General features: G+C 36.9%; 2 protein-coding genes across 3 annotated transcripts; one reads left to right on the top strand and one right to left on the bottom strand.

Moving 5' to 3' along the window:
- The first annotated feature begins 34,578 nt into the window (after nt 1–34,578).
- Nucleotides 34,579–58,968, top strand: LOC127804071 (elongator complex protein 4). Of its 2 annotated transcripts, none has more exons than XM_052340795.1 (9): nt 34,579–34,827; nt 35,071–35,226; nt 35,375–35,601; nt 35,685–35,760; nt 55,749–55,905; nt 57,090–57,168; nt 57,360–57,519; nt 57,810–57,901; nt 58,300–58,968. In XM_052340795.1, the coding sequence occupies exons 2-9, from the start codon at nt 35,094–35,096 to the stop codon at nt 58,465–58,467; spliced, it is 1,092 nt and encodes a 363-aa protein (XP_052196755.1). In that variant the 5' UTR covers nt 34,579–34,827; nt 35,071–35,093; the 3' UTR covers nt 58,468–58,968. The 2 variants fall into 2 exon arrangements, with proteins under 2 accessions (XP_052196755.1, XP_052196754.1); XM_052340794.1 differs by having other exon boundaries at nt 34,580–34,823.
- A 6,295-nt stretch (nt 58,969–65,263) lies between these two features.
- Nucleotides 65,264–67,670, bottom strand: LOC127804913 (probable mannitol dehydrogenase). Its single transcript, XM_052342011.1, has 5 exons — nt 67,429–67,670; nt 67,080–67,193; nt 66,173–66,686; nt 65,928–66,081; nt 65,264–65,824 (listed from the first exon to the last, which is right to left on the bottom strand). Exons 1-5 carry the CDS (start codon nt 67,524–67,526, stop codon nt 65,622–65,624), a joined length of 1,083 nt encoding a protein of 360 aa, XP_052197971.1. The 5' UTR covers nt 67,527–67,670; the 3' UTR covers nt 65,264–65,621.
- Nucleotides 67,671–72,089: the final 4,419 nt, after the last annotated feature.

Raw genomic sequence — 72,089 nt, 5'->3', positions numbered from 1 at the left:
TAACACTTGGATTATTGAAGAGGATTTTTAAGTCAAATTCTTTCAATTGGGGGAGAATAATGAAGGATCATGGAGACAAATATTTCAAAAAACAATATTTTAGGTATAAAAAAAGAATTTGATATTATTAATTATCTTATTAGTTTACTTATTGTAATTTGTTTCCTCACTTTCTTTTAATTTCTTTTATTTCTTGGACTCTAGTTAGATAGGGATTACCTTTATAGTCTTAGTTAGATTACACCAAGGAATCCTAATTAGAATAGGTTTCTATCTATTAATTGTCTATAAATAATTCTTTAGTGAAGGATTGAAGGATAGATTTATTCATAAATAATATTAAATATTGTTATTGTTTTCAAGTAATCAGGATTATTACTCTTGTCTTTTTGGTTTGGGTTCTACATCAATGTGATGTTTAGATTTTAAATGTAGATGAATGCAAACTATTAAATCCTTCTTTGGAAATTCTTAGTGCAATGGAATTGCAAAGATTGACAAATTCATTTGAATTAATCTACAAGTAAATACATGGACCTAAAAATGATAAAAAAAAAAAACTAATAAAGAAGAAGGAAAGCATTCACAATCATTGTTAGTAAACACATCATAATTTAATTTATGGCTAAAAGGATTAAAAATTGGTAACATGTCTAACTAAAATACATGAAATCTAGTTCCACATTGAGATATAATTAAGAAACTTCTAAAATAATTTATTTTAAAATAACATATTACTAGGAACCCGAGCCTGACTGTAATATTAATTTGAATAGAGAATTGAAAGAGAGAGAGAGAGAAATAGACAGGAAAAAAAGGGAGAAGAATCAAAATGGTTAAGAGGGAGAACTAAGAATTGAGAGAGAGAAAGGAGAATTTAGACATGGAGTAGAGAGAAATAGAGAGATTCGAGAAAGACAAAGAGATAAATTCAAAGAGAGAGAAGTCGCTTTCAATTAATTAGAACCTAAAAAACATACAAGATTAGTACAACCTTATATAGAGGCTATTCCACTACTTTAACAAAGTAGTTTCCATTTCCTCCACTAGAGTAACTGCTCTAAACACTACATAACTGTTACTATTTTGTAAATAACTAACTAATATAATTTTGTAAAAATAAAAATAAAATATAACTAGCCTAGATCTTGATATTCCCTCCCCCTTAAAGATTTCTTGTCCTCAAGCAATCTCAGCAGATAGTCCTTTATCCCAACCCTGCATCATCTTTGCCTTCTTCTCCTTCCTCCAATTTTTCCATAGATAACAATTGCCTTTTGCATTGGTGGCTTGGACTGAATTTCTCTCCACACCTGTAGCACAACCTTAGCTACCTCTTCTAGTCCATGGCCATGGATTTTGTTGAAGTATTATCCCTAGGACTCTATCCTAATGTCGTAGTCTCCAAATTTTCATCCAATTGCTGACATGTTGAAGGTTGAATTCTCGCTAGGATGTGGTGCCTTTTAAAGATTGCTTCCAAGGCCATTTCTTATAATTTTTCCTTCTCAGCAACCTGCTTGACAGTTGCAGGCTGCATCATCTTAACCACTACCATTAATTCATCATCAAGTCTGCTGATGAAACTAGAAACAAAATAATCTTCAATCAAGGCATGATGTTCATTCATCATTAAAGACCTTAATTCTTCAAAACAGGCTTGGTAGTCGATCACTAACCCTTCTTGTTTAAACTTATTGAACTGGTTGATTGTATCTGTCATAGGTTTCTCACCAAACCTTATACAAAATTCCTCACGAAGTTTGCCCAATTTGTCTCGTTTCTCACTTTGTTCCACCCTTGGAACCATGCATCAACCATTTCATTGAAGTAGGTTGTTGCAAGGTTTATCCTCTGAATTTCAGCCACTTGATAATATTGGAAAAACCTCTCACACCTCTTAACGTACCACTTGGGTTTAACACCCTTAAACATGGAAATTTCCAGCCTAGGTAGGGGTGTGTGTTGGTGATTTGGGTGGGGTCCCTTTACCTAGATGACCTTGTCTATTATTTGTTGCTCTTCACCTTCCTGTGACGTGGAAGCATGAGGGGGATGCCTGCTCGTGTTAAGATCAATTTTGACACAAATTTTGGTGGGAAATCTTCCGACAGGCTGGCCTGAGGCATCTTGGAAAACATTTTCAGGAGTCTATCAACTCGGTGACCCAAGTTAGCTATTTTATTCTACAGCAATTACATAACCTCTCTGGTGCCAGCATTGGTGGTTGTGTTCTCCTCTTGACAACGACCCAATTCTTCCTGAGTTTGTCGCAAACCTATCTCCATAGCTTCCAACCTTGTCTCTATCTGCTTCGTGCAGGTTCTCTATGCCATTTCCTTAGTCGATTTCTTCCAACTTCACCTTGAACAACAATTGCAATTAGTTCCAATAATTAGTAATTGCCTCTGAAAATGTTTCTAGAAATTGCCCTTTACTACCAGCTGCCTTCAAAATCTAATTGAAAATACCTAGATTCAGCCAAAGATCCAGACTGCTTTGATACCAATTTGTCAAGAACCCGAGCTTGACTATAATTTCTTTGATGAGAGAATTGAAAGAGAGGGAGAAATATAGAGGAAAATGGGGGAAGAATCATACTAATTAAGAAGGAGAACTGAGAACCGAGAGAGGGAAAGGAGAATTTAGACAAGAAGTAGGAAAAACAAAGAGATCTGAGAGAGACAAAGAGATAATTTTAGAGAGAGATAATTAATTTTTAATTAATCAGAATCTAAAAAATGTACAAAGTGGTGCAACCTTTATAGAGTCTATTCCACTACTTTAACAAAGCAGTTTCCACTTCCTCCACTAGAGTAATTGTTCCTAAACACTACACAAGTGTCACTAATATATATAAATAACTAACTAATAGAATTTTATAGAAATAAAAATAAAATATAACTAGCCTAAATCGTGACACATATATGTGTGTAATGAAATAAGGAATAGAAAGAGAAACATAAATATATATGAGGAGGATCGTTCTTCCTTGAGTGAGGAAGCATTGTCTAGACAACACTTTTTAGTCATATCTCTAAGATTATGAAATTGATTCTTTTGTTAGGTTATTAAATGAATTCCATGAGTGCCTTTTGGTTCACTCCATGACCATGATATATTGGGAAGGGGGAGCACAAAAAAAAAAAAATAAAATTAAAAAAATAAAACCCATATCATGAAACAATGGAAATACTAATATCCCCTTTTCGATGTTCAATAACCCTAAATCGAAACAAATGAAATGATGTTTTTCAAGTAGAAATCGAATCCCACCTCACAAAACATAAGATTTATAATCAAAAAGGAAGTTTCCATGTTAGATTTGGTATGAAAAAACATTACCTCCAAAGAAATTGACGAGTTACTCTTCCCCAGACCACAAGCAATGATGCAACTTAATTATCGTTATCTAAAGTTTTCACCCTGCTTCCTCTTTTGCTTTTCGCTAGAACATAGAAAATTAGCCTCCTCGATAAACTTTTCCTTCTTCTCTTGTTTCTTTGATAGCTAAAAGAATAGAAGTCTTCATCTTTGGTGGCCTTAAGCCTTCAACAATTGTAATGAGAAATGGGTTAGGGTTTAATATATGGTGATTTGAAATGAGCCAATGCGAGCATTGAGAAGTTACTAATTGGGTTTTAAGTTAAATAGGCCAGTTGATTTAATACCGAACACATTCGACTCGTTTATACCTAGCCCGTTTAGAAAATGAACTTGAGGGATTTGACCAATTTGGGTTTGGCCCAAGTCTATTATAAATGGACATGTGGGTCCCATGGATCGAATAAATTAAGTTGGGTCTGAGCTAGGCCCGATATATTGATAGGCCTATCCACTAGTAGTGACTCCCTCTTAATATGGTTACGTATTGACCAAGATTATTTGAACTATACAAGTTCTTTGCCAAATTTCATTGCAAAACGCATAAACATATGACAATGTGTGAATCAAAAGTCAAATAATGGTCACATATTAAAGGAACATACGAAGATTATACATGTTTTCGTTACATTAGTTTTGATTGAAAATTCATAATTAGATTATTCTAATGCTAAGAGCAATAGATATCACTACTTCTTTCCCTCTAGAAAGATATTTTCAAGTTACTTAACAAAAAAAGAACATATATTTTATACTTTATCTATATAGATGTCAAACTACTCTCAATATAAATACCTCTACAATTTTAGGAAAAAATAACCCCAACTTAGTTAGTCCAAGACATGTTAGATAAATAGTTTCATCATGCTTTCTTGGTACGTTAACCATAGGCTATTACCCTTCCATATTATATTGGAATACAACCTTAAGTATTTGTGCAAGTATCACTACATATAACGTGTAACTTCCTATTCCATTTATTTCCAAGTGCTAAAGCTTGTCTCTTCTTTACTTCTTAATTTTTTTTTCACTATTCCTTGTCTACACAAGCTTAAGTTATTGTAGGGATTCTCCTCATTCACTCATGGGCACTATAATGAAGTTATCTTAGGTTTCTCATGTGTCTCTTGAACTCGTTCTCTATATATTCCCCTGATGTATTCCACATTTAGTCTTCATTGTCATTGTTGTCTTGTGCTGCTTTAGGACATTAGCATATAAATGTAACAAGCAAATTAGAAAGTTTGCTTTCTTGTAATCCTCCTTAAAGACCTGGTGTAGCCTTGAAAGATAAGACAATTAATTTAGCATCCATATTTATAGTTTGTTTCGAGAAAGATTGAATAATGATGTAGACAAAAGGCATAACAATCACGTAAACAATAGTGATCAAGGCATAAAAATGTAAACAACAATGAGGTATAAAAAATGTTGACAACGAGGCAAAAATTGTAGACAGTAATGTGGCATAAAAAATAAAGACATTTAAAAGGCATAAAAAGGCATGATAAGCTGCTTTATGAAAACCATGTTAATAATGATGTACAAACTTTGGTAACAATCATTTACACAACGAACTAACTGAATGGCTTAAAAAATGAGGCATGATATCGTATAAAAAATGCATGACAAGCTGCTGTATATATGTATTTTAATACTTTTTGAGTGTCGGAGATGAGAATCCATCCATTGTCTGATGTCAATATCATCTAATAAACATTCCATAGACCACTTCCAAGTGGTTTTTGCCATTGTTACTAGAACCTATGCTCTGAGGAACTTATTATCCTTGACATTCCATCCAATAGCACATAAGAGTTGCCCACGGTAACTTTCATTCAAATGATATCATCGAGAGAAACCATTTACTTACAAGCCAACTATTGGTTTTTTAGCGTATGACTACTCAAGAGTGCATTACAAAAATTTCAGATTTTAGCCACGAAATATTTCCATTGCTAAACCCCAAAAATTTGTTGCCACGAAAGATATTTGTCGCTGAAGTGCTCGTCACCAATTTAGTGACGGATTAGTGACAAAAAAAATTTCGTCATTAAATGTAATTTTTTTAAAATTTAGCGACTAAAATTTTCGTTGCAATTCTGTCTCTAATTCAATTGTCCTATATGGCGACCAAACTAAACGACGACATATTAGCAATGAAAATTTGCGTTGCTAAAAAATAAAAATATATAAATAAAAAAATTAAAAATTTATTTGAGCGATAGAAAATTCTACCGCTAAAATATAAAAAAATATGAATAAAAAATAAAAAAATTATTTTAGCTACAAAATTTTTCCTAGCTAAAAAATAGTAAAAAAGTGTATAAAATAAATTAAAAATAAAATAAATTAAATTTGTGACAAAAAATTCCATCACTAAATATATCAAAAAATAAAAAAATTTATTTTAGTGACAAAAATTTCCGTCGCTATATTTAGATATTTTAGTGACGGAATTGAGCAGCTAAAATAAATAAATATATTTTTATTATAATTAATTATTAAATTAATCTAAATAATTTGAAATCATTTTAATTCTAATATAAATTAAAATGAAAATTATTATAGAAATTATAAAATTTATATTTATAAATAAAAATTAATATTCGAACAGAATGTAAATAAGAATTAAAATATCATCTAGATTGTTACATCAAAATAGCTACCAAACATAACCATCTTGATAACAAAATATTAATATCAAACTGACAGTTACATTAAAATAACTACGAAACATAATCGTTCGGATCATCACCAGCATTAGGCAAGTCAGGCTGGTGAGTCGACTGTGGATGAGAAAAAGAAGAAGGAAACATGCCACGAGTAGATGTAGTAAGCTGTTCAATCAAAGCTCGCATCTCAAACATCTGTCATCGAAAGTCGTTCAACTCTCGAGCTTGCGAGTTTATCTTCTCCGTCATTTTTTGTATGGTGGCATTTTCATTGAGGCCAGATGAGATAGTGGATGAGCTACCGACATCAGAAAATTTTGATTGGGATAAAGATCCCATGCTGTAAATTCTTTTCTTCTGGTTTTTTCCGTTGGCAGGTTGGAGGAATATCTGGTCGTAATCTGGTTCAAATGGTTGATCGGACCCCTCACCCGATTGAGTCACTTACTCCAGCATTTGTTCATACATTTCCTACGATAGTTTAACAAAAAAAAAAAAATAGAATAAGTTAATTACAAATATTAAAATTTACGTTAATTATAAAATTGATATTATTTACAATTTAAAAAAACTTACAATGATACTCACAGAATGTTTGTCAACATACATCCTCTCTCCTTCTTTAGTTTTTTTTTGAATGAGTTTGTACAAAAACTTCAATTAGCATGGGCTCCCTCCCAAACTCCTTTTTTTTTTTTATAAAAAAAAGGATATATAATTAATAATTTTAATAATAAAAGATTACAAATATTAATAAATTAATAATTAATTTTTACCATTCTTCTCTTATGCTTTGCTGAGGATATGGAGCCCCTAGTGTGGAGGGAAGGACCGGTGCCAAGGGTCACCCATCTCACTCAAGCGGTTCAGCGATGCCTATTCAGACCGTTTCTTGAAGGCTTCATCTTGTTCCCATTTCTACGTCCAGTGGTCCCAAACATCATCTAGCACAAAGGTCGATTTTCCATTAGCATGCCACCTACGAATGTCGTCGATGTATCGCTTAGCTGCATTTTGTGCCCACTCTCTCTTCACCAATGCATCAGTCGTAGTATCTCTCACTAAAAAATTTCTGCAAACAAAAATAAGATTAAATAGTTGAAACATTTCTACATTGATAATTAACAAAAAAAATTATATTATTAATTTAAATTTAATACCGCAAATTCATCCCAATACAAGCTTTTTGTCTCTGAAGGCACTTCTTTCCAAACATGGCCCTCCTTATGAAGACGTTTCTTGAAGATCGTCGATATAATATGGGAGATGTTAATTGTATGACAAAAAAATGCTCCTGTATACAAATAATAATAATTAGTATAAAAACTAACATATGTCATAATGTAAAAAACAAAAAATAGAGAAAACAAAGTTATCCATCGCCATCTAACTCTATAACATGATGTGATTTAGACATAGAAGGACTGACAACCGAGTAGGATGATGAAGCTACTAGTGACTATGCAGCATGGGCCGGTGTAGAAGCAGTTACAGGGGTAGCGACTAGAGATATTGTGGGTAGGGGGGAGGCCGGTGAAACGTCCCCCGAAATATGCGGTACTGTAGTAGATGAGGTGGAAGCAACAGTGGACCCAAAAGAGATAGGTCTAGAACCACTGCGTCCTGCATGATAACGTCCTCTAGCACCCGTCATATCTATAATGAAATAAATCAATTATCAAAATTAATATCATTAATAATTAAACATAGATATTTAAATCATAGAATTTACCTCTAATCACTGTCATATAAGTCTACATCTATGTAATTAGATTTTGAGTCATCATCAAAATCTAATTGAAGAACTTGCTCATCATTTGATTCGGAGTCATATTCAGAGTTTGATCGCAGGACTTGCCCATCATATGATTCAGACTTATTTTCAGAATCGAATCTCAGAATTTGGTCATCATTCAACTTTGGGGCTTCATCAGATTCTGATTTAATAATTGGCTCATCATTTAAATTAGCGCCATCACTATCATTCACTATCTCAGGGATTTGGGCATCATCAACCGCGATATTGTGTAGTTCCATGTCATCCTCTTGGTAAGGCAGTGCTTCATGTGGAAGGGTCGTCTCTTGATTATTGAAGGATTGTAGAACCTCTACGATAAACCTTGGTTTGACTTTGGTTACAACCAACTAATTGTTTTTGTTGCTTCTCAAGCTTAGATATTCGCAAAAATATACTTGAATCGCTTGAGAAGCTAATGCAATTTGCTCGTTTGTATTCCATTTCTTCTTTTCATTGACCTCGACGATTTCATTGATCTCGACAATCTTGTATGCAGGATGAATCTTCACCCCCTTGTTCAAAGTTGGAATAAACCAATTGCCCTTGAACAATACAACTTTCTTCATTTATGACACTGAAGGATACTCGAGCTCAACAATCTCTATTATCCAACCATAATAGTCTTTCTCGGGATCATCGTAGTTGGATCCTTTAACGCAGATGCCACTATTCATAGTACCTTTATTCAAACCGTGGCTAACCATGTGAAATTTAAATCCATTGACAAAGCAGCCAGGGTACAGTTGTAATGGTGTTAAAAGGTCTTTTTACGAGATCCCTTATGTATGAGTTGGCCACATTGTTAATAGGATCGCGGGCCTATTAAATAAGAAAGATATATAAGAAATTGTTATATAAGAACTTGGGTAGAATTAATATTCCAGTTAATCAACTCACATAGCGATTGAACCAAGTAAGAAATTCGTTATTTGTTAAGTGTTCAATGACGTGGTCGTCAATGCCGAGACTATGTTGCCTTAGCTCAGCATAATAAATTCTTGACAAATTAATAAGAAAAATGAAAATAACTATATTAGACTATGCAATTTAAAGATAATTAAAAAATTAACAATAATTAATTAATAAAATCTTATTGTAGATACGGTTCTACTTCTAGGCAATTCATCAAAATATATCTGTGCGCAATATTATATTCTTCACTGAACAACATTTGTGACTTTTTACATCCGAATAGTTGGATAAGGATGCTTGAAAATGGATAACTTCCTCTCCTGGTCATCTTTTTCATTTACAACACCAGTATCGTTGCGTGGCATTCGTGTATCTCCCGCCTACATTTTTGGTTAATTACTGAACGGGAATCTATGGCTAACTTCCAACAAATCTAACTAAATTGTTGGAAATTATTTAATTAATTATGTTCTTTATTTAATATAATTTATAGAAAAAATTCGGCAAAGTCTCCCCTCTAATCAGACTACACCCCTTGTAAGATTGTTTAAAAACACAAAAATATTGCACTTCAATATATGCAACATCATCAATTCTCAACACATCAGATACTTCATAAAATCACAACAAATGAATCTGAATCATAGTGTTCTCTCCTATACAACAAAAAATACTAGATAACACCTACAAAAAATTAACCGTTGGGTCAAACTTACAACCTAAGGTTTCTAAGATATACAATTACACTTAATTATTTGTTTCCTCTATGGCCCCTTATTAACTTAAGAATCGAAGATCCCTCTAAAGATTGACCTCAAGTAGGTCCAAGTTAGGAATATTTATTTGAGATTCATCAATAAGATTTAAATGCATTAGTTCAAGTATCTTTCTTCCAAAACATAATCTTAAAGTTCTTGAGATCATTGTCTCATATATTTATATTATTTATGAAATCACATGTGTACATATCAAAATAGATCAATGCACATGAAATGCATCACAAATAGTGCCCACTTTAGATAATCCTTTTTTGTCTCCTCAGTCTTCTTTCAACTTGCATTACTCTGTCGAGGTGATTCTATGAAAACACAAGTACCACATGCATCAATACTAACAAATTTATTTATTATGTTAATTCTTTTATTTCCAACAAAGAACTAAGAAAAAGAATTAGGCATTTTTTGCAACATCTAGACAAACAAATTTGGAGGACTTGGGAAAAAATTAGTTGGTAAAGGAAATTTTTGCATTGTATCTGATATTGTCTTTATACTACCAATTAGTTCTTGAGCTATGAATGCCTCTATTTTGACACTATATATATACAAACACACATTTATGAACACACACATACAAATATATACAAACACCTTCAGCGCCCAACGGTCACGAGGACAGCCACGTTCCTTGTGGCCACCGGTCGTCGCTCCCACCGAACCCCCTCCTTCCCTCTCTCTCTCCATTTGTCCCCCCCCTCTCGCTCTCTCTACCCTGAACCTTGCCCGAACCCCAGGTTGTAAAAAAAAAAAAAAAAAAAAATTCTAGAATCAACGATACAGTTGCAAGTGGATGGAAGAGATGATTGGAATAATACCTGCAAGTGCAATAGCAAGATGCTCTGAGGCAGCAGCGATGATTGGAGGCAGAAGCAGCTGCAAAAAACGGAAGATGAGGCAGCGACGACGATCGGAGGTGGTGACAACAGCAACGACCGAAGGTGGAGGCGGCGATGGATGGGTTGATGGCGGGAATTCACAAAGAGAGAGAGAGAGAGAGGGGGGGTAAGGTAGGGTTAAATATTTGGGGATTTGGGGGAAAAGGCAGGGGTATCTTTCACCCATATTTTAAAAAAAAAAAAAAATTTATTTGTTAACTAAAAATCAAATAATTTATGAAAATAATATTATTAATTATTTAATTGATAAAAATAAAATAATTTATGATTATGATAACTAATAAAATAGTAATTTGAAATAATAATATAAAATATGGTAATAAAATAATTTAAATTATTGAATCAAATTAATATTTATTTAAGAATATTATTATGTTATAAATCTAATAATTATAGTAAAATAGTTTGATATATTATAAATCTAATAATTATAAATATAATATTAAATTTTCTTTTTTTATTTTTTGGTATTTAAACAAATATTAAATAAAAATGTCACAAAAATAATTCTAAGTATACTAAACAATGTTTATATGAATAAACAATATTTGTATGAATAAATGTTTTATAAAAATAATACAAAATATATTAAATATAAGGTCATATTTGAATACTATATAGATATTCTTATTCTTAATTCAAAAAGTAAATAGAAGCAACGAGTATAATATCAATAGTAAATTATTATACATTTAATATATATTTCAATTCAAAAATATTTTTCAGATTTAGTTTACATTTATATATATTTTAATTTTTTATTATAATTTTATATTTAACATTTTTTTGTATTTTCTTTACAATTTATATTATTTACATATAACTCTTGTGATTAATTAAAGTGCTATATTAGGATCATATATGTGTCACTTTACAAGAACATAAAATATTAACGTTAATGTATAATTTGATTCATAATTTTATTCAATTTCAAAAAATAATTTCAACTCATTTATATTATATTTTTAAATTTCATGTCACCTCGACCATATGAAATTAAGTTAATTTATATATTTATAATTAATCAAACAAACATTACAATGTTTGATTAATCAAACACAATATAGATAAATATCATAATCATATGAAATTAAGTTAATTTCAACTCATTTGTATTAAAACATTTTTCCAAAGGCCCGATGGAGCTTCAGGCAGCGACCGCATATACTAAATATATTATTACATAAAAGAAAAAAGAAGTAATCATGCTATTGTGAAAACTATAAAATGTTTACATTTATATCGCTATTCTAATAATACTTTATAAGACCATAAAATGTTTGAGTAAAAACTATATTTTTTGACAATCAACTTCTATAGTTGTTCTACATCTAAAATGATTTCAAATAACATTAACTCCTAAAAGAAGTGATCATGCTTCCATATGTACTTCATTACCATCTCATTACTTTGTTATGCTTAATTCATCTACCAAAAGGACAAAGTCTTAGGTAGGAGCAGTAAACCATTCCAATAGTAAATTATTATACATTCAACCATTGCAAAAAAATAAGAAAGTAACAAGTACAGTACCAACAGTAAAATATTATATATTTAATATAAATTTCAATTGATTTTTTTTTTAGATTTAGTTTACATTTGTATATATTTTATTTTAAATTTTATATAATTTTATATTTTTTCTTATTAATTAAGTACCAAATGGATATATTACACAATGAAGATATATTATTAAATGAATAAATTTATTATTAAATAAGGTCGTGTTTGACGTATACTATATAAGAAATATATATTCTGATTATATTTGATGTATTATTATTTTTAATTTAATAAGTTATTACAAAATCAATGTTTCGATTCTAAGTGTTAACTCAGGATAAATTATTATTATAGAAAAAAATAATGAGTACAGTATCAATAGTAAATTTAAACATTCAATTTTTTTTTTTAGATTTAGTTTACATTTATATATATTTAATTAGAAATTCAAATTAGCAACGGACTACCCATTCGTCACTAAAATAAATTAAAAATATTTTTATAATAATTTAAATATATTTATAAAAATCAAAAACTAAAAGAAAAATTAAAATTTAGCGATCAAAATATTAGTCCATCGCTAAAATTAGCGACAGACATATAATTCGGTCGCTATTACTAAAAAATAAAAAATAAAAAAATTTCAAGTAATTAGTAATGGAATATTTTTTTCGTCGCTAAGAATAGCGACGGATAATTTTTTTCATCGCTAACTACAAAGTTTTTTTTTTTAATTTAGTGATTGACTAATATTTTTGTCGCTTAATTTTAGCAACAAACTAATATTTTAGCCTCTAAATTTTAAAAATAAAAAGATTTCATGTAATTAGTGACAAAGCTTTTCGGTCGCTATTCTTAGCGACAGAAAAAATATTCCATCACTATATTCAGCGACAGAATAAATTTTTCATCGCTAATTACAAAAAAAAAAAAATTCTTTTCTATTTTTAAAATTTAGTGATGGAAAAACTTTTTCGTCGCTAAAATTAGCGACAGAATGAAATCTTCGTCACTAATTTTAAAAAAAATCTTTTGTTTTAAATTTTTTTATGACTTTAACAATGAAATACCGTTCTGTCGCTAATCCATCGCTAAGTTTGCGAAATTATTTTTTGGTGATTCATCGTTGTTCCGTTGCTATATAGTGACATAAATATCCATCGCAAAAAATTTCGTCGTTAAATCTTACATTTCTTGTAGTGTTGGTGAATTGAGTAATTAATTTTTTTTTAATTTTAATAAATATTTTTTATTAATGATTTTATTGGAGAATATATATTTGATAAATATAATAAATTATGTTTGAGATTAATAAAAAATACAAGTCATAAGATATAATAAAAATAAATAAAATGAGGCATAAGACAATTTATAGTGGTTCGGTATCTTTACACATATCTGGTCCACTCGCTTAAGGTCTAACCACCCTTGGGGTTCTACTAAACCAATTTTACGAAGATTTTCACACTATCTCACCTTGAAAACTAGATACACACTTAAATTATAACGGGTTCTAGATACACACTTACATTCGAAACTAGATTCACTTAGATTTTTTTGGTTCTAGGAAACCTGTATAATTTTTTATGATAATTCAAATATTTACAAATAATTTGTCCACACTTGAGCACAAATAAGCAATTAAAAGCAAGTTATACAAGATAATAATATTTAAATAAATAAATAAATTTATAAGCCCAAATGGAGAAGTTTGAATTTGCCGTAGAGAACTTAAAGAACTTTTCTCCTATTGTTTTGTGGCTTTTCAGTTGATAAGCAATAATGCTTTGAGAGCCTCAAATTGTTTGGATGATAACTTGAGAGCGTTTGAGATCTTTCGACTGCTTTGGATATGCAATGCGAACACTTGGTTATCTCAAAAATGAGTTTGGGGGTATTTATAAGCATTCTGAAAATTACTATAGCGTTATTGTAGCGTCACTTGAGGAACGGTCAAAATTCTAACCGTTGGGGCTAGAGTCGACTCTTGCTTGAACGAGAGTTGGCTTTCATTTCCACGCTAGCATCCGTTTAACAGATTTTGTAACAGTAAAAAAATTGATTGTTGGGTATCAAGAGTCGACTTTTCTTATTCTAAGAGTCGACTTTCGATCCAAATTTTGCAAAAAATATTTAAAATAATTTTTATGTATTTAAAATTATTTATTAAATATTTTTATTGGAAAATAATATTTTTGGTAATACATATGCTATAAAAAATATTTTATAAATTAATCAAAAATAATTCGACACTAGAATTAGTATATTTAGGAAAAATACTTTTTTTTATTAATCATCAAAATACTATAATTTGTATATTAAAAATACCCTTTTTGTTTTTTTTATTTTTTTAAGTAAAAGAGATATATATAGATATAATTAAAATGTCTGTACAGAACATAATCTAGGGCATCTCTTAGAGAACACACCCACATAAGTGGGAACAGATACTCAAGATCTACATACGACATGATCAACATAACATAAAAAGAACACATGGAATAGAAAAAATAACAACTCCAGCTTGAAGTCAATAGTCTAAGGCAAAAGACGCTCCAAAACACGTCATCGTGGTCAAAGAGAAGACCAGGAGCAAATAACAGACTTGAAGGCAGCTATGGAAGAGTTACCAAGCTAACAATGTGAACAGAGAGAAACCAATGATTAGGAGGATAAGCGTGTATCAACTGGTCCCAAGGACCAATACAGGAACACACACTCAGGACCATAACCGTCAATATATAGACCTAAGCCAAGAGTGCTGGTCGGTAGGGAGCCGCCTGACATGTCGAAGCGCACAACTCTATAGAGTATGTGAAAAATAGATGGTGACCAACCCACACTGCACACTATATCTGCTGGGCGAGCTGGTTCGTAGATTGCTCGAAATCTCTCCAACACCAGTTGTTATGGTCACACCACAAAAAGTATACTATTATTGCCTGTAAAACTAAACGATTAGCAACATGCCAAGGATTCTTACCTTTCCATCGAGTTGCCACTAATAAGACCCCATCTCCCATTGACGCCAGGGCCATGAGAACTTCATTGCATGTTGGAAAAATGACACCACCTGTCTAGAATAAGAACACTCAAAGAATAAATGGTTGTGACTCTTGGACTCTGCCCTGCAAAGAAAACACCTATTGGGAAATGGAAGAAACAGATTAACACGGTCAAGAGTATATAATCATTCCCTAATTGCTTACCATAGAATAAATGAATGCGCAGGGACTCCATACCCAAACCACACAAGCCGATACCAAGGGACCCGGTCTCGTTGTTGTGACAACCCTTGTAAGACAGATTTAACAGAGAAGGCACCATCTTAAGCCGGGGTCCAAACGAGCACATCGTGGCAACCCACCCTAGGGGGGGCTTGGCATCCGGTGCTAGATAAGCTCTAGGGATGGAGATGTCCAGTCTGACGGCCACTCCCACCTACCATCAACAATGATTTCAGAGACACGAGCTGTAATCGAGATATCAAGCCGCCGGGAGAGCTGGCAGGAGAAACGATCGGCAAGGATCCTAAGGGGGTGCCACTTATCATACCACAGAAAAACACGACTGCCATCCCCCACCTTCCAACCAAACTTATCTTTGACCACCTGCTGGACAAATAATAGTTTCTGCCAGTACCAAGGACACGAACTTAATTAATATAAGTATCAAAACTTAATTAATATAAGCAAGTTGGCTCAACACCAACTTGAATCCATCCTTACATATTCCCTTCCCATGCATATGTAACATGCATCCAAGACTCCATCTAGATTGTAGATGTAAAACAAGGAAACCTATATTGTGCTCCATCAACATATGTGCATGTGCCAACAACATGCCATATTAGTTAACCTATTCTCCCATAATCATTTTTAGTGTTTGTTTCATCCTTTTGTTTTCATGTGAATGGATATTTCAACATTGTGATCTTTTCACATGAACCCATCAAGCCCTTTAAATCCATGTCCATTGATCCTTAAAGTATGCCAATTATTTCTTTGCAAGCCCTCAAGAAACAACCCTTCTCAACTTGTAGCCCTACTTACACTGTGCTTGGGTTGTAAAGTCTTGATTTAAAAAGTTGCCTAGTGTTTTTTGGGTTAGGCATATATTCTCCACCCACATCTTTACTTGCAAATTGTTATCACTCAAGCCTTCTCATTCTTAATATATTTGTAAACTCAAAGCCATTTTGAATAGAATATTCAATCAGTGCCTTCATAAAAGCATGTACAAAATTGAACATCATGTCAATGGCAAGATATTGATCTTTCCCCTACACCTCTTTTCACTTTAAATTTACGATACAATTTCCTGCTTCTTTCTTCCTCATTCCTTAACATTATCTCTTGCCTTGCCTATTGCATCAAATGGTATATAATCATATAACTACTTGCCCTCATCTATATAAACACCATTACTAGAAAAGGTACTATAACACCTCACTTTTTAGGGATGCCATTACCTCGGAAAACTAGGATTTGTTTTAAACACCTAATTTTTCCTAAATAATATAACGCTTACAAAGAAATGGCATAGATCAAGCTTAAATCATAAATGTAATAATCATGGCATGTAACATTTATTATGTCACGTCAAAAAGATGTTCATCATTGCATCACAAGGTTTTATAAAGTAATTATGACAAGATAAAAATTATTACATTATGAATTCCCATGAAAATGTAACTATGATGGTAATTAAGTTCAAAATTATAAAAATTCCCCTCCCATTGAAGTGGTCATTCATTCATCTTTTCTTTTCCTTTACTCGAGTCACTTGACACATTTAAACATGTTAAGCTCAAGGGTAAGTAAATATGATTTTGATGATAACAAAAATATTTTTATGATATCAATGTATTTTATTAGCCTATTATGAAGTAAAAATCTTATTTTTTTCATGTCCATGTCTCTTAGGTCGATTGATGTTTAGTCTAAGTCGATTGAAGTAAGGAAATTTTTTTGAATCTTCTTGTATGCCATTTAGCGCAATTGAAATTTAGTTTCGGTCGGCCAAAGTTGGCCAGAAAGTTTGGCCTCATGTCTTAGGTCAACCTAGCCTTCTACTGAAGTTATGACGTTGGCTATTGGACAACTTCAGTCTATCAAAGTTGTGCCTTAGGTTGATCGAAGTTCAACGATCGTTTTTGAATGTACTTGTTTTTTGCATCTCTTTTTGTTACACACCAAAGGTATATTTTTTCAATTATGTTTTTACCTTGTACCTTAAAATCATGGCTTGATTTCCCCATGCAAAAAGGTAAAATATTTTGTTAAAGAAAATGTGTGTTGACTTTTACTTTTGTAGATTCTTGTCTCTAACTTGAGCTTTTTGTCTCAAAAAGATTATAGCTAATTTTGTTCTTAGGTTGTCTCCCCAACTTTTCTAGATTATCTTTTTGTACAATGATTTTTCTCTTATGTGTGGTGTTAGCCATGATCCTTACAACTATTGTTGGAGACTGAAAAAGGTTGAAATGTTTTTAAATTTAAAAATCATTTTATGCCTCTCTATGTAACAACTAGTTTTCTGAAGATGCATATATATAAAGAGTGAGTATGAAGGCTTCAAAGATACAAAACAAATTGGTGATAGAGAATTCAAACAAGAGTGAGAAAGTCAAGTGCTGAAAATGTGCTGGTTGGTGGAATTCTCAATCTTTGGTGACTTGTTTGAAAGTGTGTTTGGCTGTAAGTTTGTTGTTCTATTCACTTGTTGTGTAAGGGGTTTGTTTTACTAGATGTGTGCTAGTGGTTCTTGCTTAGGCAATTGATTGCATATCGATTCTAATTTCAATTAAAATGTAGTGTTATATTTTTCCTAGTGATACCCTTACGCTTAGTCTTAGGAGAGAAGAGTTGGCTTTTAAAGAGTCGAACCTCTACAAAAATATCTTGTGTTCTTTGTGGTTGTTTGATTTTATTATGCTTATTTATATTTCAATCACCACTTAACTAGATCATGAATTTAAAAGTTTTCAACAAGTGTTAAAATTATTAATTTTGGAAAACCCAGTTCACCCTTCTCTTGAACATTTTTATGGGCAACAAAATATTCTAAATTGAACATTATAAATCATTTATTGAGGGCTCAAAATGGTTTTCATGAGTGTGGATGCAAATGATGCCATTGATTTTCCTCTATGTTTAGCAACACATGGATAAAATTACCTTTGCATGAATATCATTTTATAATCCCTCACTTTTGGACTAGGGGGGATTTAAGTCAACTATCCCTGATGTCATATTTAAGTCAACTATCCCTGATGTCATATTCCCTTTGTCACTGAATCACATGTATTGTTGTGTGATAGATACAAAAAAAATCCAATCCAACAATGGATTGTTCATGGAACTATTATCGAGATTCTTCGACCCACATTTCCTTGTATCATCCTGATGTTCATTGTTATACCATCATTTGCTCTGCTATTCTCAATGTACGAGGTAGTAGTAGATCCATCCATTACTATCAAAGCTATTGGACATCAGTGGTGTTGTTTTGCCTTTTGATAATGTTTTGATGATGAAAAACTTTATATATTTGGCATTTGAAAATGAATTATATTTTATTTTTGAAATTGGAAAATGATCATTTCATCAATGCCAAAGAATATATATGCTTTCAATATTTACAAAATCCTTTATATTTATCTTGAAATCAAATGTTTTTTATTTTATTTTGAAATCAAATGCGTTAAGAGTGTCAAAATATTTTTCATATCATGAATACTCTATTTGAAGCCAAAATTGTTAACCATGTTAGTGGAACTATCAATCGTTTTGTGCGTTTGATTTTTGGGCTATTGAATCAAGCTTAAACTATCATCTTATTTTTCAAAAGAATCGATTGTTTTAGGCCTTACAACAAAAAGAGTTGATTGTTCTCTAGAACTATCGACATGTATTTTTCATGCTCCTAATCGGATGTTTCAAAGTTCAATATCAGTCGACAGTGGTTGTATAGTGTTGACTTGTTATCAAAATAGTAGACCATTTTTATGCTAATGTTGACCGTTTTCCCAAAACCAGTATGTGCTTTAAATTTTGTTGAAGAAAACTATCTACCGGATAAATAAAATTCGATCGTTTCCTTCATTGACATTCTGTAATGGAGTTTTTGCAGCCTCCAATAGCCAATAATGGTTACTTTTTCTTCAAGCCTTGAAGAAGTCTATAAATATAGTCTAAGGAAGCATTGGAGAAAGCTAATGAATGGAAATGAAGTGTTAAGAGCTTACTATTGTATTAATCATTTTCATTAGTGTTTAAGCTTTCATTTTTCTCTCAAAAGGCTATAGATATCATTTATATTATTCTATTTTAGCCTTTGTATCTTTGTTTGAGAGATATTGTAACTAAGAGTGTCAACTCTCAGATAATTTTATTTGTATTCTTTTCTGTAATTCCTAGTGGTTGTGCTAGAGTGGCTTACTTGGTAAAGTAGGAGGTTGCAATTCTTAGCGGTTTATGCTACATTGCCTACTTGATAAAGTAGGAGATTTTAATAGATTTTGAAATCCTTAGTGAGGAGTTAAGGTAGTGGAGTAAGCTGGTTGAGAACAGTCAAAAGGCTATAACTTACTTTTTCTTCAAGCCAAACCACTATAAATTTCTTGTGTTATTTTTCATTCTTACTTTATATCTTTCATGCCTTGGATTTTCCATTTTAGGTTTTTTGTTATAACTCACTAAAACCTCATTTCAAGCAAAAATTTATATATCTCATTTTTTTTTTTAAAACACCCCCATGAGAATGTGGTGCCATTGCTTTCGCCAACCCAACCAATGGTATCGAAGTGCACCTCTTCATAAGGGTGAAACAACTGCAACGAAATGCCAACAAGTGGAATATGGTTTGCAAAGCATATGGCTTACCAGTAATCTCACATTCTTGCCGTCGAGAGAAATGAATAAATATAGCATGCTAGAAATAGGGAGTTGAAGTGGTTAAACCTATACGTCGAAATGCTCCGAGCATGGGAACCTATTGTTTTATTCTTGTTGTTGCAGGAGGTACACATACTTCTTCTTAGTGTGGGGTAATATATGAGAAATAAAAGCTCAACTTACAATGTTCGATAATAGCGTTGAAGAAATGAATCTATTGACACCATAGCATTGGCATACAACTTTGGACCTAATGGCCATAATGCATCACAAAAAATATGACATGTAGATATGCCTATATTACATAAATTATCATCACATGTGCTCAATATGTACGAAAAACATAGGTTTTTAGGGCGAACCACTCACATTAGGATTTGCTATTTAGTGACTAAAACCCACTTTCTCAATTTATGTGTCAATCTTGATTGACATGCCCAAAATTCTTCTTACACCTCAAACTTGCCTAAAACATGTTACTTTAAAATAATTTTTTGGGATTTTTTTATATTTTTTTTCTTTTTTTTTTTTCCACATTGACATGTAAGTATCACATGCATGCCCATATGCCTTATTGTCTAGTGTGTGATTTACATGCATCCAAGCTTCGATATTTTTCTTTGTGACAACACCTTCACTTTCGGTGACCTCCAATCTTGCATTTCCTTTCTGTAATACCCAGGAAATTATTAAGGGTATAAACGGTATTTGATAAAGGATACAAGTGGAATTCTCAGAAAAACGAGGCTATAGGGTACACTAAGGCAACTTTAAGCAGCCGAATCAGTCGGAAGGAGTACCCCGAACCCTAAATAGCCAAGGAAAATGGTATAGTATCGACAAGTGATTCGAATTATGATTTTTAGTGGTGAAAGAAATTGGATCGGGAACAGTTCTCGGTACAGTTGTCGACTGGGTTGAGAAAATCGAATCGATATAGGAGACGTTTGAAAGGTCAACGAAGCATGCTAAGAACTAATATTTTATGTGTAAAACAACCCTTAAGCGAATTCGGGTTAAAACGAAGAGATTTAAGGTCAAAACAGTCAATCGGGCCTAAGTACAATTTTCTAAATTTGCCTGAGGGAGGTCAAAACGATAAATTTTCGAGAATTTTGAGGGTCAAATGAGATGTACTAAACTTGTGGGACTTAGTGGTATATTTTGATAGTTCGGTGGCACAAGGAAAATGGATGAAATGACAAAGGAAGAAGCAAGGGGGCTATAATGCAATTTAACAAAACTTCATAGTGTGAACACGAAGGAGAAGTAGCCAACTGCAATCCGTCACACATGAGGGCTTTTTCTAGCAATAGGACGGCCAAGGCTGACCTGGGGAAGGTGCTATACGGCTTGGGCTTGCTTGGGGGCCAAGCTCGGCCGATGATTGGCTGGAATTTGGATATAAATAGAAGCAAATGGGCCGAGGGTTTTTGCAAAAATAGAGCTTCAAACTGGAGGGGTTAGAGGTCGAATCGAAGAGAGAGAATAAGGGACTATTGATCTTTGCATTACGGGGAAGGTATCTGGAGCGTTTGGAGATTTTTTAGCAACGTTTAAAGGCCGTTTGAAGCTTGGCCGAAGGTTCGAAGCTGTCTGCCTTGCCGGACCTGCAACTGGCCGTTTGGGCCACTTTCCGGTGGCCTTTCAGCCTGAAACCAATGCCATCCGGATCGACTTGCAAAGGGCTTAAATGGGGTGCCCTTATTTTGGCCATCGGATGAGTCGTTGGCAGCCAGATCTAAGGAAGAAGACGGTAGCGCATGGCTGCACACGCCAGCTTCCACACGCACCCACGCGCCAGGCTCGTGAGGGCACGTGACAGAGGCATTTTTGGTATTTCCTTTTCCATAATTTTTGTTGATTTATTTTAAGATTTATCATGTTGAAAATTTTTGGAAAATGTTTAAGCAGATAATTATTTTTGAATTATCGAGGTGAAAAATGGGAGAAAAATAGAGGAAATTATGAAAAAATTGAGAAAATAGATTTTAATGCTTCCTTAATTAAATATGGTGTTTAGGAAGTGTAGTGGCTCGAGGTTGAGTGTAAGTTCAAGTGATTAGGGCTTGACACACAAATCGAGGCAGTGCACAAGAATCGAGGCGATCCGAATACGTTCAAGGTGAGTGGTTTGACTCTAGTTTTACCCTTGTTTTGAAAATGTCTTGGTGTGAGTGTAGTTAGTTCAGGTGAGCGGTCTTACCAAAACTCGGGATGCTATGCTTACGCATTTTATTTATGTATATATGGCATCATTTGCATATTGATCATGTGGTATATTGCATCAACTGTTTTTACTTGTAAAAGAGTCGGTGCATGGCGTGTGATTTTCATGTCATTGGGGCATTGATTTTCGTGTCGTTATTGGGTCCGTATGGGACGAGATGGGGTTTTCTTAAGAATGGCACAAGGTTAATCCTGGTGAACGAGTGACATAGTAGGGCACTCGAGAGATTAAGTATGTCGCGACAAGGTCAACCCCAACAGTGTGTGGAATGGATTCTCCACCGGAGGTTGAGTATGTCAGGGAGATTTCTGAAGTTAGACGTGTTGCATGTCATTTTGTCTGTGTATGCCATGCTCGTATGTCTTTCATGCATTACGTAAACTGTTTTATGCCGTCACTTAGATGTTTTGTCATCTAACCTAGGTTATGCTCCTGGAACGTTTAATGTTCCAGCCAGGGACTGCTGCGAGGGCAAGAACATGGCCGGTTGAAGGTCAATGGTGCTTAGATTGCTAGTCGTTGTAACCTTTTGGGGTTTTTGTATGTCAACTTGTGTATGAATAGTTGTACGATAACGTTGTTATCATTTGATTATCTGTATTACGTATTTTGTTATGGAAATACTATGTAAGAATCTCGGTGTTTGATGTTAATGTGTCTACTGCGTTATGATATGTCTCGTTTAGTTGTTAAGATTATTGATCTTGTTAAATTAAACGGGCAAGACTGGGGTTTTCGGGATCCTGTGTGTGCATGTGAAGGTTGTTCATGAAGCACTACGCGCGATGATGTTTTTTCTTTTAAAAAAAAAAATGATTCCCGAAAATACCCTTATAGTGACACGCCCAGCGAGGCGTGGTGTTACACTTTCTTTTTTATTTCTTTTCTTTTCATTTTTCTCTTTTCTTTCATCTTCTTTTTCAAGAGAAAAAATCGCTCCACTTGCATCTTCCCCCTCATCGAAATGGCTTTTCCAGTGAGGGCCTAATTTCCCTTTATTGCTTAAACTTTCTCAAATCTTAACCATTTTCTCTCAAATTTCTTCCAATAGCTTCCTTATAACTTTTTTCTCTCAAATTTCTTCCAATCTCTTCCCTATAACCTTTGAATCAAAACCCTATATCAAAAACCTTTCAAAATTGATAAAAACACGATCAATTTTATGCTCGAATCTCATCCAAAACACTTTATTTTGTATAGCTGATTTCCATTATCCAAACTACATACTCCAACCAATCAATGGTCTCTTATCATGGACCCTCAGCCTCATCCTTTAGGCATGATCTCCCTATCCCTAGCCCTATATATTTTAAGGCCAGTAGTGGCAGTCTAGAAATTGTAGTATAAACACTGTAAGTTCTAGAAATTGTAATTTAACCCCAATATTTCATTTCTTCTTTCACTTAGCCCCTACAACTTTACCTTTCATTTTTTTAGAAATGACATGAAAGCCCTTGTGGTTTTGGGTATTTGAGGTTAACCCCTTAAAGTTTTGGAAAGATCTTATGAGTTCCTTAAAACTTTGAAAAAATTATAGTTTTCCCTTTAAGTTTAAAATTTTATATCACTTAGGCCTTTCTCGAAAATTCCTCCTTTTTTTTTTTTTTTAAATTTGAAAACAATCCTTTATAGATTTTGTTTCCTTCAAATTTACCATATCACCCTTATTTCAAAAAATGATGTCCAAAATTACTTCTAAATTTCAAGTATTACAAGTAAGGGTCATGATACCACTAGTAGAAGATGCATGGGTTACATTGCCTCTAATAGGAGGGACATGGGTTGCACTTCTCTCTTTTTGCATGTTAAAATCATCATCATACTTATACAATCACGATCATCAATGTCATTAACAATGAGATAATCATTGTTTGTCGAAAAATCACACTACAATAAAATAAATTTTTTGCGACGGTTTATCTAACATTTTGCGGTGGTTCTGAAAAATCGTTGCAAAATTAATTAATTTAAAATTATAAAATTAAATTTAGCTACGGTTTTAAACAACCGTTGCAAAATTCAGGACTAAAAAAAAAAATTAAATTTAGCAGCAGTTTTGTCAAAACCCCTGCAAATTTCATTAATAAAAAAATTTAAAAATAAATTTTGCGACAGTTTTAATCAATCGCCATAAAATTCAGCAATAAAAAAATAAAAAATGAAATTTACGCCAAATTCATTAATAAAAAAATTCAAAAACTTAAATTTAGAGACGATTTTGTCAAAATCGCTACAAAATTCATTAATAAAAAATTTCAAAAATAAATTTTGCGGCGATTTTAATCAACCACCACAAAATTCAACAATAACAAAATAAAAAATTAAATTTAAAAAAAATTAATAATTTAAAAGTAAAATTAAATTAAATTTTACAAAATAATATAATTATTTTTATTTTTTAATCAATTAATTTATTTAATTCAATTCAATTAAATTAAATAATTTATTTATTTTAAAATTATCAATTTATTTATTTTAAATTAATTAATTAATCAATTAATTAATTTAATTTAATTAATTAGTTTAAAAAAAATTATGTTCAATTAATTAATTTCATATGTCAACTCTTTTTTAGGTGTTTTGAGAGTTTAATTAATTTAATTTAATTCAATTCAATAAAAAATAAAATTATTTTTTATTTTATTAAATTTGGGGTCAAGTGTAATTTCAAAAACTTGAGTTTGTGGGTGCAAAGGGAATTCTGAAAAATAGTGGTTCGATTACTTTATAATTAATATGCGCGAGTATATTACAAGGTGGCTTTGCAGATCATGTGGCTTTGCGTGTGCGCCCGTGTACGGTAGATCATGGGATTTTTGCTCGCGTGCGGGAAATAGTAGCGATTTCAAAACTGTGGCAAAAAATTACCAAAACCATCGTTAAATTATTTTTATAATTAAATTAATTTTTTATAATTAATTAAATAATTTAATATTAAATTCAATTGATTTTAGCGAAGGTTTTAAAACCGCCGCTAAAAATATCACTTAGCGACGATTATACCAGCGGTTGCTAAAAATACTGTTAAATGCTGCGCGATGGTTGTATCTGTGGCGGTTTTGAAAACCGCCACTAAATACAAAAATAATCGCTACTAAGTGCTAGTTTTTTTGTAGTGTCAGAAGATGCTCCCACACTTATTGGGTCCTCCATCCTTCTTTGGTCCCTTATAATAACATCTTTCTAACTCATTTCCTTGAATGCCACAAGTAAATCAATTATCACTAAACTCTCTCTAGTAAAGAGCTTTGATGGGAATTCCTCCCAGTCAATGTATAACTCAACTACATCATAATTATGCTTTGAAATGATCCTTAACATTCCTCTACACCATCCTCTCTATTTAATTTCCTTAAACAATCTTCAAAAGTTTTATAAGGAGACTTGAATGAAAATTTTGTGACATTACTATGCCCTAACAATCCTTCCCCTTCTTGAAATTCATGCATCTTTGGCTGAATTGAGTGCTTTCTCACTTGTGTAATGCATTTGGGACACAAATCTAAAAGTGCCCCATGTTGTAATTCAATCTTTATTAATAACCAATCTACAACAAAAGTAGAAAAAATAATCAAATTCAAAAAAGAAAGAATTCAATTCTTAGGAAGAAGAAGAAGAAGAAGAAGAAGAAAAAGGAATTTCATGGCAATAATAGTGGTTTTTCTTCACAACAATGATGGCAAAATGAGTCTCTCTCTCTCTCTACCTCTTGAAGGAATTTGTGGCAAGTTCCTTCATCAAAGGAATTCAACAATGCAGGTTTCTTCGAGCAAAACCTAGTTCTAGGTTCTTTCCATTGAGGGACCAAATCTTAGTTCTTACATGTCGATGATGGCATAGTGATGAATTGACCACAACTAGTTTTTTTTTTTTCTATAATTACAGTGGAGAAAGAGGGAGGAGAAAGAGCATTTATAAAAGATTGACAATTGTCTTTCTCATGGAAATAGAGGAAAGTGATGCATGGTTAATAACATCGAGGGAGATTATTATTATTTCTCAATTATCAAGGGTGTTTTTGTCTTTTTTCCATACCCAAGGGGTGTTGTTTGAATTTAAGGATAAAGAATGTTAGTCTTTATTTTCTTGTTTATGAATGGTCATTGGACATGTTTTGAATATAGAGTGAATAGGGACCATCATATATAGTGTGAAACATAAGGAGGTATCAACAATATTAAGACATGGGTGTGAGAGGCAACCAATTTTGGCAAATAAGAATGTAGAAATTATTGAAGAAGCAACAAGATTTGTTGTTCACCAAAAATAAAAAATATCACAAAGGAGCTATTAGTACAAAACAGAATGTGTAAAGTTTTAGGGAGAGAAAACAACTTGTCATTGGCAATTTGTTGAAAAACAAAGCTTCAATCTTTAGGCGTGTTGCAATATCCCGATAATTTGGGAGTAGCTAATAATTATTAAATTCTGAATTTGAAGTGATTTTTGATTTATTGGAATTGAATAATTTAGTGAACAGTTGATAATTATTAATTATTGCGTATAAGGTGATTATCAAATATTTGCAAGTTCAAAGAAAATATTCATTTATTTTGGTATTAGAGAAATGGGCATGAAATTATTGGAAATTTGGGGTATAAGTGTTATTAATAAGTGGGGTGCATATGGTAATTTTTGAAAGTTATGGGGTTTAAATATAATTTCCAGGAACTGTCGCGAGGTCACTTTAAAATTAATTTTGTGCGCTTATATGTTGAGGATGGTGGCTAGCGTGGACAGTCACACGAGGCCAAGTCACAGGTTCGAGGTTGGCTTGGTGCGCGTAGGCTGGAGAGAATTTTAGCTGAATTTTAGCCAAAACCTTGCCCAAAACGGAGTTGTTTTGGGCAAGGCAGTGGGGTGTGTTGGGCTGCCACACGACAGCTTTTGGTAGCCTCTCCTTTGCCTTTTTAAATGCTAATTTCAGTGAGCTTCTGCAGAAATTAAATAGCAAACAGAGAGGAGAAATTACAGAGAATAAAATAGCGTTGAGATTGTGAAAGTGGGAGAAATTTGAGATTAAACTTGGTTTAATCAAAGATTAATTAGTTAGGTAAGTAGAGAAATATGTATTAATAATTTTATATGGTTAGAATTTAATTTTGGGTGCAGTTTTGTTAATTTTGGGAGATTATATTATTTTACAGCATGTATTAATTTGGTGGTGTGAGAGCGTAAAAATACTGAAATCTACTAAATAGAGACAAGCTCTTTACTTCTTCTGTGAGCTCCTTCCATTTTATGAATTCCACGCATTTCCTTGATTCAATTCGATTTCGTGTATTAATTATACGAATTGAGAATTTTATTAGTATGAATTAATTTAAATTAAATATGAGACTCACTGAGGTTTTATTTGTTGTGTGCCTACGGGGTATTGTATCGCCCCTGTTTCTTTGGGAATGATGCCGAACCTAATTCAGGGCTAGGGTCATAGAGGATTGGTGGGATTTGGTTATGGTTATGGTTGCCCACGAGTGAGAATCTTAATAAATAGATGCATGAGCTGTTGACCGGTGAGGTGATGTAACACCTCGCCTTACACAGGCGTGTCACTATAAAGGAATTCTTGAGAATTTTTTTATTTCCAAGTTCATCACGCGCGGTGTATCAAGAACAATCTTCACATGCTTCAACATGCCCGACACATACAATGGCTGACACCTGCGGTGATTTCAAGAACAATCTTCACATGCAAATAAGATTCTGAAAACCCAATCTTGCCCGTTTAACTAACAAGATCAATAATATTAAATTAAACGAGACATAGTATTACGCAGCGGATTAAATAACATCAAATACCGTGGCCTAGCACGAGATTCATACATAGTGTTTCCACACCAACATATGTATTACAAAGCTACCAAATAATAACAACACTATCATGCGACCGTTCATACATATATTAAAATAAGTACTACTGCCTCAAAATGATACACCAGCTAACATACTAAACACCGTTGGCCCTCAATTGGCCACGTCCTCACTTTCGCAGCAATCCCTAGTTGAAACGTTGAATGTTCTAGGGGCATAACCCATGTTAGATGATAAAACATCTAAGTGATGGCATGATACAGTTTACTGAATGCATGAATGTTTACAAGTATGGCATATACAGACAACGACAACATGCAACACGTCTAACTTGAGAAATCTCCCTAGCATACTCAACCTCCCGTGGAAAATCCATTTCACACACCTTTGGGGTTGACCTTCCCGCGACATACTTAATCCCCAAGTGCCCTACCATGTCACTCGATTACCAGGATTAACCTTTTCCCATTCTCAAGAAGATCCCATCCTGTCCCCTACGGACATAACCACAACACGAAAATCAATACCTCGATGATATAAAAAATCACAGGCCATGCACCGACTCTTTTACAAGTAAAAATAGTTGATGCAATATACCACATGTTCAATATACATACGATGCCACAAGTATCTAAGTAAAATGCCTACACGATATAACCCAAATTTCAGAGGGTATAACCACTCGTCGGAATTGGTTTAAACACATGCATCCTAATCTCGAGAGGGTAGAACCGCTCACTTGAACCCATTACACACACACCCAACCATTTTCATGACAATGGGTAAGACTGGAATTGAACCACTCATCTTAATTCAGAAAAAATTGATTTTTGCCTAGAAGAGCATACAAATCCCCAATTCTCGTGCCCAGCCTCAAATGACGGCACATATACTCCACCTTGAGCCTCAATGATCCCTTTATACTCCATCTTGAGCCTTAATGATCCCCCTATGCTTTAACGAAATTCTTAACAAGGCTACTTTGTTGCGAAACCCAAGAAACTTTAAAGGTAAACCCAAATATTTTTGCCCAAATCCCATCCTCTAATTTTTCTTGTTTTTTTGGGAATTTTTGCAGAATTTTTTGGCCAGGGACACACCCTCACGCACCTGCGCGTGGGCAGCGCTTGTTGACCAGCGCTTGCAGCTCACGCGCCGGTCATCTTCCCCGGCGTCGACACACCAGCGTTCTTAGATTCTTCTCCCATTTTGCTTTCCTCATCTCGTCGATCATCATGGCACATCTTTTTTCCTGAAACCATCACCAGACGGCCTCGATTTGGCCATTTACAGACCCGGCCCCATTGACCACCTCGCTTTCCGGCCAAGTTTCGAAAAGGCTTAGAACGTGCACCAAAATGCACCAAAAACTCCAGAAACGACCCTTAACTTATGGGGAGGAAAAGCCTCTTATCGTTGATGCTCAATTCAAGCCAAAAAACGAGCTATTTCTCTCATCTTTTCTTTTGAAGCCCTCGGCCATACCGAGCTATTTATAGCCAATTTCGAGCCTCTAAACACTAATGGCTGTCCAATCCAAGGTCTTTATCACCTTTAAGACCATTAAATGGCCTCACCATGCCTGGTTCTATCCGCAAATATCCAACCAAAAGATTTAATTTTTCTGACAACTCTCACGGCCAAAATCTATCAAGTTCGACTACCCCTGCGGCTGATTCTATTCCAAGGGCTGGCCCTAGGTTTAGCCCTGGAGCCCCCACGACCTCTCTAGCAGCTGCCCTACTGCCGAAATCAGGGATGAGAGGTGATTGGCGGCCATGGCAATGTTCACACTGCCAGGTTTTGCCAAATTACATTTAGCCCCTCTAACTATTGAAATACCATTTTTGCCCTTTCCAAATAGCCCCTGAACTTTTCATTAATTCCTATACTGCCTATAAGTTCCAAACTATTCATTTCCCTTAAGAACTTCTAAAAAATTCATCATTTCGACCTCTTTCGAGTAGTTTACATAATCTACACTTTTTGTCGTATGTCCCTAATCGCGTGTTTTCGACCTCAAACCTTTGCGAATCTCTTGGTTTTTTCAAATACTACTTATTTGGGTGATTTTACCTTCCTTGACTTACTTTGACATGGACCCTTGCCTTTCGTTCATGTTTCGGATATTATACGTTAGGCCCGAAACTTTGGTAAATTCCATTTTAACCCTTTAATCTCCAAAAATACCCTTGATATTAAATACTGGGTATTACAGGTGACGTGTTGACTATTTAGTGACACTAGAGCTAATCGTCGATTGGGCTGAGGACGATCATCGATTGGTTGATCCCTAGTCATAGATTGTCGACCGGTGCCTGGTCACTGTCAACTGGCTCTGCCATTATGTGACATATTGCATGGCATTGTAGTGCATGAGACTGGGCTTTCATTCATTGGGGATCATGCTTTTATGTGTTGGGGGTACAAGCATTGGCATGACATAGTTGGCTTGCTGAGTGTTGACTTATGTATGTTAAGCAAGCATATGCATTTAAAGCATTCGCTTGTGTGAATTCCTACGTAGGCGTAGCATGGCCTGATGCTTGGCTTACGGGGGCCTTGTCATTATGTTAATGCTGCAAAAACCATTGCATTTATTACTTGTTGCATTGCATGGTTACGATACTCTATATTTATGTTAGCCAGGGCTTTGGGCTAATTTATTTATGCTAGCCAGGGCCGTGGGCTCATATATCTTTGCTAGCTAGGGATTCGGGCTCATATATCTTTGTTAGCCAAGACCTCAGGCTCATATATTTCTGCTAGCCAGGGCCTCGGGCTCAAATGATTTATACTAGGGCTTCAGGCCCATATGGTGGATGTTATTCAGTCCATGGCGGCAGGTTTGTATGCGGACTTGGATCTCAGGTTGTGCAATTTTTGTGTGGGCCTCAAGGACTGCCACTGTGTGCATTGGTTTATTTATTTATATTGATGGTTGCATGTTGTAATACATGGCATGCATGGCACTTTGATTTCCATCATGACATTTGTTGGGTGGTATTCAGTGTGAGAGATTTAGTCACAACCGTATCATATTTCTTTTATTATGCTTGTTGAGGCTTGTGGCTCACTTTGTTTTACCATCATTCCAGGTTGAGAAGAATGGTGCTCAAAGATGGTTTCTATGGCGATTATTATTCTTTTCTTTTGATTCTGTGTGTATAGGGCAATTCTAACTGAAAATATTTTTGAGGTGTGAGTTGTGATCAGGGGCTCTAATTATGTATATGTAATATTTGATTGATTGATGCTTTATTGAGTAAGGAAATGCCCCTGAAATATATATTTATATTTAATTTGTTTTCGCTCTTATATAATAATAGGACAAATTTTTAGCCCATGCGTTTAAGTTATTAGCCAGTTATAAATAAAGATGCAAAAAATTTTAGGTCGTCACACATGTTGATTATTGTAGACAAGCTTCAAATTTTTAACGTTGTTTCAATTAAAATGTAAGAGGAAAGATGTCTTAGATATTTAAAAAAAAAAGAGTAAAAGGACCAATTTAATAAAAAATGAACCATATGAGGTGCTTAATGCCCAAACCAAGGAAGGTAAAGGGTGAATTTATTGTTTTTTTTATTATGTTTAAATTTAATTATAAAATTTTGGACTTGCAACATTATTTTATGTTTATGCTCTCGTCTTTATAAACCCAGCTTAAATTTAAAAATTTAACTTATACCTATATGGAAAACTTAAATTTTTTCCTTTTAATGTCTTTTGATGGACTTGACCAAATTGGAATTTAAAACGATAAAAAATATGGTTTGAAATAGCAAAAAAGAGAAAGCAAACACGGAGCAACATTAAAGAAGAAAGAAGATTGGGCAGTAAGTGCTCCTATAGATAAGGAAGTGGCTGGGTGGTGGGTAGGTAAGAGAGAGAGAGAGAGAGAGAGAGCGAGAGGGAGAGTGAGTGTGAACTTAATGTGGAACAGCCTATCATAAGCTATGAAATGAATAGAATAATAGGAAGAGGAATAGGTGCAATCGCAATTGGGGGTTTGGCGGTGTCAAACGTTGGGTCGCTGTCAGATCAGAGTCCAAGTCACCTTCTGCTTTGATTTGACAGTTGCTGCTAACTAAATAATAAAACATTTAACGGTCTGGCCTTTATCCGACTTTGGCCTTCACTGCTCTCTACCCTACACCTGTCACCCTCCTGCACTACCCCCCCCCCCCCCCCCCCCCCCCCTCGCCCCTCCCCCTCCCCGTCCTCTCCCTCGATAAGACCACCGCGTCCGTCCGCAGGTACGCCCAGCGTGCCCTCCTGCATCTCGTAGCCGTAGGACCTTTTTAACGCTACTGCTGTGGTATTCTGGGTCTCGATGATTAATAAGTGATGTGAAAATAAAAAAACAGGGGACAAGGTGTAAAAGTTTGAACGGTGTTGAGAGATGCAAATGGAAATGTTACGTCGACGTTTCATTGGTGATGTTTTAAATATAAAGTATAACGAATTATTTTATTGTACATGAATATTATAAAATTATCATAAATAAGTATTTAAATAATATTTTTAATTTAAAAAAATAAAAAATATGATGTAGAAATAAGAGCGTGTGATATAAAATTAGATTTTTTTTTAATTTTTTTACATGAATATATATACATGGGAGGAACTAGAATTTTAATTTAGGGAGGCCAAACTTAAATATAAAAAATATAATTTTAAAATAAAATATTAATATTAAAATATAAATTTGTTTTTACAATTGTTCTTTACAACTTTTTATACTATAAATTGTAATTATTCAAGAAAATTATTTTGATTATTTAAAACTTTAAACTTGTTATGACCAAGAAATGCTAGTTTTTCTGTAGAAGAAGTTGAACAGAATTAATTGATGCATTCAGACGAATTCGATAATCATACTATGTTTGTTCTGACTATCTAAAGAAAATTGTCTTAATATTTTACTCTTTATTCATTAAGGTCTTACAGTTGTTTTGATATTGATTATGTGCATTATTGACATTTCCAATATGAACTTAAAGTCTGTCTTTCTTTTTAAAATCATTAAGGCTGCGTTCTTTTTGTTGTTTTCAAGTTATTTTTAGTTTTCGATTTTCTAAAATAATGAAAATGCGTTCTCTTTATTGTTTTTAAAAATATATTTTTGAAAATAAAAAAATTATAAAAAAACTCAAAACAACAAAAAGTTATTTTAAGTGTTTTCATCCAAAATAAACTTAAAACTTAAAACACATTTATTTATTCATATTTTATTATTGTAATGAAAAAAAATTACAAAATTCATTAACTTTAAAATGTATATATTTTTTAATAATATATTAACATTAAATATTTTTACTTTACTGAATAATCAGATTTATTGAATAAACTAACATTAAAAAAATAATTTTAAAATTTCTAAGAGAACGCATTTTCTAATTTTCTGTTTTGACAAATAATTTTTCAAAATGACAAAGAGAACGCATTTTCAATTTTCTAAAAATAGACTACCAAAACAGAAAATTGAAAATAAATTCAAAAATTAAAACTGAAAATTAAAAAATAAAGAGAACACAGTCTAAACCTATTTTTTCACAAAAGAATCACTGCCTCCTAGTTTCTTATTATTTGTTTTAAATAGATAACAATATAAAGAAAATCCGACATATTTGCTTATATTATATTCCAACTAATCACCAAATTTATTGAACTAAATTGGAATAAATTGTCTTGATTTCAAGGTTGACACATATTTTTTTACAGGCAGACTCTTCTAATTTGATTTTAAAAATTAACATTATAATCCATTATTAGAATTCTTAACCCGAGATCCATAAAAAGTTGTGCAATATCAATTTGCTCAATACTTGTTTTGTTAATTTATTTATTTTTTTCAACATAAATTTCTTCCGTACTTATTTTTTTTGTTTCACAATTTTCTTTAATACTTTACTTTTTTTTGCATCATCATTGTAAAAAAATAAAATTATAAATAAATTGTAAAAATGCTGTGATGGATACTGGGCCATTATATACTTGTGTTTCTTCAATACTTGCTTTTTTTTTTTTTTTATTTCTAATAGTAAACTATAATATAACTTAATTTCTTTATTTTCAGTTATAAATTATTGTAAAAATAAAATTTAAAAAAAAATCTGACCCAGTGCGGCAGTTGCCCCCATTGGGCCTCACGTAGATATTTCCCTTTAGTTAATAAATAAAGTGTAAATTACAAAAAAATTATAAATTTTTGAATTTGTTATAATTTTAAAATAAATTTTTAGTTTTAACAAATTAAAACTTATCAGCTTGTTAAAATCATAAGATGTTAACAATTTTTAATTTTTATCGTCAAATGATGACTTGACGTGTTAGTTGAATATAAAGAATGATGATGTATGACATTTTCTAAAATTTATGTTCATAACTTAGCAATTTATGTTCAATCTATTACTAATTCTTTAATTAAAAGTCAGGTTATCGTTCAACTCATTTGCCAAATTATTAGTAAAACAGCTGTTTCTAGTGACATTTTATAATTATAAAAATTTAATAAATTTGGTTAATAAATTATTAGAATTGAAAATTCGTTCTAAAATTAGAACAAATCTAACGAAATAGCATTTTTTCTGTAATTTACCCGTAAATAAAAGAAGTCGGGCCCATAAAGCTTGCAGCGGAATTATATGTCGCTTGAAGGCCCAAGCCCATTAATCTCGACCTCCAGTGGGCTGGCCCCAACCAGCAACTTACCCAACGCAACGGCGCAGCGCCGGACGCAAGAGGCTTCAGAACAGCGTGCGGCGTTCCCGTGATCTTCCCGGCGGAAGCGGTTGATTCGAGCCTCTCTCTCTCATATGAACTTTCGGTGGCTGTGGTATCAAATCACTGGCAACTTGGCAAGTCCCCCGCTGCGAGTATAAACTATAAAGTTCTTATTACGTCAAAGACCCCAGTAGGCTCCGACTTGGTCTGTACGAATCCTTTTCTTTCCTCGTTATGTATAGTCCGATTATAAATTATACCGCAGTGAAATACTCTTGTTTGTTTGTTTTTTTTTTTTAATTCCCGGTTGGAACTTTGTTTCTCGGTGAACATGGCTGAATAGCATTGATCACCAATTGTTCGACGAAATGCCTCTCTATGCACTTACATCTTGCATCTGTTTTCCTTGCGTAACGATTGTACTAAACTCCGTTATTCATGTTGTTCGCCAGAGGCGTAGTGGAAAGTTGGTGCCATGTCTGCCAGTAAGATTCGGTCAAGTAGTTTTTCCCGCAACTTTTCAGCTGTACCTACTTCACAGATCCCTGGACTGAAGTCCGGACCAAATGGCGCAATCTTTATTTCATCTGGGATACCAGATCTTGACAGTAATCCCCGTTACGCTCTTTTATCTTTCAAGTCCTTAGTAGTTATTGGAAAACAGTATGGTGATGATCCTGTTTGCCGTTTTCCTAGCATAAAGACCTTTTGAGAAATTTATTTGCATTTTTTCCCCTGAATATATGTGTCTTATAGAGATTTTAGGAGGTGGTTTGGCTTTGGGAAGCTTAGTCATGGTGATGGAAGACCCTGAAGCACCTCACCATATGCTTCTGTTGAGGACTTTCATGTCTCAAGGACTGGTTCACAACCAACCTCTTCTTTACGCTGGTCCATCAAGAGAACCAAGAGCTTTTCTTGGTACTTTGCCCACTCCAGTATTGTCTAAAGATGATAAATCTCGTGATCGTGACACAGAACAGGTTTCTCTTTCTCATCTCTCTTTTTTCTCTGGTATTTCAGAATGAAAAAGAATCTTTGAATAACATGTTCTGTCAAATTGCAGGATAAGGGATTGAGGATAGCATGGCAATATAAAAAATACTTTGGTGAACATCAGCAAAATTTTGAGGGTCAGAAAGGTATGCTAGTGTTGAAGTTTGTTTTCCTTCTTGTGAACTTACACTTTGACCTTTGGGGGGTGGGGGGTGGGAGTGGTAGTTTTGGAAGATTTATGGTAGGAGAAATCACTTTTTTTAAAAAAAAAAAAAAAAAAAAACTGGTTTTTGAGCACCTCAATGAACCAAGCATATCAGAATTTTAAAAACGTGATGCAATTTATTTGGGCAATGTAAATGTTTATTGACTTTATTTGACAGCAGATATACAATGTCCCACATGAGCCCTATTTCAGGTGACAATTGCATAGGGATGAAGATTATACAGCTGCAAGGAGTACATGAGTAAAAATTAGATAACTACACACTGAAACAAAGTATCAGATAGATTACTTAACCATTTTATTTTTTACCAACCAGTGTACATTACTGTTAAAACCAGGGGCAGATTCAGGTCTATTATTCCGTGGAGGCAGAACTTATTTGAAATCATGAATAATTTTTTTTATTAATGAATAAAGAAAACTAAAAGTAACAATTTTAATATTTTTTAATAGAATGTAAATTTTATTTAAAAAATTCTAAACGCAATGCAATAAAATTTGATAAAATAGTAGATCCTGGCAAGATTTTATGCACAATGTGTACTTTTGGAGTTACGTTGTGTCATGTATCTGCATAGTGTGGGGGTGATATAGTAATTAAATGTAATAGGAAGGAAGAAATAGCAAATTAGTAGAATATGCTATAAGGAGTTGTACAAAGTTTGTTGCTACTTTGGATAGATTGTACATTCCCAGTTTGTAAGTGGTTACCCGCACATGGGGGGTTAGGATCCAGCTATATATACAGCTGATCCATTCCCCAGACAGATATGAAAAATCATAACAATTCTCTAAATATTCTCTCTCATTCTATCTCTCTTTCTCTCCCTAATTTCTCTCTCAACTTCCCCTCTCTTCCTTCTTCGATCAATCTATTGATCAAGAATTTCTCGTTAGATCCTTAGGAGCTGATATTTTGGTATCAGAGTCGGTGTCTTGGGTGATGCTTGGATCTTTGAGAAGCCATCACCATGGCTGATGGAACGAGGATGAAACAAAATGGAGAACCAGCTACAACAAGTATCAACAACAATGGCTAAAATGTAGACAAGGATGGGGGCTCTCGAATCTTCAGTAGGAGTAGGGGTGGATAATCGAATTAATCAAACGATGGAAAGATGGCGTGAAGAAAATCGAGAGCAGAGTGCTCTGTTGAGGGGGTAGGTGATGGAGCAAATGCAACAATTCATGAGGATGTTCGCATCCTAGCAATCGGTAAAGCTCTCAATTGAATTTCCTCCTAGGGAGAGGTCGGAGCCAATCCTTCCCGAAGTGGGAATGGAGCCTCCACCTGTAGGGACGTCGGAATTTGAATGAATTGGAGATGGTGGAGGAGAACACGTTGGAGAAAAGGCCAGGAGCTCAAGCTAATAGGAACCAGCCGAACTTCCCTATGCTGAAATTGGAGATCCCACTCTTTGATGGGGAGAATCCGAGGTGGTGGATAAGGAGGTGTGAGAGGATGTTCTCCTTATGCCAAGTTCAGGAACAACAGAAGGTCACCCTGGCATCTGTTTACTTAAATGATGTGGGAGACGCCTGGTTTTAGGGATGGCTTATGATTAAAGAGGGTAGCCCATGGAATGTGTTTGCTGGAGACCTCTGTGCAAGGTTTGGGGATAAGAACTTGAGGGATGTGATCGAGGAATTTAATAAGTGTCATGTACCGTTGGGGATAACGGTAGTTTTGCAATAAAATGTAATAGAAGGGTTGGATAAGAAAGGTTGGGCTGAGTTAGTTGCTGTGGGGGGTAGTACATAATCTGTTGCTACTTTATTAAGCTTGTACATTCCCTATAGCTGTAATCGGTTACAGCACGTGAGGAGAATCCCAGCTATATATGGGCTATCTCTCTCGATTGGATATTCATTGAGAAGTAATATCACTATCCTATCAATTTCTCCCTTTGTTCTTCCTTCCTCTCTCCTAATTCTCTCTATTTTCCCTCTCCCATTCTCTAAAATATCTAGTCAGTCCTTCGGGACCTGACATTCTGGTATCAGAGCATCCTTCTTGGGCGTCGGTGACCACCATGGCAGACGAGACAAGAATGAAGCAGATGGAATCGCAGCTACAACAGACGACGACAGCAATAACGGAGGTACAGAATCGAGTGGGATCACTGGAACTATCGATCGGAGCGGGAGTCAATTCCAGAATTGACCAGGCAATGGAACGTTGGAGGATGGAGAGTCACGAGCAGAACACTCTCTTTTGGGAGCAAATGATGGAACAAATGCAAATGATTGTGCGAATGTTCACTCAACAGCAGCCATTGAGGCTTTCTCCTGAGTTTTCTCCGAGAGACCGAACGGAGCCCATTTTTCCAGGAGTAGGGGTAGAACCTCGACCAAGAGGAGCATCGGAGTTCGAGTTTGATACGGACACAGTGGGAGAAAATGTAAGGGAAAGGAGGCCGGGAGTGACGGCTAATCGACACCATCCGAATTACCCCACGTTGAAGCTCGAGATTCCTTTATTCGAAGGAGAGAACCCGAGGTGGTGGTCGAGAAGATGCGAACGAGTATTTTCCTTATATCAAATTCCAGATCAGCAGAAGATCACCATGGCTTCTGCTTATCTGAATGATACGGGAGATGCTTGGTATCAAGGTTGGCTCGCGGCCAAGGAGGGGAGTCCTTGGAGTGTGTTTGTAGAAGATTTGTGTGTAAGGTTCGGAGATAAATGCATGCGAGACATCATTGAAGAGCTTAACAAACTTAAACAAGAAGGGACGATGCAGGTATATCAGCAAAAATTCGAGGAGCTTAGATCGCTGATGATGATACATAATCCCCAGCTATCCGAGGAGTATTATGTATCGAGCTTCATCAGTGGCTTAGGGGACGAGGTCAGACCCATGGTGAAGATGATGCAACTGCACTCGGTGAAGCAGGCTGCCGAGAGTGCAAGGTTACAAGAGATGATCGTTGATGCCATGGCTAAGAAACAAAGGAATTCGGCGAAAGGGGTGATCACGGGAGGTTGGCAAACTGGCAATAGGTTGCCACCCAGAGAAGGAGGGTTCCAAGGAAGAGGTGTATTGGCTCTACCGTCCACCAACCTTACTTCCGCCTAGGGAGGAAGACTGACGGAGCAGAGGCGAGTAGCTGGTCTATGCTACAAATGTGGTGACAAGTATTTCATGGGCCACAAGTGCAAGCGACAACTACTGTTGCTGGAAGGGGAAGACGAGGACAAGGAGGAAGGAGAGGAACTCTCAGAGAATGAGAGGGAGGACCAAGGAGAGATTTCATTGCATGCCTTGAAAGGGGTTAACCATAGTAAGGTTATCAAGGTAGAAGGAAGGGTCAATAGCAATCCGATTATGGTTCTCATCGATAGTGGGAGTACTCATAGCTTCTTGGATGAAGCTGTGGCAAGAAAATTGGGATGTGAAGTCAGTCCTTCCCTGCCATTATCAGTCACAGTTGCGAACGACAGTAAGGTATTAAGTCAGTCAGCCTGTAGGGATTTCCATTGGGAGATGAATGGGGAAAATTTCTCAACTGACTTGAGGTTGCTTAAGCTGGGAGGCTGTGATGTCGTGCTGGGAGTGGATTGGATAAAGGGAGTTAGTCCAATCAGTTTTGATTTCAACAAAATGGAAGTGACTTTTGAGAAAGATGGCAGTAAGAAGGTTCTAACGGGCAAACCAGAGGTGGGAGTATGCAAAATCATCTCGGGTAAGAGGTTACAAAGGATACTCAAGAGCAAGTTATCACAGGTGGCTCAACTATTTTCTATCCATACCAAGGATGTCACCATCGGGGAGCAAGGGGCAGAACTTCAGCTGGCACACACAACGGGCAATAACATTCATAGCCCGTGGCAGGTACATGAATTTGACTCTCTTAACATACTGTTAATTGATTATAAGGACCTATTTTCCGAGCCAAGTTCCCTACCACCCCAGCGACCCTATGACCATGCTATTAATCTTAAGCCTAATGTAGAGCCAGTGAACCTAAGAGCCTATCGATACCCTCCCAGACAAAAGACTGAGATAGAAAAACTCATAACAGATATGCTAAAGAAGGCCATCATCCAAACCAGCCATAGCCCATTTGCATCACCGGTATTGCTTGTTAAGAAAAAAGATGGGTCATGGAGGTTTTGTGTTGACTACTGTCAACTTAATGCTATGACCATCAAGAACAAGTTTCCCATCCCAATTGTGGAAGATCTCCTTGATGAACTAAACAATGCTTCTGTTTTTACCAAGTTAGATCTCCGATCAGGTTACCATCAAATTAGGATGCGGCCTGAAGACATTCCTTAGACAGCTTTTACCACTCATCAAGGGCATTATGAATTTCTTGTAATGCCCTTTGGCCTAACTAACGCCCCCACAACTTTTCAGGCGTTAATGAACAAAATTTTCAAACCATATTTGTGCCAATTCATCCTAGTATTCTTTGATGACATTTTAATTTACAGTCCCACCTTTGCTCAGCACCTAAATCACCTGAAAACCACCTTTGAAGTCCTTAGAATCAATAAGCTATATGTTAAGGAGTTAAGTGTACTTTTGCTAAGCAACAAGTTGAGTATCTTGGGCATATTATTTCCAGTTCAGGGGTAAGCACAGATCCAAGTAAGGTTACAACCATGGTGTCTTGGCCTCGGTTACAAAATGTGAAAGGGTTGAGAGGATTCCTAGGGTTAACTGGTTACTATCGCTGGTTCGTTAAAGGGTATGGCATAATTAGTCGGCCTCTCACTAATCTACTGAAAAAAGATGGATTCAGGTGGGATGCCACAATCGAGGAGGCTTTCTGCAAACTTAAGTAGGCTATGAGTGAAGTGCCCACTCTAGGATTACCTGACTTCAACAAACAATTCATCTTAGAAACTGACGCCAGCAGTAATGGGATTGGAGCAGTCTTGGTTCAGGAAGGTAGACCCATAGCCTTCCTCAGTCAAGCCCTTGCACCAAGACATCTCAGATTGAGCATATACGAGAAAGAACTTTTGGTAGTGCCGATGGCGGTAGAAAGATGGCGCCATTATCTTGAGGGAGGGAGTTTTGTAATCAAGACTGACCATGAGAGCCTCAAATTCTTGTTACAACAAAAACTGCATACTCAACTACAACGCAAAGGTATGACTAAATTAATGGGTTTGAACTATGTGATCCAATATAGGAAGGGTAAAGAAAATCTTGTAGCAGATGCTCTATCAAGATGTCTTGAAGAGGGAAGTGCAGCTGCCATTTCAACCTATTGTTCCAAAATGGTGCCAAGAGATCGCTGCTAGTTATCTCTCAAGTGACAAGACCCGAGAACTCTTACAACAGTTGGTAATCAATCCCTCATCCAAACCAGGATACACTTTGAGTAATGGGATGATTAGACACCGAGGGAAGCTAGTGATTGGGGAGGAGGAAGCGCTGAAAAGGAAAATTATAGAGGCACTGCATGCCTCTCCCATAGGGGGCCACTCGGGTATTGTAAACACCTATCATCGGGTTAAGCAACTCTTCCGATGGGCAGGACTCAAGAAGGATGTTATGGAATTTGTGATCAGGTGTGATACTTGCAGGCGGTGCAAACCAGAAAATGTGGCAACACCTGGGTTACTCCAACCTCTGAATATTCCTGGGGGTCCATGGGAAGATATTTCGATGGATTTTATAGAGGGGCTACCCAAATCAGAAGGTAGAGACTGCATTATGGTGGTCGTGGACCGTTTTACCAAATATGGGCACTTTATGGGATTGATTCATCCATACACTACCCAGGAAGTGGCTAGGATATTCCTCGACCAAGTAGTAAAACTACATGGAACACCCAAGGCCATAGTTTCCAATAGGGATAAGATCTTTACTAGTCGACTGTGGAAGGAATTGATGGGGTTGCTGGGAGTGAAATTAAAGATGTCTAGTGCATACCACCCTGAATCGGATGGACAAACCGAAAGGGTTAACCAGTGCTTGGAAATGTATCTCAGGTGTACTTGTTTTCTGCAACCAAAGACATGGCATAAGTGGCTTCCTATGGCTCAGTGGTGGTATAATTCTAGCCGCCATTTAGCCATAAAATTGTCCCCTTTTGAAGCCTTTTATGGTTACAAACCCCCACTCCTACCGGCACTGGCGGATAATTCAACTGTGGCCTCTCTGGACACATACCTACAGCAAAGGCAGGAAGCCTTGCTGGGAATTAAGGAGGAGCTAGCTACTTCCCAAAATAGGATGAAGCAATTTGCTGACAAGAAAAAAAGTGAAAGAGAATTCCAGGTTGGGGATATCGTGTATCTCAAATTGAAACCAGGACACCTAAGGACACTACTTCCCCATCCCAGTTCTAAATTACATCCGAAGTTCTATGGACCTTTTCCAGTTATTGCACGAATAGGATCAGTGGCATACCGTTTGGAATTGCCGGAAGGTACTAATATACATCCAGTTTTTCATGTTTCGCTTCTCAAGAAAGCAGTGGGCGCACAGCCAGCAAGCTCCATCCTACCTAACCTCCCCTAAGCTAAAGCTCATCTCCGAGAACCTATAGCTATACTGGACAAAAGGGTGATTTATAGACAAGGTGCTCCAATCACTCAAGTTCTCATTAAATGGGCTGATCAACACTTCGAAGATAATACGTGGGAGTACCTCCCGGACATTTTGACCCAATTTCTGCGTGTGGCCAGCCTCCTTCATATTTCTTGTGGACAAGAAAAGTTTTGAAGGGCGGGGTAATTGTCATGTACCGTTGGGGATAAGGGTAGTTTTGCAATAAAATGTAATAGAAGAGCTGGATAAGAAAGGTTGGGTTGAGTTAGTTAGTTGCTGTGGGGGGTAGTACATAATTTGTTGCTACTTTATTAAGCTTGTACATTCCCTATAGCTGTAAACGGTTACAGCACGTGAGGAGAATCCCAGCTATATATGGGCTATCTCTCCCGATTGGATATTCATTGAGAAGTAATATCACTATCCTATCAATTTCTTCCTCTGTTCTTCCTTCCTCTCTCCTAATTCTCTCTATTTTCCCTCTCCCATTCTCTAAAATATCTAGTCAGTTCTCCAAGACCTGACAATAAGCTCAAGCAAGAAGGAACGGTACAGGCCTATCAGCTCAAATTTGAGGAGCTAAGGTCCTTAATGGTGGCGCACCAACCCTACTTGTCTGAAGAATACTTTGTGTCAAGTTTTATCAGTAGCATAGGAGACGAGGTGAGGGCAATGGTTAAAATGATGCAGCCTCAGACAGTTGAGCAAGCCGCTGACAATGCAAGGCTGCAAGAAATGACAATTGAGGCCTTGATGAAGAAACAAAGGAGCTAAGTGAAGAGGGTAATCACTGGTGGATGGCAGTCGGGAAATAGAGTAAATGGAAGGGATATGGGGCAGGGTGGCAAGGGAGCCTTAGCCTTGCCTTCGACAGTTACTAACCCTGCCAATGGGGGAAGATTGATGGAACAGAGGCGCCAAGCGGGTCTCTGCTATAAGTCCTGAGATACATATTTTTTTGGGCATAAGTGCAAAAGGCAACTGTTGTTATTAGAAGCATAAGAGGATGAAGAAGAAGAGGTAGGGGAGACCCCAGAAGTTGATGAAGAAGATAAATGGGAGATTTCTTTGCACGCCTTAAAAGGATTGGCCATCAGTAAGATAATTAAGGTGGAAGTGAGAGCCCATAATGTCCCAATGGTGGTACTCATTGACAGTGGGAGTACCCACAACTTCTTGGACAAAGCCATGGCAAAGAAGTTAGAGTGTGAGATCTCAAATTCTCACCCTCTTTCAATGATAGTAGCCAATGGTAACAAGGTCTTGAGTCAGTCCTCTTTCTTGGGGTTCTGTTAGGAGATGAAAGGAGAAGAATTTGTGGATAATTTGAGGCTACTAAAGTTGGGAGGTTGTGATGTAGTGCTTGGGGTAGACTGGATGAAAGGGGTCAGCCCTATTAGCTTCGATTTCAACAAAATGGAGATAACCTTTGAAAAGGATGGGAAGAGAAAGACTCTAACAGGCAGCCATGAGTTAGGGATGTGTAAAATGATCTCGAGAAAGAGGTTGCAAAGGATGCTTAGGAGCCCAGCTATTTTCCATACATGCTATGGAACCCACTCAATAGAAATGGGAGCAAGAGGGAGAGTTGGCAGTAACTGTGAACAACAACTCACAAGAACCATGGAAGGTACAAGAAATCAATTCTCTTAACATGCTTTTGATTGAATTTAGGGACCTTTTTTCCGAGCCAAACTCCCTATCACCCAAGAGACCCTATGATCACGCCATTCACCTTAAACCAAATACAGAGCCTGTTAATTTAAGATCTTACCGTTACCCACCTAGGTAAAAAACCAAAATTGAAAAGCTCATTAAGGATATGTTACAAAAGTCTATCATCCAACCAAGCCATAGCCCATATGCATCAACTGTGTTACTTGTCAAAAAGAAAAATAGTTCATGACGATTTTGTGTTGATTATCGTTAACTCGATGCCATGACCATCAATGTAATACCCCATATTGTAAAGTGTTAAGTAAGTTCAAGGAACTGAAAATCAATTTGAGAATTTAGTTAACTAATTTCCAAATCGACCAGAGGGAGTACCCTGGACCCTAGATGATTAAGGAAAATGGAATAGTAAAGACGAGTGATTCGAGTTATGATTTTAGGCATCAAAAGAAGTTGGATTGGAAACAGTTTCCAGTGCAGCTATCAACTAGGTTGAGAAAACCGAATGATCATAAGGGATGTAATACTCGAGGTTTTAGATTCAGATACTTGAGGAAATATGATGTTTTAAGGGATTGTGAATGTTTGGAGATAAAAGTTTAATTTCTGAGTCAGGGGTAAAATTGTAATTTTTGAAGTTCGGGTAAAAGTGTAATTTACCTAAAAATTAGGGGCATTAGCGTAATTAGTTCATTTTTAGGGACTAAAATGCAATTAAAAATTAGTCCGGGGACCATGTTGAAAAAGGTCTAAGTGCAATTATCTAAAAAGTTCGGGCCAAAGTGTAATTCTTGAAACCTTTTTACTAGGGGCATTTGGGAGATTCAGGAAAAGTCTCATAAATGACTTTAGAGATAAGGATGAAGGCTTATGATGACGTTAAAGATAAGATGAAGGCTCATGATGACTTTAAGGATAAGATTTGATAAGATTTTGTTGGATATGATTTGATTTGGATAAAGATTTGATTTGAATAAGATTTGATTCGAATAACAATGATTGCATAAAATCTTAGAAGATTTAGAATGATTGCAGAATATCTTAAAAGATTTATAATGATTGTAGAAGATCTTACAAGATTTTGGAATGATTGCAAAAGATATTAGAAGATTTTAGAATGATTGCAAAAGATATTAGAAGATTTGGAATGATTATAGAAAATCTTAGAAGATTTACAATGATTGCAGAAAATCTTAGAAGATTTGGAATGATTGAAAAAGATTTTGGAATATTTGAAATGATTACAGAATATATGTTTCTTTGTGGCTAAGTTTCCAAAACTTATAAATAGAGGTTCATGGCTAAGGATTCTCTCATTCGAAATTGTGAGAAGTTTGTGCTAGACAAGAGTGCTTCGGGTTTAGTGGATAGAGGGCTTTCTAAGCATACGCGAAGCATTACACGCGCAGAGCACTTGGTCAGCGCATGAGGACGTGTAAGGAGGTGGTTTGGTTAAAAGACTTGAGGCGTTGCACGAAAATTGAGGTTGGGCACAAGATTCGAGGTGTTCTGAGTTTCGTTCAAGGTGAGTGTTTGCCCCCAAAACTTGATTTATTGTACTTGTTCTATCTGAACATGTGTGTGATTTCATGCAAAATGGTTTTGTGCATTGAAATGGTAACCGGTGACGATTGGTTTTATGAGGGAGGTTTGTCCCTAAATGTTTTGAAATTGGCATTGCATTTTATAAAACTGTTGTTTATATGATGCATTGAATTGTGAAATGTGGCATTGTCTTGAGTTTTGTGTGTACGTATGGAATGTCAGCCTCAGATGTTGTTTGGATAGTGTAGCCATAATTCCCCAAGGGCGTGACGGAATAATAAGGGTATCTGATGCTGGTGTGCATGTCAGGATAACCGCCTTGGTTTCCGTGCCAGACCGTTTGGTCAGGGAAGTTGCACTAGGACGATTAGGTGGTCCATACAGTGTTGTTCATGTGAGATGTCAGCTTAGGATGTTGTCTGGATAGTGTAGCCGTAATTCTCCAAAGGCGTGACGGAATAATAGGGGTATCTGATGCTGGTATGCATATCAGGATAGCCGCCTTGGTTTCCGTGCCAGGCCTTTGGCCAGGGAAGTTGCACTAGGATGACTAGGTAGTCCATGTGAAATTTTGGAGTTGGGATTGTATGGTGGTTCCTGGATGCTTAAGGTGGGAACGTAATCTGGTGAGATGCGTTGGCAACCCCATTTAAGCTAGAATCGCGTCGCGTCGTCGTGTATTGGTTCATAATTGATATACTGAAAAGGTGTAACGGGATCTTCGGGGTACGGTTTGTGTTGAGTTTTTGTTGTTTGTTGGAAAAAAAAAAAAAATATTCCCAGAATCTTACGTTACGTAATGCCCTCTTGGGAATTGGGGTGTTACAATCAAAGACAAGTTTCTCATACCAATTGTGGAAGATTTGCTTGATGAGCTTAAAAATACTTCTATTTTCACCAAACTTGACCTAAGATCAGGTTATCATCAAATTAGGATGAGGCCTGAGGACGTTCCCAGGACATCCTTCAAAACCCACCTAGGGTATTATGAATTCATAGTAATACCCTTTGGCCTCACCAATGCTCCAGCAACCTTTCAGGCATTGATGAACCAGATTTTTGAACCTTATTTACACAAATTTATCTTGGTATTTTTGGATGACATCTTAATCTATAGCCCCACTTTTGCCCAGCACTTAGACCACCTGAAAACTATCATTGAGATTCTTAGATTCAATAAATTGTATGTTAAGGAGTCAAAATGTGCCTTTGCACAGAAGTATGTTAAATATCTAGGGCATATTATATTAAAAGCAAGCGTAGGTACTGACCTTAGCAAGGTGGCAGCAATGATTGCTTGGCATAGACCTCATAATGTCAAGGGATTGAGAGGATTCTTGGGACTAATCGGCTACTACCGTCAGTTTGTAAAAGGGTATGTTGTCATCAGCTGTCCCCTCACTGATCTATTGAAAAAGGATGGGTTTCAGTGGGATTCCAAGGCAGAAGAAGCCTTCTGTAAGCTCAAGCAAGCCATGAGTGAAGTGCCAACCCTAGGCATGCTAGACTTCAGCAAGCCTTTTGTTCTTGAGACAGATGCGAGTGCTAATGGTATTGGGGCAGTGTTGGTTCAGGAAGGTATACCATTAGCTTTCCTCAACCAAGCCTTATCCACTAGGCACCTTAGGCTAAGCATTTATGAAAAGGAGCTATTGGTGGTGCTAATGGCGGTGGATAATGTCACGAAGGCAGTTTGCTAAGAGTCGTTACTTTAAATTTTGCTCATTAAGACCTTTAAATTGTATGTTCATTTTGGCTGTAGCCTTAGGTGCTAGGTGGTCCCGTAGGTTGGTTAGAATCAAGGTTGTTACACGGTTAAGGGAGAGGGCCCCACCTGTTAGGGGAATATATCCTCCAACGGCTTTATAAAGGTACCTTCCGTGCGATGTAGAGACATGCTAACAATCAAGAAGATTCTATTCTCCAGTTGGCCTCTCTCTCTCTTTCTCTCTCTCTCTGTTACTCCCGACTATCTCACTCTCTCCTTTCCTTTCTCTCAAATTCCTTGTTGTTCTTCTTCTTTCTGACGACTCCATACCAAGTGGAGTTCTGAATTTCTTTCTCAATCCCCTCGGGATTGTGGTAAGGCTGTAGTAGTCACAACAGGGTTGTGACATATTGGTATCAGAGCTCTGTTTTGGCCAGTGGGTGGAAAGGATAACTTATGGCAGAGGGAATGCGTATGAAGAACCTCGAAACCCAGTTGCAGCAAACTGGGGTGGTGGTCGCGGAATGTCAAAATAAGATGGAGCAATTGGAGCTGGGTACGACTTAGAACCAGGAGGCGATCCTTGCGCTGGATCGCTGGGTGGAGAATGCCATGGATGGAATGGAAAGGAGGTTGGAAGGATCCATTACACGGGTACGGGAGGAACTGGGTGCACAAATGCAACAATACATGGCCATGTTAGGCCGACAACAATCGATAAGGCTAGCACCTGATTTTCCTCCGAGGGAAGGGATAGACCCTATCTTTCAGAGGGACAGGGTTGGTAGAGAGCTGGAGATACAGGAGGAGGAGATTAACCAAGGTGGCAGAGAAGAAGGAATACTGGGAAGGGGACCTGGGGGCCCGATGAACCATTAATCTCAGGGGTTTCCTCTCCCTAGGATGGAGATTCTAGTGTTCGAAGGGATTAACCCACGGTGGTGGATAAGGAAATGCAAAAGGCTGTTCGAATGGCATAATATCCTAGAGCAGCAGAAGGTACCTCTGGTAGCCGCCTACTTCAATGAGGAGGTTGATGCCTGGTATCAAGGAGTGATACGGCTAAGGAGAAACCAGACATGGGAGGAGTTCACAGAGGCTCCATGTGGGAGGTTTGGGGAAAGAAGTATGGCTGACATTGTGGAAGAGTTCAACAAGCTCAAATAATCGGGAAGTGTGGAGATGTATCAGAAATGTTTTGAGGAGCTGAGGTCTTACATGATTCAACACAACCCCTATCTAACTGAAGCCTACTTTGTGTCAAGTTACTTGAGTGGCCTCAATGATGAATTAAGAGTAATGGTAAAGGTACTTAGACCCCAAACTGTAGCTCAAGCATTGGAAGATGCCCGATTACAGGAATTAGTAGTAGAAGTCTTGTTGAAGAACCAAAGACAACAGACAAAGGGGATGGTGGCAGGGACCCAAAATGGCATAAGGAGGTATTTTAACTGGGAAGTAGGCAGGGGTACTAGCGGGGTGAAGGGAATTGCTGGTCAAAGCATAGCACCCTCGGGAGATCAATTGAGGGAGCAAAGAAGGTTAGCAAGATTATGCTTTAGGTGTGGGGACAAGTACCACCCTGGCCAACCTTGCAAGAGGCAGATCCTACTGCTAGAAGGGAATGAAGGTGGTGACCAGGAGATTGAGGAAGAAGAAGATGGGGGCGACAAGGGCATAGAAGTCAATGGAGAAATATCCATCCATGCCTTGAAAGGAGTGGCCAATAATAAAATTATTAAGGTAGGAGGATAGGCCAAGGGTAATAATCTGATGATCCTGATTAATAGTGAGAGTACCAGGCCCGGCCCTGAAGGGGGGGCAGTCAGTGCGACTGCCCTGGGCCCATTATTCAGGGCCACTACAGACTTCAAGTTCGCTTAGTGCATTGCTGGGCTGGGCGAACTTCAAGTCCGCTGGCCTTCAATGGACTTGAAGTCCGTGCACTGCAGCACTAAGCGGACTTCAAGTCCGCTGACTTGACAGCGGACTTGAAGTCTTCTTTTCAAGTTTGCTTAGTGCTGTTCAAGTCCACTTTTCAAGTTCGCTTAGTGCTCTAGGCGGACTCTTCAAGTTCGCTGATCTAAAATTTTAATCCTTGTGAACTTTCTGTGGAGAGGGGGATTTCTCAAAGGGGGTTTCTCAAATTCCAGGTTATATTGTTCTTTGTTTATTGTTTGAAGTATTAAAATTGCATTGGGTTTCCTTGTATTGTTTTTGTTTTTGAGTAATAATGCTTGGTAAGAAACACCCATTTGGAAGTCAAAAAAGAAAAAGAAAAAGACAGAGAGAAGAATTAACTCAATCTCAAAAGGGAGCTCTGGATAAATTTTTTCATAACAAAACAAATAGTTCACTTAATAACTTAGCTGAAGATTTAGTCAATGAATCTGAGCAGCAAAATCATGTTGAAGAATTTGTAGGAATTGATAAGAGTGAGTTCATTACTAAGTTTAAATATACATATGGGGGTTTGATTTTTACTTTTGCCTTGGGCCCTAAAAAATTTAGGACTGACATTGGGGAGTACCCATAGTTTTATTGATGAGAACACTGTTAGGAGGCTGAATTGTCAGTTGATGGGAACGCCTCCCTTGAGTGTAACAGTGGTTAATGGCCAAAAGGTGTTGAGCACCTCGGCCTGCAATGGGTTCTCATGGGAGATGCAAGGGGAGAAATTTGTAACTGATTTAAGGCTGCTACAGTTGGGAGGCTGCGATATGGTTCTGGGGTTGGATTGGATGAAGGGTGTAAGCCCTATAAGTTTTGATTTTAATCGCATGGAAGTATCCTTCGAGAAGGAGGGCAAAAGAATGACCATCACGGGCGGAAGAGAAGTTGGATGTGTAAGCTGATGACTGGAAAAGGTCTGAGGAGAGTCATGAAGGGAAAATGGGTTCAATGGGCACAACTCTTTTCAATAGTGGCCAAGGGAGACACACTCGAGGATCAAGGGGAGCTGGGGCAGACTTACCTGACAATCAGCAACTGGGGAGAACCTCCTGATCAGGTAACACATTTGGCATTACTTGATGAATTATTGGTGAAATATGAGGACCTCTTTGCAGAACCCAGATCTCTACCTCCTAACCGGTTGTTTGACCACTCGATTAACCTCAAACCAAATACAGAACCAGTTAACATTAGAGCCTATCGATATCCACCTATCCAAAAGAATGAGATTGAGAGGATAGTTAGAGACATGCTCCAACAGTCCATTATCAAGCCAAGCCAAAGCCCCTTTGCTTCCCCTGTTTTGTTTGTGAAAAAGAAGGATGGAACGTGGCGGTTTTGTGTAGACTACCGCCACTTGAATTCCATCACAATGAAGGATAAATTTCCCATATCATTGGTGGAAGATCTTTTGGATGAACTCCACAATGCCAAATTCTTTTCCAAACTCGACTTGCGCTCGGGTTATCATCAAATTAGGATGAAACCCGAGGATACTCCTAAGATTGCATTCAAAACCCACCATGGCCACTTCGAATTTCTGGTAATGCCATTTGGGCTTACCAACGCCCCAGCTACCTTTCAATCACTCATGAACAGAATCTTTGAGCCCCACTTACGGAAATTCATCTTAGTTTTCTTCGATGATATCCTTATCTATAGCTCCACCTTCGAACAACACCTGCTGCACTTGCAAACCACCCTAGACATCCTCTGGTCCCACCAATTATTCATTAAGAAATCCAAATGTGAGTTTGGTCAGGGGTAGGTGGAGTATTTGGGGCACATAATCTCTAAGGGTAGGGTAAGCACTGACCTAAAGAAAATCGAGGCTATGGTGTCCTGGCCAAGACCCACGACAGTGAAGGCCCTAAGGGGATTTCTTGGGCTAACAGGCTACTATCGGCGGTTTGTTAAGAACTATGGAGTTATCAGCCATCCTCTAACCGAGTTGCTGAAAAAAGGAGAATTTAATTGGGGTCCCAAGGTAGAAAAGGCATTTGAAGAGGTGAAGGAGGCCATGAGTCGGGTGCTTGAGTTGAAGCTGCCAGATTTTGATAAGCCCTTTACCTTGGAAGTTGATGCGTGTGGCACTAGTATTGGGGCAGTGCTGGCACAGGAAGGAAGGCCTATCGCTTTCCTAAGCCAAGTGCTAGGCCCTAGACATTCTGGGTTAAGCATCTATGAGAAGGAATTTTTGGTAGTCCTAATGGTAGTGGATAGATGGAGGCATTACTTGGAAGGGGGGTGATTTATCATCAAAACGGACCACGAAAGTCTGAAGTACTTATTGCAGCAAAAGCTTCAAACATAGCTGCAGCGCAAGGGAATGGCCAAGCTCATGGGATTAGATTACATGATACAATATAGAAAAGGAAAAGAAAACATAGCAGCGGATGCCCTTTCCCGATGCCATGATGAGGGAAGCATTGCAGTAGTCATAGTGGTGACTCCACAGTGGTACGAGGAAGTGATTAGCAGCTATGAGGGAGACTAAAGAATTATGGCCTTGCTGGAAAAACTAATTGTGAAGCAAGGAGAGGTGGAAGGATATACTCTGAAGGAAGGAATGTTGAGGTACCAAGGTCGTATAGTGATCGGGGACAAGGCCGAGCTGAAAAGAAAGATCATGTAGGCATTGCATGAGTCGCCCTTAGGGGGCCATTCGGGTGAACAAAATACGTATGTGAGGGTTAAGGGAATATTCTACTGGACAAGGATGAAGGCAGAGGTTAAGGAGTTTGTACGGGGTTGTGATGTATGCAAAAGGTGTAAAACAGAGCTGGTACCCTACCTAGGACTACTGCAGCCCCTACCCATCCCAAAACAAGCCTGGTTGAGTGTGTCAATGGATTTCATGGATGGATTACCTGGATCAGAGGGTAAGGATAGTGTTTTGGTGGTGGTAGATCGGTTTACCAAATTCGCCCATTTCATTGGTTTGTCCCATCCTTATACGACTCAAGAGGTGGCGAGGGTATTCCTAGATTGCGTGGTCCAGCTGCATGGGGTTCCCCAAAATATAATCTCGGATAGGGATAACATTCTTACCAGCTTATTATGGCAAGAGTTGATGAAATCGTTGGGCACGAACTTAAGGTTATCCACGGCATACCACCCTCAAACGGATGGCCAAACCGAGAGGGTGAATTAATGCCGTGAAACCTATCTAAGGTGTATATGCCTAATGCGTCCCAAAGAATGGCATATGTGGTTATCCTTGGCGTAGTGGTGGTATAACACCACCTTACATTCAGCTATTAGAGCAACCCCATTTGAAGCTCTGTTCGGATACAAGCCACCTGTATTACCAGCAGTAGGAGGGGGATCAGAAGCAGCCACAGTAGAAGAATACTTACAGAAAAGGAGGGAAGTGACTCAGCAAATGAGATAAGAGCTGGCCTTTGCCCAGCACCGCATGAAGCAGTATGTGGACAAGAAGAGGACGGAAAGGGAGTTTGAGGTTGGGGAGAAGGTGTATCTAAGGCTGAAACAACCACATCTGAGGTCATTGGCATAGGGGAAGGCTACCAAGCTTAGCCCCAAGTACTTCAGACCTTTTCCTATAACTAACAAGGTGGGAAGAGTGGCTTATCGATTGCAATTGCCGGCCTACACTCACATCCACCCTGTGTTTCATGTTTCATTACTAAAGAAGTTGATTGGGGGGCAGCCAGCAAGTTCTATGCTGCCATCCCTACCCCAGGGAAGTGAACAAGCTGTGGAGCCGGAGGCCATACTCGAGAGATGAGTGATCCAGCAAGGAGGGGTACCCTTAATCTAAGTTTCAGTTAAATGGCAAGGAAACACTACGGATGGCAACACATGGGAATACCTCCCAGAACTACTCAAGAAGTTTCCCCGTGCGGTTAGCCTACTCAATCTTCCTTGGGGACAAGGAAGCATTCAAGAGGGGAGCATTGTCACGAAGGCAGTCTGCTAAGAGTCGTTACTTTAACTTTTGCTTATTAAGACCTTTAAATTGTATGTTCATTTCGGCTGTAGCCTTAGGCACTAGGTGGTTCAGTAGGTTGGTTAGAATCAAGGTTGTTACACGGTTAAGGGAGAGGGCCCCACCTATCAGGGGAATATATCCTCTAACAGCCTTATAAAGGTACCTTCCGTGCAATGTAAAGGCATGCTAACAATCAAAAAGATTCTATTCTCCAGCTGGCTTATCTCTCTCTTTCTCTCTGTTACTCCCGACTATCTCACTCTCTTCTCTTCTCTCTCTCAAATTCTTTGTTGTTCTTCTTCTTTCTGACGACTCCATACCAAGTGGAGTTCTGAATTTCTTTCAATCCCCTTGGGATTGTGGTAAGGCTGCAGTAGTCACAATAGGGTTGTGACAGATAAATGGTGTCACTATTTAAAAGGGGGAAGATTTATAATTAAAACAGACCACGAGAGTTTAAAATTCTTGTTACAGCAGAAGTTGCACACACAATTGCAATAGAAGGGAATGACTAGGCTAATGGGATTGAATTATGTGATCCAATATAGGAAAGGAAAACTTAGCAGTCGATGCTCTGTCTAAGGTGTTATGAGGAAGGGAGCATGCCTGCAATCACAACCATCATTCTTGATTGGTGCCAAGAGGTGGTTTCTAGTTATGAAGCAACTGGAAGGACCAGGATGCTTCTCCAGCAGCTGGTGGTAAACCCAACATCATGGCCAGGTTATACTTTAAGCATTGACTTAATCCTGTATCAAGGGAAGTTGGTGATAGGGGAGGATGAAGAGTTGAGGAGGAAAATAATAGAAGCACTGCATGCTTCTCCTATAGGGGGACATTCAGGTATTGTGAACACCTATCACAAGGTCAAACAATTATTCCATTGGCTAGGGATGAAAAGGTATGTCATGGACTTTGTATTGAGATGTGATACTTGTAGGAGATGCAAGTCTGAGAATGTAGCCAAACTAGGGCTACTACAACCTTTGGATATTCCAGGAGGACCATGGGAGAGTATTTCAATGGACTTTATTGAGGGACTTCCCAAATCAGAAGGAAGAGACTGCATCATGGTTGTAGTAGATAGGTTCACCAAGTATGACCATTTCATTGGATTGAATGAAGAAAGGTAAGGAGAGGGAAGAATGAAGGGAGAGAGCAAGGAACAAAGAATTCAGAGGGAGAGAAGTTGAGAGAGAGAGAAAGAGGGTCAAGTGTGTTGTTCTGAAATTTGTTGATTCCTTTTTCATTCAATCGGGAAGCTTTTATAGCTCCTCCTTAGCGCCAATCATTGGCTGTTACAATTCTAACAGAAGCTAACAAATAACAGTTACCGCTAACAGCTTCTAACTGCCTACTAACAGACTCTAACCACTAACCGCTACCAACTCTACTTACACATCAAAGACCAAAATTACCCCTGATTTATCATAGGGTCCTAACAATCATATCTTTTGTAAGCCCATTACAACTGCTTCTTCACCTTGAGTGACAAAAGCTTATTTCTCTATTTCTTCTTCAATATTTTCTATGTGCTCTTTTTTCTTTCTTATCAACTCCAATTTCTTACCATGCTCAGTCTTTAGTTCAGTAACTTCTCTTTTTTTATCACTGTTTATTTGATCAACTTCATTTTTTTGTTTAATGATATCTCCTTTATTTTGTCATTTTCAACACTTTCTTCCGTTCCTTCTTTCATTACCACATTTCCAAACTCTTTATCTATGGCTTCACTTTAATCTTTTACATCTTCAATGCAAATTTTGATGCTTTTCTCTCAAATTCTTCAGTTTCGTCACTCTCTTCCAACATGAACTCGTCTTCCTCAAAGATTGTACCCAATAGCATGGGTAAATCTCATCTTTAGGTTTAGAATGAACATGGTCTAGTATCTTGCAAACACAACTTGGAGACCTTTCATCAAATTCCAACATCGTTGCTTGCCACTTGGGGGCTGGAATGTTCAAATCCCTCTTAACAAGCAAAAGAAATGGGGCCATGTGTCAACTAAGCTACACCTGATGTTAACTATAGATAAGTCAGGCCCCTTAAGCTCCGCATGGCAAATAGGAGGAAGGACACCCATCACAACATTTACATTGACTCCTTCAACTAAGATCTAGAGACTGTTGGTTCCCTTGACTCCCTCCAATTTACCTCCAGTGATCTCACACCATATCAGTGTTCCACATTACTTCTTGGATAGACACTGTTGTTCCTCTCATAGATCTATTCTTAATGTTACTTATTATTTTCCCTCTGGGTAATTCCTCTATAGATTCTATAGAATTTAGCTTTTCAAATGAAACAGCTATTTCATAAACAGCAGAAGACATTTATCAAGTATATTTCCACATGTTTCTCGCAGCTTCTTCGCTTATGAACTTTGTAAGTTGGTTAATTGATGATTCTGTGTCGTCATTTATGTTTACATCATCAGTCAAGTCATCTTTCTTAAACGATACTGTATGTTGAGGATTTGCAATTGATAGATGTGTATACGGTATACCTAAGGACTTTGGAGCTATATAATATCTCTTTTAGTTATTCTTGTGCAGATGGGAAACCGGAGTTCTGCTGTGACTTTGACTTGCGGAAGCCGCTAGAGAGGCACTTTCTCAGTAGCAACCATATTGATTGTGTCAGCCTTCAAGGTTCTCTAAATCTTGCCACTTTAAAGGACCATTGTTCAGCATTTTTAGCTCAGTTTACAAGGTATTCTTTTTGATCTTATATTCGCACTTTGAAGGTTCAACTGACATTGGTTGTGTGGGGTGGGGAGGGTGATGGGGGGAAGAGGAATACGTTGCACTTAAAAAATTATATTATTAACCTTTTTCCTCAATGGTTATGTGATTTGTTTGATGTTGCTGCTTAGTTCTTCCTGTTAGGGCATGGAAGTTTCAGCATGCATAAACATTTGGGGTCAACATAGTCCATATTGTCTCACGAACAGCAGTCTTTCTCAATTGTTTGTATAACATGTAATTTCTCCGAGCATGTGTGCAAATGCAAAAGTCCCCTCTTTTCTGATGATAGGAACTTGTAGGATTTTGAGGTCGTCAAGGAACTGAGAAGATGATGGAAGAGTAATCTTATAAAAAAATTTTGGGTGGCAGGCAAAATGTAAAGTTGTTACGTAACTCAGCAGTCTTGATTTATTTTTCCAATTTTAGTGATAGTTGATGTTTTTGGAACTCTGAGGCACTGAGAAATGATTGAAGGACAATAGTATCCTCATTAATTAGCTGCTCTTTTTAATTGAAAAATGAAGTGCAAGGGTGGCAGAAAAATCTTCCTCTTTTTTTTTTTTTTTTGGCTGGAACAGAAAATTCTAGGGTTTTTTTTTTTTTTTTTGCATTAAGGAAAATTCTAGTTTTCACTATGTTAAACTTCCATCTGTTGAAAGCACTGAACAGCTGGAAGGAATTTGATAAAAGCTGATTTATTCCCTTTTTTTTCTATGTAACGCTCTATTCTATTTGACTATTACAAGCCTTGGTTTTGCAGTAGTAGGTATTTTTTTTATATCTGTATACTGGCTTGCTTTTCAAGTAGAATTTCCTTTGTTACTTTTGATCCCACATAATGTCTCAATTTGTCTATAGCATGTTGCATGAAAACAATGCGCAAGTGTTTGCAGATTCTGCTACAGATTTTATTTATTTGCTTGTCATGTTTCTGTATGATGCTTCAGTTTATGGGAAGGTAAAAATATCCATTTTTATCTCCTCATATTAGTGGGAACGGATTCAATCAATCACTAATAATCTTCAAGAAATTCCCTGCTTGCTTTTAATCAGTCCTTAAAGTGCTTCTGGTGATTGCAATATTTATATAATTACCGCAGTACTTGTCTTGAAAAATTCTTTCTCATCAGCTCTTCATTCTGTTCCCAGAAACGGTGGAAACATGACATCTGCAGGTCGTATTGCTATTCAATCATTTTATGCTCCACAATGTGGATATTCCAACATGGTTGGTGGGAAGAAATTATTTTGAATTGTTTATAGTCTCTTTACTCTCATTACTAGTTTCTCATGAAATGTTTTCCTTTCAAAATACAGCTTGTAATCAGAAATATGGGTTAACTTTCCTCACACTACTATGTTGGCTGCTGCTATCATAATAAACATTCTGAACATCTTTTTTGCACGTTATCATTCTAGGAGTGGGAAATGCTTTCGTTTATCAGATCTCTGAAAAGCATGGTACGGTCTTCAAATGCGGTTGCTGTTATAACCTTTCCATCATCTCTTGTTTCACCAACCTTCTTAAAAAGATGGCAGCATTTGGCTGACACCTTACTATCTGTCAGAGCAATTCCAGGTATTCTCTTGGTCAGTAGCAATGATAAATGAGAAACGCTATACAATGAACTTCTATTGATAAAGTAGATGAAAAAATGCCACGTCTTTCTTTATATTCATTTGTTAGGAAGCACACAGCCTATTTTAATGCCTTATAATTACACAAATTTCTTCGCCACAGCAACAACATTTCCAATTTTCCAAGCTTCTGGGGATTAAGGCTTTTTCTATACAATAATTATCTGAGAATATTGTTTTCCTTGTTAAATTTACTCTGAAAGATGATATATGAACTGGTGCTTGTTTCAGATGAGGACAAGGAGTTGGCTAATCTCCTCACTGGTTATCAGGACATGGTTGGCCTTCTCAATGTACACAAAGTAGCTCGTTTTAATACTCAGGTAGGAGACAATTATAGTTTTGGTGCTTGTAGAGAGAAATCTATGTTTTCTTCTACTCAATGTTTTTACTAGCTCACTCTTGATATGAATGCGTGCTTGAAAGTTTGATTGTGGTTATATACAACAGCCTGTTTAAGTATAAGCCTGTTTATTCATTATCCCTTAATGATTTTGCCTTTTGCGTATAGTGCAGTATTGAATGAACAAGCCTTGTTTTGCTGCAAATATGTCATGGATTAGCCGCGGTCTTCCACTTCATATGTTGTCTTCTCCATTCTCAGTTTATCAAGAACCAGCCTAGTATTTACAAATGTTTACAACATGGAGTCTTTAATCTTTTATGTGTGTGGAGATTTTTTAACTGGTCTTGCTTCAATTTGATTACAACTCATCAACAGGTTCCTTTCATTCTGGAGGCAACTACATTCTCAATGAAGCTCAAAAAGCGGAGGTCGTTGGTTTTGGAGTGTCTGAATCAAGCCCCAATAGACGGTTCAAGTGGGACTTCTTATGGAACTTCTAGTAGTTGCTCTGGGTCATCAACAACAGGGAAACTTGATTTTTAGTTGCTGGTTTAAATTTTTCCACTCGCTCGTGACCGAAGTTTGTCACTCAAGATGGTCCAAATTGGAACACATGCCCTTCCTCAGGTTAAGGCTGAATCTAAACATGTCCTATTTGATTGAAGCCTTTTTGATCATGGTCCAGCTTTTGAGAACAAGTTCAGGTGCAGAAGAATGAAGCTATTATACAGAAGACCCAAAAGTTGTTGGAAGTGTGAATTCACCATTTTAAGGATTTTGTGTACCTCTGAATGTCTCACTGCAATGGCAATACTTGCCTACATTTATCAAGACAGTACATGAGGCAGTTTGTTAATTAATTTTTTATTTGTTTTGTTTGTTAGAATTAGTTAGTTGGTTAAGACAAGTAAAGTTGGTTACAACAGTTCTGTATATATATTTCCTTTTCTTCTCTGTTTTCTCTGATTTTTTGTATCAACGAGAGCCACACCTTGCTTCACAGAAATCCACAACTTTTTCTATCTCAGTAATTCTTTGTTTTCTTACATGGTATCAGAGCCTTGAGATTTAGGGTTTCTGTGGCTTCTTCTTCCTCATTTTTCCTCTCTGATTCTCATTGTATTCCTCTTATGGCAACTTTGACTCAATCTTTAGTCTCGTCAATTGAAGATCCTCATTTCCCATATTATCTTCACCAGTCAATCACAGCATTGTGCTTCTTGTTCCTGAGCTTACTTTGAGCAACTTCCTATCCTAGAGCAAGTCCTTTATGCTTACTCTTTTAGTCAGAGACAAGTGCGGATTTCTTGAGGGCACTATCTCGGAGCCTAGGGCTACTGATTCTCTTCACGTTACATGGAAAAGGTGCAATGATCTGATTGTTGCTCGGTTGTAGCGATCCATTTCTCCGCCGATCGCCTCTATAGTGTTTTACATGAGCTTTGTGTCGCAGATCTGAGACACTTTGAAGAAGAGTTTCTCTTAGCCAGATGATTCGAGAATTTGTTAGCTTCAGTACTAGCTTAGTATCTTGACTCAAGGTACCAGATCTGTTGATTCCTATTTCACAGAGCTCACTAGGCTATGGGAGGAGTTGGGGCAGATCAAACCTCTGCCGCATTGTTCTTGTGGATAGTGCAATTCAGAATGTTTTCAGAGGTTTGTGGATGTTCAACAAAAGGATTACGTTTTTCGTTTTCTAAATGGACTGAATGAGTCCTATTTAGCAACTAGGTCTCACATTCTCATGATGACGCCCTTTCCTTCTTTGGATGAAGCATATAACCTCGTAATTCGAGAGGAATCACAGAAATTTTTAGTCTGTTACTCAACCATTCACAAAGTCCTCTGCGATGGCAGTCACAGCTAACAATAGTAACAATAAGAAGAAGTAGTAGTTCGGTAGCATATGCAGTTACTGTGGGAAAGTTGGACATATAAAGGATAGATGTTACAGGTTGATTGGTTTTCCTCCAGATTTCAAGTTTACAAAGCCAAAAACATCACCAAGTACCAATTGAGTTGCAGTAGTATCAGGCACCGCAACAGAGGAGAATTCTCAATCTGAATCATTTGCACGAGTTGGTCTCTCTGAGGCTCAGGTTCAAAGGCTCATAGCCATCCTTGGTGAGAATGAGAGTTCACCAAACACTTGCAACTCGACCAACACAGTCGATCCTACACCAGTTGCTACCTCTTATTCCAATGCTACAGGTAACTTTCTTGGCACCTTAACCTTCTATTCTACAGCTCATTGTACTTCAGTAAACCAGTCAACCACATTGACCCCAAACACTTGGATCATAGACTCAGGGGCCTCTAATCACATCACATGCTCTTTGGATTCTTTTCTTGCTGCTCAACTGGTAAGTAATATCTTTGTTCAGTTACTGGATGGTAACAAATCCAAAGTTACTCATATTGGTACTGTAATTTTGTCCCCTCGGTTAATTCTGCATAAAGTTCTCTATGTCCCTTCTTTCACATTCAATCTCTTTTCTGTTAGTCAGTTCAACAAGTCCCCAAACTATTATCTTATCTTCCTTGGTCCAACTTGTTTGATTCAGGATCTGTTTTCATGGACAACGATTGGGCTTGCTAGGGTGAAGGTTGGTCCATACATTGTACAATTTCTAGATGCAAGCTTGTCCATGAATGAATCTACTTCTGTTTCTGCTAATAACATTGTTTCCCCTTCTACATCTATTCCTTTTGATTTGTGGCATTGTTGTTTAGGTCATGTTTCTGTTAATAGAATTAAATAGATTCAACATTATTGTACTGATATCAAATGTAATCCCAATTTTGTTTGTGAAGTTTGCCCTTTAGCAAAATAGAAACGATTTCCTTTTCCAGTGAATGCTACCAGTACTTCTTGACCTTTTGCATTGATTCATATAGATATTTGGGGACCTTACTCTGTTACATCCATTGGAGACTATCGATATTTCCTTACTATAGTTGATGATTTTACTAGAGTTACATGAGTGTATCTGATGAGGTCAAAGTTTGATGTCTTTTCCATAATCCCAACCTTTTATAACCTGATAAAGAATCAGTTTGACCTCACCATTTAGCACATAAGATTCGACAATGGACTAGAATTCAATTTGGTTGATTTTTATGCCTCCCATGGGATAATCCATCAAGTGAGTTGTGTTGGCACCCCACAACAAAATGCCACTGTTGAAAGAAAACATCAGTATCTAGAGCCTTATTGTTTCAAGCCTCGTTCCCTCTTCATTTTTGGGGGGATGCTGTCCTTCTAGCAACTTATATCATTAACTGGATTCCTACCCCTGTTCTCAACCATAAAACTTTGTTTGAGACCTTATTTCACAAACCACCTTCTTACTCGAGCTTCAAAGTTTTTGGCTCTCTCTGTTTTACTTCTACCCTCAGCCACAAACCACCCAAGGCACATAAATGTATATTCGTTGGTTATCCTACAGGGATTAAGGGATTTAAGTTGTATGATGTTGAATCTCATATGCCTTTTGTTTCTAGAGATGATGTGTTCTATGAACACATTTTTCCTTTTGTAAAATCTCATTCTTTTGTTTCTCATTCATTTCTCCATGCTGATTTTCTTTCTCATCAGCCATTTCCCGACTTCCTTTTTTTCTCACTTGATTCTACTTCACATCCTTCTCCTGTTGCCAACAGTGATCCTGCCCCTAGCTCAATTTTGCCTTCCTCATCCCCTCCGACTTTCCCTTTACCAAAACATGTTCTTAAAAGAAGTTCTAGACAGTTTACCCTACCAAAATACCTTGATTTATATCACCATCCACTCAAACCACATACCTCCGCTTCAACCAATACTGCCTATCGTATTACCAACTTTATCTCCATAGACCTTTTATCCTCTTCGCACAAAGCATTCACGGTTTCCCTATCCCAAATTGCTGAACCAAAAACCTATACTGAAGCTGCTACACACTCATTGGAGACAGGCTGTGGATTTTGAACTTGCAGCTCATAAGAGCAACAAGACCTGGTACATTGTTCCTCTTCTAGTTGGTTCTCATACCGTTGGCTGCAAGTGGGTGTATACATTGTGACTGTCAATCAGCTTTGCATTTGTGTAAAAATTCTGTTTTCCATGAGAGAATGAAGCATATAGAGACTGATTGTCATTTTCTCATAGATAAGATGGTTGATGGATTGATTATGTCACAATACATTTCTACTACTGATCGAACAAATAGCAGATGTTTTCACCAAGGCTTTGCAGCCAGCGGAATATCATTATCTGATGTCCAAGATGAGCATTCTTGACATCCATACTCATCTTGAGGGGGAGTATCAAGACAGTACATGAGGCAGTTTGTTAATTAGTTAGTTATTTGTTTTGTTTGTTAGAATTAGTTAGTTGGTTAAGACAGGTAGAGTTGGTTACAGCAGTTTTGTATATATATTTCCTTTCCTTCTTTGTTTTCTCTGATTTTTAGTATCAACGAGAGCCACACCTTGCTTCCCAGAAATCCACAGCTTTTCTTATCTCAGTAATTCTTTGTTTTAGTACAACATTATTATTCACCCAAAACGAGATCCAATATTATGCCGAGTACTACTGGGAATTAGGGAAGATCGATGGACGTCAAGAAGAAAATCATGGAAAAAAATCCAGTAGTTAGACTACCAGATGACGAGACACACGGCGAGAAGACTAGCTGGGTTACTTCCAATGTGTTGCTTATATCTATAACAAATTGGTATTTAGCATCGCCATTCTAAACAAATTCCATTGGAATCACTTTTATATTTGCTGGTATTGTCGTGTTTCATTGCAAAATCAAACATTTCGTGCTTCCCTTATGCACCATTGACACTCCCAGCCACTATCTTCCTCCCTGTCATTCCAACCATAATTTCACATGAAAGGCCATATCCCATATAAATATATATTTATTTATTTATTGAAGCATCAAGTAAAGAGGTAAAATTGGTGATGGCCTTACAAAGCTTACCCATAAGTAGAGGGAAGACTGGAACCTCTTTTAAGTGGTTCTTTTGGTGCACTAACTATGACAAGCTTTCCTTGAGTCTTCAACAAGTTAATAAATGGTAGAAGAGGGTGAGGAGTAGAGCTCGTATCAATTATACCATCCATTGTGTCACCAGTTAATCAGTAAGGCAAACAGTATTCTATATTAGTTGCAATAAAATTGAAGGGAGAATGGATACTGACAAAAAATAATCAACACTAAGACATTCAGTCTCTTCCTAGTTCTTAGTAGGAGAGGCATTTATCACGGTTACCATGACCCCCAAGGACTTGGCAAATATCATTGCCGTATGGCCTAGGCCACCAGGCCAACCACGCCCGAATGCAACCTAGACTTGTCGAGCCCAAAGTTTTCAATTTGAGCGGACATCCAGAGGTAGGTTGCCTGGAATGCGAAGAGAAACAAGGTGAGGAACGATCTGGTCAGATGGAAGGGAAAGAACTATCAGGAATGGGAGAGGCCTTCTCAGGGATTAAAATTAACTCAGATGCAGGATTTTGGCATCCTTTCCCAACTGGCAAACAGTTTTTACCTTCAGATCAGCCAATGAAGCAGCCCAACGTCTAGTTCCCGGGCCCAATCTTCTGATATTGAACACTTTTTTCAACACGAGCCACTACCTGATGATGTGGAGCAACAATATAACTTGGATAGAAGCGCTAGACACTTAAAATGAGTAGTGGAGGTAGGACCAATGTGGATCGTAACAAGTTTGATTTACCACCCTTATCCTCTGCTTCGTATCCTTTTCATGGAGGAGGTGTACGAATGATGACTGTTATTTAGCAAAATAATCATAATAATTCAGCAAAAGGTTAAAAAAAAATCAAGAGAGCTGCCAAGATAATGGGATTTTTCTTTAATCAGAAATTTATCCTTTTAAATTAATGATAAAACAGTTAAACTTCATCCTAGGTTAATACCACTTGATTTTCTATTCTAAAATCTATTTTATGTTTTAAGGAAGAAAACATCTTTCCTAAGTTATTTCTTTACTTACTCTAATGAAATACTTAAAATACAAATCTCAAACTTATGTTAATATTAAACTAGATTAGGTATCAAATTGTTAAGTTCAAAAATTAAATTGAGTCGAGTTAGAGCTGAACTAGAATATATTTTTATTAAATAAATAAAACTAATACTTTATATTTTTTTCAATTATACAATTAATTAAAACTATAACACATAATTAATTATTTTGAACATTTTATTGTGAATAATTTATTCATGTATGTCATGCTCATGCAACTTGCATGGACATTGTTGGAATTACACAACAACAACCTTAGGATATTTAGTGATAACAATTCAATCAAATATTAAAAATAGCCAAAATTGGAAGCTGAACGCTCATACACAAAATGAAAAAACGAGAAACCCAGAAACGAAAAACAGTAAAAGGAGAGAGGATTTTACCGTGGTTCACCTCAAAAAAGGTTAAGTCCATGTTGAGCTCTAGTGAGAAGAGCTTATTGCATTAAGTAATGAATTCGATATTACACCCTCACAAAACCCTCACAAACTCTGTGTACAAATAATGGTTCATGAACTCAAAAATGTCCAATAATCACACAATACAGATTAAAGGTAGAAACCTATCGAACCATATAACTAACAAAGCTATACAAGCATTTACAGAGAGTGAAATAGAGAAGCAAACAGAAACCCTAGCCCAAAGACGAAGGCTCTCACTATGCTCGATCTTTCTTTCCCTCATTTCTTTTGTTTCTGATCGATTCTTTCGTCTCTATCGACTGACCGCTCACATCTCGAGGAGCGAGATTAAAAGCGATGATGGATGGCTGGGATCACGTCCCATAAAGCACGAAGGAAGGGCTAAGATCAAATCGTGCAAGCACGGTAATTATTCCAACAGAAATTGCAGACGGTAGGGAATTAAAACGGGTAAGAAAAAACAATCGAGCGCCATCAGAGAGCAGCTGATGATTGCCACGTGCTGCCATCCAGCAGTTGCCAAATGGCAGTCTACGGTTGCTGCACATGGCCCTCAAACCAACTTAAGCCAACGACTCCGTTTGGTGATTCATAGTCAACAAACATACATTTTCAAGTTTCAAGTAAACTTATACTTGCCAAAGTAGGTAGACATATACAATTTAGCCATTCTCTCTAACACTCTTGTGTGTGTGTGTGTGTGTTTTTTTCCCCCTAAGTCTGTCTAACCCTCTTTACCATGCAACCCACAACAACAGAAGGAGAGCGCAGTACAACCTGTTGTCAACAGCAATGGAAAACAACTTCATGCTTCAAGGATTCTAATCGCTGCAATTTCATATCATTTTCCTCAAAAACAAATTCAACAATTAACTACAAAAATTTAACCCAAAGGAGATTATTACTATTGTTTATTCAAAATAAGATTTAAATGGGATGCCAAATACATGAAAATAGATAGACATCAATGCCAATAAGACAAAAGAAGCATTATTTTTAGGATAACTATCCTTGCGCGGCTCTTGCTCTTGTCTTCGATTATATCAGGGGAGATAAATCGCATCGCAGATGTGAGACTTTATTTCACTGTGCAAGGCAAGAACTGAACTCATGACCTACCGAGCTGATACCGATATATTACTTACTCAACTACTCGACTTATCCTTAGGGACAAAGAAACATGATTCTTGGTCCAACAAAGAGTGGCACACAAAGACACAGATTAGACTAGGCCGCTTCTAGCGTGTTGCCTATGTCTATAACAAAGCGATATCTAACATCAGCTTTCTGAAGGCGCTCCATTGCAGTGTTTACATATTCCATTGGAATCACTTCAATATCTGCTCTTATGTTGTGTTTTGCTGCAAAATCAAACATTTCTTGTGTCTCTTTTATGCCCCCAATGATACTCCCAGCCAGAATCTTCCTTCCTATTGATCAATTGAAAATTTCATATATATGAGAGATCATTCCACATATATCTAAGCATTAAAGAAACAGAATTACTGATGTCTTTCCAGTTTCCATGCTTACCCCTAAGAAGAGGAAAGACGGGAATCTCAAGTGGCTTATCTGGAGCACCGACCATTACCAACTTTCCTTGAGACTTCAATAAGCAAATCAATGGTAGAAGAGGGTGAGGAGCAGAGACTGTATCAATTATGCCATCCATTGTGTCCATAGCAGCCTATTAATATTCAAACACGTCAAAATAACAAGAGAAATAGCATTTCGCATTGATTGTAACAAAATTGGAGGGACAATTAATTAATTGCTACCTGCATCGCATCTTGTTCATGGCTAACCAAAAATGAATCGGCACCAAGATGTTCGATTGCTTCCCGTTTCTTGGTAGGGGAGGTACTTATCACCGTCACTTTAACCCCCAAGGCCTTGGCAAATTTCACAGCCATATGGCCCAGCCCACCAAGGCCAACCACACCCACATGCAATCCAGGCTTATCGAGTCCAAAGTGTTTGAGTGGGCTATAAGTAGTGATCCCGGCACAAAGCAAAGGGGCAGAAGCATCGAGAGGTAAGTTGTCTGGAATACGGATGACAAAATGCTCGGTGGCCACCATAATGTTGGAGAAACCGCCAAACGAGGGGTTTCCATCATAAAAGATAGAGTTGTAAGTGAGTTTCATCTTAGGACAATAGTTTTCGAGGTGGTCAGCGCAGCTATCACAAGAGTGACATGATCCAACCATGCAACCCACCCCAACTCTATCATCAACTTTGAATTTTTGGACCTTGCTACCCACCTCTGTCACTACCCCTACAATCTCGTGCCTGCAATTCTCAACGAGGTTGCCTCATATCAGATATTGGATTAGTAAAGGAGTCAAAATTGAGACGGGTTCGACATATTTAGCCATGAGCAGTTGATTTGTTTTAATTTACTAGTGAGTTGAATTTTTTGATTTTTTAATAATAGCTCAGCTCAAATTTAGTCCAGCCCAGTCCCAATTTTTTCCAGGCCAGGCCAGCCCATCTGTCTAGATCCGCACCTGTAAATAGCATACATAAATCTTGAAAAGTTTTTGCAACTCAGATGTTAATAGTTTCTAGATATGTTGTCATATTTTAATTACTTTAGAATCTATATATATACAATATATGAAGTTTTCAAGATACCATTTCCATATCTAGAAAGTAAAAGAGGAAAAGGATGAAGACGAGTACCCAGGGAGACAAGGATAGATGGTCCTGCCCCATTCATTCTTGATATTGTGAAGGTCTGAGTGACAAATCCCACAGTACAAAACCTTGAACTTCACGTCTTTCTCTCCAACGGCCCTGCAAACATGCATATTTTCATTATTCATTTCCATATTTCGCAATATATATATATAATAAAAGTCAGCCATATATATTGTTCTGCATTTTTGTTATATGTAAGAACTCAGCAACATTATTCAATTCCTTCACTGCCAAAACAACACAATCTATGGCATTAATCAACAAAGATTAATAAAAAAAAATCATGTAAAAGTAATTGGGGGGGGGGGGGGGGGGGGGGGGCGCGGCGTGCCTTCTGGAGAAATTGAAGGGAGAGAGGACTCCAGATGGATCCCTGGCTGCCCATCCAAAAGCCTTCACTTGGTATTGCTCCTCCGCGGATTTTGCCATTTCTCCGTTTTGTGTTTTGCCAAATATAAATGATAGGAAGAAAAGATGCACAGAGAAAGAGTTCGTAATTTGCGAAGGCAATTGTGTTGGAATGCCGATGCTCTCTCTCTGTCTCTGTCTATATATATACACAGTGTTGGGTCTATCTGCTGGCATGGGATGGCGTAGTCGCTGAGATCAGGCATTCGCAAGCCAGTGGGTCATATGTCTATATATACACACAGTGTTCAATCCCATATGTCTGTTGGGTCGCATTTTTTCTTTCTTCGCAGGCAGAAACCTAATAGAAACTCTAGCGAAACTAATCTCTTGAAAAATCTCTTCACAGAAGTGGAGCCAAGCCACGTTGTGAATCCTCTAGTTCTCGTCCTACAACTTGATCCAACTAAATCAATGATAAAATATAAAGTATATATCTCTTGAAATTGTTTTCTTTAGAGAGAGAGAGAGAGAGAGAGACGTAGGTCATTTTTGAACTGCAAATGAGCTCATCGATGATCTAATTCCCACGACAGATGAGTTTGACTATTACGATGATACTTACGCAGAGTTCCACCTAATACGAAGCCGTACGGTCAATGCAGTTGTAAAATTTGATGCTTTAGGATTACTTGTGAGGTTTGCCTTTAAATTAAATTAAATGAAATTGGACAAGAACTGAACCAATCTGTTCAAAGGAGATTTTCTATTTAAATACAACAAATAAGTATAAAATTTATTAAAAATATGTACGTAAATGGCTGAAACCTCATTTCCATCCTTACGTCTAACAAACAAATGATCAATTGACTCAACTTCCGAAGCCCGGAGAGGGCAACGCAAGCTGCTGGAATCATTCCAACGCCCTTCTCAGAAATAAATTCCTTCATAAAGAAAAAACTAATAAAATTCCTTCACATACTTGAAATTCCTTCAAGCAAGGGTACGGACTTCAGGGATGGGGGAAGGCACTTCCAAATCTTATTGAAATTAGATAAGCAATCCTTATTATCTTCACTATCATTCATTTTCAGTACTTTACGCGGTGAGCTTACAATGAATATTCCTAATGATGGTATTTCAGAAAAGTCCAGAATAACCTAAATTAGATATTGGATCTCACGGCATGGAATCCCCCAAAAGGTTGGGCTCGACACTAGACAATCCAAACTTGCACCAAGGTGAGCTAGGGCTCAAAGTTGGGTCCATAACCAATTCACCCGGTCCAGGATCCTATCTAATTGTCCATGTGGTCTCATCTTGATCATACTAACTATTGAGTTTGATCATACTAACTATTGAGTCTGTTGGACCGAGATGAAGACTCAACAAAGAACAAAATGAATAGCTATTTCAGAATCCAACTACTTTGGTAGAACAAAAAGAATAACAACACACTTATGCAATCAAAATAGTAAGCAAATCAGAACAAAGACGAACAAAAAAACGGAAGAGGACACCAAAAATTTTACAGTGATTCACCCAAAAGGCTACGTCCACGTTGAGCTTAGTAAGAAAGAGCTCACTGCACTATATCGAGTAGGGTTACAAAGATCCGAACAAACAGACTGTACATCAATAATCCTTCTAACAAAATAGCCTCACAATCATCAAATAAAGATTAGAAGCAAACCTAAGAACCAGATATTACAACGAAATAAAGATTAGAAGCAAACCTAAGAACCAGATATTACAACGAGAAACGAATCTATACAAATCAAAGACAGAGCTTACTCAAAGAATCCACAACCGATCAATATCCTTCTTCCCTCTTTTCTTTCTCTGATTTCTTTCGTCTCATTTACCATCCCGAGGAACTGTTCCATTTATATGAGAGTTGAACAGCTGAGATAGGATCCGATAAAGGCAACATCGATGGCCATCCGTTAATCGTAGAGCACAATTAACAGAAAGGCAATAAAGACAAGCAAATGGGCATCGGGCAGAGCAAGGACAATCAAGAGGCGCTGGACAGTAGTGAAGAGGCCCTTGATGGTTGCAATTTGGCTTTCCATTAGCCGTCCACGTGGATTGCTGAGGTTACCGAAATTGCCCTCCAATCAAGACAGCAACGTTTTGATGCTTCACCCATAACAATCTCCACCTTGAAGCATCAAGAAGAGAATGAACCCAATACTCAGAAAAATAGTGCAGAATGCTTCAATTTCTTACCATCATCGCTCTAGTCAGTTGAAGGATCAACCAAAATCAATGTGCAGCAAACTCAAGCAAAGCTTGAACTTGGCTGCGGTTAGAATCTTGGTTCCCACATCAGCTGGATTTTCCTCAATAGAAACTTTTTTAATCATCATAGTTCCATTTGTTACCAGTTCTTGGACAAAGTGAAACTTTACCTCAATGTGCTTAGATCTCTCATGATATACTGGATTTTTACAGAGATGGATAGCACTTTGACTATCTGAGAATACCACCATTTTGCTTTGAAGCAAATTGATTTCCCTCAGGAGGCCTTGAAGCCATATGGCTTCTTTAAAGGCATCAGTGATTGCCATGTATTCTGCCTCAGTGGAAGACAATGCAACTAGAGGCTACAATTGTGACTTCCAACTGATGCATTTACATCCCAATGTGAAGAAGTAAGCTGTAGTGGATTTCCTAGAGTTTTTATCTCCTACAAAATCTGAATCTACATATCCCACAAGATCAAGATTATCATATCTTCTTTTATAACACAAACCAATGTCAAGAGAACCATTTATATATCTAGACAAGTATTTCAAGGCATCCCAATGAGGTTTCTCAGGGTTTGACATGTATCTACTTAGTAACGAAATTGGATAAGCAAGGCCAGGCCTGGTACTAATCATAGAATACATAATGGTTCCTATGGCATTTGCATAAGGTACATTTTTCATTTTAATGATTTCAGAATTTGAAGTGGGACATTGAGCTTTTGAAAGCAAAAAAAATGACCAACTAAAGGAACTAATACAGCTTTACAATTATTCATGCCAAATCTTTGCATAGCTTTTAACAAGTAATCATGTTGCTGTATTTTTAAACTGAAATTGCTTCTATTTCTTTCTATCTTCATTCCTAGGATTTTCTTAGCATGCCCTAAGTCTTTCATGTCAAATTTCATATTTAACATAGATTTTAATTCACTGATTTTGGACTTGGATTTTCTAATTAACAGGATATCATCTACATATAACAACAAATAAATAGGAATATTAGAAATGGTAAAATAAAAGCAATTATCATAATGACTCCTAACAAAGCCAATTTCAGAGACAAATTGGTCAAATTTCTTATACCATTGTCTAGGTGACTGTGTTAGGCCATACAATGATTTCTTTAATAAACAGACATGCTGAGATTTAATCGAGTCAGTATACCCAACCAGTTGAACCATATATATTTGTTCTTCCAAGTCACCATGTAGGAAGACAGTCTTAACATCTAGTTGTTCAAGTTCTAAGTTAAAATGAACCGTAACAGCTAACATTAAACGAATAGTTTTAAACTTGACAACTGGGGAAAATATTTCATTATAATCTATTCCATCTCTTTGGATAAAACCCTTTGCAACTAACCTTGCCTTGTATTTAATTGGTTCAGAGGGTGACATACCTTCTTTTAATTTGTACAACCACTTACATTGGATTAACTTTTGATCCTTTGGTCTGGGAACAAGTTCCCAAGTTCTGTTTGTAGCAAGAGATGTCATTTCTTTATCCATGGATTACTACTATTTAACACTATCTTGAGAGTTGACAGCCTCCTCAAAAGTAGAAGGCTCACTATCCCTCAATTCATACCTAGCAACCAAGGCACGGTAAACTAAATTTGAATATGCATATCTGGAGGGTGATCTCACTGCCCTCCTGCTCCTATCCCTAGCTAGTTGATAGTCACTAAGATCCTGTTGGGGAACACTAGTTTGTTCCTCCTCAATCTCAGGGTTTTCTGTTTGTTCCTCTTGATCAGAATTTTGATTAGAGGTATGGTCAGTGGAGGAAGGAACTTCCCCAAATCTGGTCCAAATGAGGATGGAGCACCAAACGTGTTATTTCCCACAGCTGGTTGCTCCACCTGAATTTGAGTATCCTCTAGAAAAGTTTGATCATCTAGTTTTCTCTTATCATTGGATTCTTTTGTGTTTGTTGCCTTACAAGGGAATTTAGATTCATTGAATATGACATCTCTACTAATGATTATCCTAACTCCACCTGAATGCCTATCCCGTAGCCTATATCCCTTAATACCTTCTTGGTAGCCTACAAACACACATTTTTGGGATCTGAGTTCTAACTTTCCTTCAGATTGATGAGCATATGCCTCACAACCAAAAACTCTTAAGTATTCAAAATTTACTTTCTTACCAGTCCACATTTCTTCAGGGCATTTGAATTTTAGGACTGTTGAAGGGCTTCTGTTGATTAAATAAGATGCAGTTGAAATGGTCTCATCCCGAAAGGATTTAGGCATACTTGAGTTAAAAAGAAGGCACAAAACTTTTTCAAGTAAGGTCCTATTCATTCTTTCAGCCATCCCATTTTGTTGGGGTGTATTTCTAACAATTTTATGCCTAAGTATGCCTTATGAATTACAATACGCATC

The sequence above is a fragment of the Diospyros lotus genome, chromosome 6 (assembly GCF_014633365.1).
Source record: "Diospyros lotus cultivar Yz01 chromosome 6, ASM1463336v1, whole genome shotgun sequence".
NCBI lineage: Eukaryota > Viridiplantae > Streptophyta > Magnoliopsida > Ericales > Ebenaceae > Diospyros > Diospyros lotus.
This window is presented reverse-complemented; position numbering and strand designations above follow the sequence as displayed.

What these genes read in the sequence shown, in the direction of transcription:
- LOC127804071 (XM_052340795.1), top strand. Translation starts at nt 35,094, where the DNA reads ATGTCTGCCAGTAAGATTCGGTCAAGTAGTTTTTCCCGCAACTTTTCA. An exon ending in AAATTTTGAGGGTCAGAAAG is followed by an intron (nt 35,761 to 55,748) that starts GTATGCTAGTGT and finishes ATTCTTGTGCAG; the next exon opens with ATGGGAAACCGGAGTTCTGC. An exon ending in TAGCTCGTTTTAATACTCAG is followed by an intron (nt 57,902 to 58,299) that starts GTAGGAGACAAT and finishes ACTCATCAACAG; the next exon opens with GTTCCTTTCATTCTGGAGGC.
- LOC127804913 (XM_052342011.1), bottom strand. Translation starts at nt 67,526, where the DNA reads ATGGCAAAATCCGCGGAGGAGCAATACCAAGTGAAGGCTTTTGGATGG. An exon ending in CCCTTCAATTTCTCCAGAAG is followed by an intron (nt 67,194 to 67,428) that starts GCACGCCGCGCC and finishes GCATGTTTGCAG; the next exon opens with GGCCGTTGGAGAGAAAGACG. An exon ending in ATGAACAAGATGCGATGCAG is followed by an intron (nt 66,082 to 66,172) that starts GTAGCAATTAAT and finishes GAATATTAATAG; the next exon opens with GCTGCTATGGACACAATGGA.